Genomic DNA, 72,089 nt, shown 5'->3' on the forward strand with positions numbered 1-72,089 from the left:
TAGTATGAATTTGATCACAAATAGAGAATCGAGAAATAGAATAAATGAACATGAGGTTGATCATCTAATCCATGACTATGTTCATACGATATCTTGTAGAACGAAGGAATAACGGATCACTTATCTTAGGCAAACATTTGATCTGAATCAGATTTCGGAAATGACTTTGGAAACCACACTTTGGTGTTTGGTTCAAAAATATACTTGCAATTGTAGTTATAAACTTATCCAAGTGAGAGACTATTTGATCAAGGTGTCTAAGCTCATAACTAAATTGGTATACCCTTGTAATTAGAAACAAAGTCTTTTTTGTGTTGCCCTCATAACTAAAAATTACTACAAATGATATTAGGAGAGAGAATAATAATTTATTAGATTATTATATGATTAATAAACTAACTAGACAATATGGGGAAATGATTTTTTTATATATTATATGATTAATATATCAATTGTTAAATAATTGATTTGTTAATTTATATAATTAATAAATTAATATAAAATCAGTAAGAATCGATTAAATATTAATCAAAATTAATATGGAATTAATTGGAATTAATTAAAAGTGCAAGTGGTGAATTGTAATTGTTCAATAGTTAAACAAAAGAAACAATTCTAGAACCATCCAAGCATGAATGTTTTTGGTAGCTTTTTTAGAGTTTCTAGAAGCCTCCTAGTTGCATAAAGGGAAAATATTTGAATTAGGATTAAATGTATTACTTAATCAGTTCAAATCTTGTTTTGTCTACAAGTTACCTAAATTATAAATAAGACTATTTGGCTTGTAAATTTTGTTTATGACATTACCTACAAGCATAGAAACGAAATTTCCCACATATCTCTTCTCTCCTCCTCATTCTAGGGTTCCGGGTTTTGGGTGCGAGCTGTTAGAGACATCATTCTTTTGGTGCTAGCTTTCAAAGACCAACAAATACAAGGGATTGAAGTGATTTTTTTACCACAACAAATCAAATGTATGCAACCCTAATTCTTGTATTTCGATTATACTAGGGTTTCATTAGAGTTGATGTTAGTTTTGGTGTTCATTATATGTTAGATTCAAAGTGTTTAAGACATAGATCATTTAAGTTGCATGTGCCATTAAATGTTAAAGTGAAATTCCGCAAACACATAGTTTTTATAACCTATAAAACTCATCATTTTTTCATAAAATAGTTTGACTTAGTTGTGAAAAAATGGACATTACATTATGTTTTGTATTTGTCCTTAATAAAAAGGGACGTATAGAATAATACAACCATATATGTACAAATTTGTTGAGAAAATGTATGTTTACAAAAGACGGTTTAGGGTTTTTTTGTTGGCATAAAAAGGTTTGGAAACTTCGTTTTATATATATATATATATATATATATATATATATATATATATATATATATATATATATATATATATATATATATATATATATACACACGATTAGTTATAGTAGAATGATTGTTTCGAGAATTTCTTTTCGTAAACAATGAAAATATGATGTATATCGGCAATATCACCCAAAATAATGGAAATCATTACTAATGAATTTGGAGGGATTAAAATTCATTTTGTATGATTTCTTGTAATCTTTTAACATTTTTATTTTCACAATCAAATTAAAATTAGCAAGGTGCTCAAATAAATATTTATAGAAAAATTGAATAATCAAATCATTTTTTTTGAGTTCTTTTTTTAAATATAGCAATTTATTTCTGAAATATAACCTTTTGGTCCGGAATGGATCATTCCGGACCCGAAAACCGACCCAAGCCCAATACTATATATATATATATATATATATATATATATATATATATATATATATATATATATATATTTGAGTCCCATAAAAAAAGCTGGAATACGCGTTTCAGAATTAGCAGATCCGAAACACCATCTACCCGCATTTCGGATCAATTTTTCAGCATGGATTCGTCAAACCAAGTAAGTTCTACATTTTACCTTACTTTGCATTTGATTTTCTGAAACAAATTATGTATTCCAGAATAACTCGGAACATAAGGAACAACTCCGGAATATATATATATATATATATATATATATATATATATATAATATTTTTGTCTTTGTACGTGTATAAATGTTATGTAAGTACATTGTAATGTATTTCTGATCGTTTGTGTTAGTCTGGAATTAGGTATTGTAGGGCTTCCGGAATGGTAATGTAGGTCCGGAACACGATGAACTTTTTTCGGAACCTAATGATCTATTCCGGAATGATGATTCGGAAACTTATATTATATATATTTTTTCTAAGTATTGTTTAATAACACATGTTAGTCCAAAGACAAGTTAACATGGATGTTGTTAGAAAAAAAAATGAGTTTTACAGACGATGAAGTTGTATTCCATTTACAGGAGCTTTCGGAATTGCACCCTATAAAGGCAAAATCGAAAAACAATAATTTTATAGTTCTAATTTATTATTACGATAATGTATTAAAATGTTCTTGGATTTTTTTTTCACAGCGATGTTGTGTTTCAAAATAAGATAAAAAAAAAAAAAAAAAGTAAACCAACAAAGGTACCCATAAAATTAAGAAAGAAATCAGAAATAGTGTTAAAATTTAAATTGAAAGCAGATATGATTCCGAAAGATGGCACTAGAGCAAGTGTAGACAAACCTTTTAAGATAGATTAGTTGCAATTTTTTTTTGTTATGGATATATTTCAGGAAGAGTTTATTATTATTATTATTATTAAATACTTTTATGCACATTGATTTTTAAATAATATATTAATATAATTTAGGTATATACTATTTTCAGTCTCCAATATCCAGTGACTGAAGGATGAGTTGCCTATAGGGTATGCTATACCACATCTTGAAGACGAGCAACGACGTCTTGTTGATACGACTGCATTAGAAATGATTGGTGAATATCAATGTGCTAAACAACGAATGATATTAGTGAGAATCTCATTACCGCCTTCATCGGCCAAATACCGGAGAAATGTAGGATTATATAACATGCAAATGCTCATTTTACCATGTTTGAAGATATATGGCAATTTGTGAACACCATGGACATCATCAAAGAAACACGTACGACAACTCCAACGATAGAAGATCGAGTTGAATTGACTGATAATGGTTTCAAACTAATTGAGACCTAAATGGAATTGTTTGAAAATCATGTTGACGCGACTAGTTTGAATCAGATGTAAGTTCTCAGTTATCGTCCACAAATATAATCTAATTTTAAATATGAATATTGTAATGTCTTTTCAAACTAAATTTTGTAAAACGAAAAATATGATTATCTAAAATGACAATTATCCTTTTTCATTAACATTATTGTAAAAAGCGTTATTTCACCTATTACATACCTAGATTGGTTTCCAAAAATCAGGAAATTGTAAGTGATACATATTTTGTTCCCGATCAATAAAATCTCCTCTAATTCTAACAACATTTGTTAGTTGATCCCGTTCTGCATGCAACTTATTGATCTCCTTATTTGCATTTTCAATCCACTTCTTTATTTGTTTCACTTCTTTCATCGCTTCTGCAACCCATTTCTTTTTCATTTACTTGTTCCGCTAGATCGTCTGCACATTGATTTAGTGTGCGACTTCTTTCAGATTACCTTTTGTTTGCTTCTTTAGTAGCCTTCGTAGCTTGGAAAACGTCATCAGGCATTTTATCCGGGAGTGGAAAATTTGGGCCTTCCGGAAAAGAGTTATTATTTGAACAAACATAAGAATCTTCTTTTTCATAATGCTGAACATCATCATGAGATGAACTCATTCCAATTTTATTTCAATGTTGAGGATTGATGTTAGGTGCATTTTAAGGTCGAAAAACAAGTGTCCAAAATAACCATTCCAAAAAGTGGCTCTTGATCCGAAATGGGGTTCTGGAATAACGGTCCGAAATACTGTCAGAAATCTATGACATTTACTGTTTGAAATGACTACACATATTGTTAGGAATCTAAGGTGTTGTTTGTTTTTATAAAGAAAAAAGTTATTAAGTTTGTAGACCACCTCTGCAACCCTCTGCAGCAGAAAAGGTAGACCAAACGACTGCAGACTGTACTAAAAAACGTGTTTGTTTTTCAATATCTGCATGTTGCTGCAGATATTAAAAAAATTAAAATAAACTGATTTTATATATAAAAAAAGTTTTCTAATACCCAAAATTTAATAATGTAAGACATTTCAGCAAGATTTTATGATATTTCAGTAAAAAACTAATGATATTTCAACAAAAAAATAATAATGATATTTTAACAAGAAATTATCATTTATCAATATAAAAAATGAAAAAATAATTCAACAAGAATAAACAAAAAAGTAAAACAAGAATTTTGTAAGATTTCAACATGTAATCAATATTCATCAATATGTCAGCAAGTAAAAAAGAAGAAGAGGTTGGAAGAGACAATACATGTGTTGTCCCAAACAGAACACGCACATAGGTTTTTTACTCTAAAGACATCTTAGAAACAAACAACTGTGAGATGAAAAGTGTTGCGTGTGTGCTGCACTACACAACAATAAGAAGTCTGGAGAGGTTTTTTACAAAAAAAAAAAAAAAAAAAAAAAAAAAAAAAAAAAAAAAAAAAAAAATCAACAACAACTAGCATCTAAGACTTTTACATTGGGAAATAACTACACATATGTCAGAAATCTATGACAATTATTGCTCTGAAATTATGGTCCGAAATATCAATTATGGAATGTGGCTCCGAAATAGGTGGCTCGAAACCTGGCTCGGAAATAGCTGGTCTGGAATGTGGCTCTGGAACAATGGTCCAAATTAGCTGGTCCGAAAGACTATCGGTAATTTATGACATTTACTATTCGAAATGACTATACATAATGTCAGGAATCTCTAACTTTTACTGTTCGGAATGACCGCTTATGTGTAAGAAATTGTTCTGGAATTAGGGTCAGAAATATCAATTCCGAAATGTGGCTCCGGAATGTGTTTCCGGAGTAGTGTTAGGAACCATAACCCTAGTAAATGGCATTATATAAAAGAATTCAAGAATACAAACTGTTTACCTTGTTAAATTTACTACTAAAAATTCATTTCTCATAATCCAAATAAATGACATACTGTGATTGTAGCGCTGAAGGTATTATAAAGCCATCAACTACTAGAAATAACCCGAGACAGATGTTTTATGCTTGTCCTAAAAAGGTATATTGGTTATCCTTTTATTATTTTTCTTTGAATAAATATTAATTTACACAATATGCGTCATGTGTTTGATCTTAAATTTCCAGGGACCAAGTCTGGGTGTAGCTGTTGGGTTGATAAAGCAAAAGATAATAATTCGGTTATAATCAGTAACTTATTTTGATCGAAGAAGAAACTTGAAATCCAAAATATGCACTTGAAGATAACGTTAATTTGTAGTTGGATTTTCTTTTTTGGAATCATTGTATACAAGTTGTAAGCTTTATGTTCATCAATTAAGTTTCTCTTTTGTAACGCTTATTAATCTTTTTAATATGTAATGTTCTTGTTTGTTAGTATTACTATGGTACTTGTAAATTATGTTTTTTTTTCTATCTTTGTAATATGTAACAAATATTAGGGTATTAATAATATTTTTCATTAGACACTACAAATCAATTACAAACATAATTAATTACAATTACATTGGCAATAAAAATGCATTTAAAGGGTTTGATATTTCCCATACCGATGGAGGCGGAAGAGGGTGCACGTTTCTGGTAGGCAGTCTGAAACACATCAAACTGGTAATATATCTGAAGCATATTAGGTAATTTATGGATGTTCGAATTACGTGATGCCACAATAGCATGACCGCAAGCAATACCTAAATTGGGCCATTTCCCACATGAACATGTATGACGGTACCGATCAACAACACAAGTTTTTTATTTTTTTTTTTAAAATCAAAACCTTGATAAATGTCGAATGGGCGCGGACACGGGATCTATGGCGGGATCTTTGTTGCTTGCCACCGAACAGACTTTCACATCCTTTTATAAAGCACCATTTCAGCATACGGGGTGAGTATGGTAGTCAAACTCGCTGAAAAGTAAATATGAGCAAATAAGGTTCTTGTACAACTATCTAAATAAATTTAATATTTCACCCGATATTTTACCTGTCATTAATCTGCATTCATGGAAAGTCCGTTGAATGTAGTTATGAGTTGACTCGGTAAACATTATTATCGGTACATTACGTTGATTTACCGATAACAGAAAAAAATCATGGAACATCAATGTTGACTACATTCCAACGGATGTTATGGAAATAGGCAAGAATTTCACGAGCATCAGGGGTCAGCCGACATAAACTTTCTTCAAGATCAGACACAGTATATGAGTTGGATGTCATCCAGAACAAAGGTTGTAATGTTCTGCCATATATGCCTCTTGTGCGTATAAACTTGAACACACTTTTAAAAAGTATAACCATGATAAGAATTAGGGAATACATGCTCTATGCAACAACTAACGACATTGTCCATATTTGTTATGAATTATACTTCCTTACATTGTCTTAGAGCTTCTCTTAAACTCATAAGGAGTCAGGTACAACAATATAGAATATTTTCCTCGGCCAAACCAAATGCTACAGGGTGGGTCTGGTTGTTCCTGTTAATAGCAACCACTATAAACATTGTTTTTAGGTAATCCCCTCTAAGAGGGACACTACCTATGAAGATGACAGGCAAGAAGCAACCTATGAATGCATGGATCTGTATTTTTTTGGGAACAAAAATGAATTAATTTAGATGTAGAAACATTATATATTTTAAAGAAACAATAGAATAGTGCAAAAAACATATATGAAACTCATGCAATAGCCACAAAACAAGCTTCAAAATGATCCATCAAATTAGTTTTGATGTGAGTGTAAGTATGCGTGTTGGTTCACCTAAGGTTGTGAATGTGAACATGCAGGTTGTTAAAGCTTTTTTCGTGCTGATTCTTTGAAAACTCATTTTCAAGCAATTTTATAACAGATAATAACGATTTACTTGATTCAAGGGTTCTAAGCACATATGGACATACATACACACACAATATATATATATATATATATATATATATATATATATATATATATATATATATATATATATATATATATATATATATATATATAAGCGACAAAAAAAAGACTGATGTTATAATCTATAGTAGGAACTCCATAATAGGTACTCCGAAACGAATACCACAGCTCCGATATGCTATGTTTCGGAGCAAGTTATCATTTTACCAAAAAAAAGGTGGTTATTTTTGTTAAAATGATCGCTTATAATGATTAAATCATATTTATATTTATACGATACTGAGATTTAATTCAACCATTTCATCATAGCACATGGGTTATAGTGGTAAATAAGTGTTTACTTCATAATTCCCCTTCAAAAGTAGACAAGTAGATATTGCAAAAATCGATCCAACCTAACCCGAACCAAACCTAAAATTAGAGGTTGAGTTGAGATTTCCAACTCATTTAGAATAAATGAGTCAACACAATTAATCCATTTAATTCAATAAGCTGGGTTACATAAATATTTTCAACCTACTCACTCATTTAACTTTAATATATATATATATATATATATATATATATATATATATATATATATATATATATATATATATATATATAATTTAATAATTATTTAAATATTAACACGTATTAATCAAATTATACATTTATAAATTACAATGTTATATAATTATTTATGTTTTAAAAATACAATCTTAATTCCTATCTTTGTTCTTTGTGCCGTCAACATTAGTTACGTTTCAAAATCATTTCGAAATAATATATCTTTTAAGTTATTTAAATAAAATCTTTGTATTTGTTAACTGAGATTATACTTTTATTATAATTTGAAAGTTTATTTAAATTTGGAATTAATTTAAGTAGTATAATTGTTAGTTAATCTATTTACTTTTTATTTTAAGTGGATAAATCCGGATTTCACCCATTTATTTAATAGATTGGGTTGGAAATTACATAAATGGGTCAACCTAGTGACAACCTATTTATCTGAAATATTGGGTTGGATTGGAAATATCCACCCATTTAAATAAAAATGTTATGTTTAATTGAAAATTTCAATCCAATTAATAAATGGGTTGAACCCAAACTCAACCCAGTTGATCCATTGTCAGCTCTAAGACAAGGGACTTAACCGAACTTGTATATAATACCTGGGGTTAAATGAACCGTTTAATCGAAGTTTAGTGGCTAAAACGGTAAGAAGTACGTATTTCCGCTTTAACTGTTTATAAGAAATAAAGCTAATCCGTACATCGTTGGGGGGATTCGAGAAACAGGGAGGGAGGGAGAAGAAGAAAAGAAGAATTACAAGGGCGGTTTTCCGAGCCGTTGAATCTTCTTTTCTGTTCATCATTTTCATGCTCCCCGATCTCTCATCGGTTCACTCGTACTCAACAATCAGATTCAGATCCTTCGCGTTACCTGTTAGTTCTTTTTCTTTGATCAATTTGATTGATAATGTGATTTTCTTTCGGTTTTTCGTATTGAATCTTGAAGTTCCTCTGTGAATTTGCCTTTCTGTTATGTTTTATTGGTAAATGTTTCGTGAATTTGATCAATTGTGTTTGGTTGATCAGAGAAATGAAAGGGGGCTTATACAGTGATCAGAACGGTTTGAAAATTTGAAGAACAAGACCGTTGTCGTGTGTTTATAATCAAACTAAAACTCGTTTTAATCTCTCTGCGTTTGAGTTTGTAAAAAATTTCTGATTTATTTACTCTTTTTATACTTAACGCAACTTTTAGTTACGAACACAATTTCTGTATTTGATCTTGGAACGAATTCATCGTTCTGAGTGATAATTTGGACCTTGTGAGTGCGTGTTGGAATTCGACAATTTCTAAATTTCATCCTTTGTTCGTGAATTTGATCATTATATAGATACAAGTTATTTTATGCTTGTGATCATGGAAAATGAAATATCGTATGATGACGATTGTTCTTCTTCTCTATCATTATAGATGTAACTCCTTTCATTAGTTCTTTCATTTCTTTTCCCCTTTTGATTTCTTCTTCTACCTGATTCAAAGATTCTGAAATGTTTTTGACAATCTTTCTTTTTGCGTGAAGTTCCTGTTTCATTGAAGTTGCAATTAATATTCTGAACCTTTAGATACGTGCATACGCAATATATGTCGTTGTTAATAAAGATCATATGTTCATATCTGTTTATGAAATGCATGATTTCAATGTAATAACTTTTCTTGCAGATTTCGCATGTCAGATTGTTGAGGAAATTTGAAATAACCTTTCCGATGTAGTTAACTTGCTACAAGTCTAATTGGGTTGATTACTACCCAATGTGACCTGATCAGAATCTTGTTTTCTCCTTCACTTCCCAGCACCATTAAAGGTTCTCAAAATGCCAGTGACCCTTCTCAATGGTCCTCTCCATGCTGATTATGAAGGAGATAAAAGATTCAACCAAAAACCTCCCAACAAAAGACGTGTTTTTATCCAAACGGAAAACGGATGTGTCGTAGGAATGGAATTAGAAAGAAACGACAACGCCCATACGCTAAAAAGAAGAATGCAGTTAACCCTAAACCACCCAACAGATCAAACTTCATTAACCTTCGGTGACAAGGTTTTAAACCACGATCTTTCCGCCATAAAACACGATTCCGCCCTTTTTCTCACCAAAAACTTAATCCACCGAAGCTCTTCAACTCCATGTCTGTTACAAACACCAAGATCCCTCCAACAAAAAGATCAAAGTGGTATTATCGAGATCATTGGTCTCAACACCCATTCTACCCATTTCACCAAAACAAATCAGCTCGTGGAAGAAATCATTACAGCTTTGAAAAGCGAAATCGACCCGATTACTGTAAACGGCGGATTAGGTGGCGCGTATATTTTCAGAAACACCAAAGCTCAAAGTATCGCGATTGTAAAACCCACAGATGAAGAGCCGTTTGCACCGAACAACCCTAAAGGCTTCACCGGAAAACTTCTGGGACAACCGGGTTTTAAACAATCCGTACGGGTCGGGGAAACCGGATTCCGGGAAGTGGCGGCTTATCTTCTAGATCATGACCATTTCGCCGGAGTGCCCTTAACGTCTTTGGTAAAAATCACCCACTCAATTTTCAACCTCAACGACTCTGTTAATGGAAGCAAGATTCAAAACAAGAAAAGAGTTAACGTTAACGTTAACGTTAACTTTAACGTTAGCAAGATTGCATCTCTCCAACAATTCATCCCACATGATTTTGATGCGAGTGATCATGGAGCTTCAAGTTTCTCAATATCTGATGTACATAGAATCGGAATCTTGGATGTTAGAATCTTGAACACGGATCGACATGCGGGAAATTTGCTTGTTAGAAAGGTGAATGATAGGAATTTTGGTGAGGTGGAGCTGATTCCGATCGATCACGGACTTTGTCTTCCGGAATGCTTAGAAGACCCGTATTTTGAATGGATTCATTGGCCTCAATCGTCAATTCCGTTCTCGGAATCCGAACTTGAATATATACAATCCCTCGATGCCGGTCGTGATTCCGAGATGCTAAGAACGGAATTACCGATGATCCGGGAGGCGTGTTTGCGGGTTTTGACACTTTGTACGGTTTTCCTAAAGGAAGCGGCGGCTTTTGGGCTGTGTTTGGCGGAGATAGGAGAGATGATGAGTCGGGAATTTAGATGTAAAGATCAAGAACCGAGTGAGCTTGAAGTTATATGTTTAGAAGCAATGAGAGAAGTGGTGGATAATGATTCAAAGAATAAGTCTTTTTCATGCATGCAATGGGGGTTAAGGAAGAAAGGTGGTGGGAATGGGCGGGTGAGGGGGGCGGAGGTTGTGGGTGTCCGGAGTAGTGCGGAGGAGTTGGTGGGGACGCCGGCGAGTTTTGTGAAGGTGGGGGAAATGGAAGAATGGGAGTGGTGGGATTTTCTTGACAAGTTTCGGGAGCTTGTGGGCCCCGCTTTGGCTACTAGGAAAGTGTCAAGGGTAAGCGTCAGGAACAATTTACGAGTGGGGGGTTCTTGTCAGTTTTGACTTTTTATGGACTTTGTTGTGGGGGTTTGACTTTTGACATGTCTTAATATGGAGGTGTGTAAGTATACAGACGTTTGTATGTGGTCTTGAGGAATATAATAGTATTAGTTAATAATAAAATAAACACAACTTTTGAAGTGAATCGTTCTCTCTGTTTTTTTATAAATTGTATTTTAAGAATCTTTTGTGGTGATATAATACATGCAAAGTGTAATTATTTTAGGTGTTTTGGTGACTTGGTGTATATCCTAATATGATTGATGGATGTATAACACATATATAAATTAAGTTAAATAGTTTATATCGCCATAGGCCCATAGTATAATATATGTGTCGATATTGATAGGTTCTAAAGATTCTTATTAAATATACAAGGGTTGGTAACCCGTGAAGGGGTCATAAATCATAATCTAATAACGATCTTATCTGCAAACTATTTAATAATGATCGTGCATGTGTTGACCACGTGATGTGCTAGATTGGAGATTAAAGAGCATAAAGTTGATTTTCACTCCAATAAAAGTATATATATATATATATATATATATATATATATATATATATATATATATATATATATATATATATATATATATATATATATATATATATATATAACATGAATTTGATTTACTCTTTACAAAGGACTTTAAAATAGTTGGAAAAAATTGAATGAACAACAGGTTACCTCAAACTTTAAAGAATGAACTGTAAACGCCTAAGTTAATGTAATAACATAAAAATCATGTTCGAACTTTATTCCGAAACATCAAGACTTAAATTGAAATTTCCAAAACATTGACATTAATCAATCGATTAAACTGGAACAAAGAAGAAATTGTTTAACTTTTGAAACAAAAGCAAAGTGGGTATCACTCTCTCACTCCAAATAAGTAAAAGCGTCAAATGCCAATGACCCAATCTATTATATTTTTATTGATGTATATGGGCCATGGCTCATACACTATCAAATTTCAAACCTACACACTTCGTCGTGTTCAATGTTTTAAGTTTTCGTCGATGTCATTATATAGCTCAAACTTTTTCTAACGTGTCTACATGCGTATCTTAAACGTAACTAACATAACATATATACGTTATGATTATTGGTTTAATTTAATTCCCAGGTGTGGTTTATTTATAGGCACCTTCGACCGATTATTGCGGTGGTTTCAGACTTTTCCGTCAAAAGATTTGATTCCTCTAGTTTCTAGTTTCTACTAAGACCTTCAATTCTTTCTTTTCTTCCAAATCTCACCCCCAACTAAACTATACTCTAAATGTAGCATTTGTATTATTTATATTTATATATAGGATTATTTATATAACTTTTAGTCACAATACACTTTCCACATGTTTTGATCAAGGGACGTTCACCCCAATAACAATATCATCTAAACTTATATCATATAATAACTAACTTTTTTTTTATATAAATAATATTTTATGACCATTATTTTTTTTTTATTATTATCTAGCCTAATCATTTGATTATTTTTATCATTACTATATTATAACATAATTATTACATTAACTTTTCATTTAATTGTTGCATTATTATTTTACTAACTTCATTATAACAAAAAAAGTAATTATTTTATTAACAAAAATATTTTTTATTTTTTCTAACCTGTAACATAAAATCGAGGTTGTAAAAATTGTTTGGCGATAACTCGACGGTCAACTGACGATAAATGATTAATCAGGACTAGGCGGGGATTAATCGGGGATCCTAAATTATCAATAAAATTCTTTAAAAGATTAATATTTCCATAAAATTAAGTATCTGAAAATTGAAAATTTTATAATTTAGTAATTTTGAAAATTTTAGTATTATATTTTAAATTTTGAAAACTTACAAAATTTTGAAACTTTAAAATTTTGGTCTAATATTTGAAAAATAAAATTTTTGAAAATTTAAATTACTTCTCGCCTTTGACAGCCGAGACCACCAAGCCCGAGTTTGACCGATTTTGACAAATTTCCGCCAAACATGTAATTGTAATTGGTTCAAGGTTTTCAAACGATTAATCGGCTGCTAATGCCGATTTCTGCAACACTGCATAAAATATGGTAAATAAAACACCTTAATATATTTTTTATACTTTTATATGTAATTTATTAAAATCATTTTTATATAAAGTTTTAGACACCCAAAGAGGGTGATTATAAGTATGTTAACTATAGATTAACTTTTGATAAAAATGTTTAGCAGTTGGCTAAAGAGACATCCTATTTTACCATATAGACACTCTAAATAATTTTTGAAATATTTTTATTGGTTGAAATTGCATTATTTTTCGAAAAAAACTGATTATAAATAGTTGATTATAGGTCGACTTTTTATAAAAGTGATAATAGAATGTCTAAAAGGTATCTTATTAGCAACACCCTTGTTGAAATTACATTGTTGATAATAAAACACCCTTTAAACACTTTTAGACACCCAAAAGTAGGTTCAAAAATCAGGGTTTTCGAATTTGACTAGAATTTTTCAAAAAAGAGCTCAACTATAAAAGTAATTATTTTTGAAATCTAAACTATAATGTAAAGAATATTCGAAAAAAATTGTTTCCAGATTTTCTAAACTCATTTTTCGAACATTTCCAAGAATCTAACTTTTGACAGTGTTATTTCTTAAAATGATTTTTGAATTGTTTTTCTATAAAAGGTATTTCCAAATTTTCAAACATTATAAAAGTTTTTGAAAACACTCCTTTTTAGTCATTTTAAGAATGTAGTTTTTAACAGTATCATTACATATTTTAAATTTCCCAATTGAATAGATGTTTCTTTTGATGCTTGATGAACTAGATAGAAGATTATATCGTTAATCGAAGTGTATACACAAGAGTAATGAGCAAAACAACGATTTGAAGAACTGCATCGAGATATTTCTGGAAAATTCTTTGATTTGTAACAAATGCAAACCGATTTTGACTTGTGTGAGGCAAAAAAAAAAAATGTACTTTTTTTTTATAATTTCAATCTGTTAAATGATATCGTTAATCGAAGAGTTATATAATGTTATTTCTTGTACGAATAATTTAATTTTAATTCCATTTTACGAAGTTTGTAATTTCAATATTTATGTAAAATTTTCTATCTATTTAGATATATTTGCTATTAGTGGTAGATTTCTTCACATGCGCTTCGCTCCTTTTCCTTTTTTATTTTTTTTATTTTTTTGCTTTAGAGATTTGTAAGATAATTTTATAGGATTTCCTTCTAATTTACTTCCAAGTAGGGAAATGGCCCATGCTCTACATGGGTTAGGTTTTATTTGGATTTTGTTATTGGGCTGTCTTTTTGTAGGAAAATAAGTTGCATTTTAATGTAAAAATTGACAGAGTACATGCAAACACATCCAGTACATGGAAACCATCGGAAAAAAGATGGTAGAGTTGGGCTGCCTTGTTTACACGCCCATCTACTTGATTAATCCACATCCATTTGTAAAAAAGCAAAAAATATGATATTACACTTTCTGTAAAGTGATATATCATCCTATATGTAATTCTTTTGTATCTTTTAGCATCCAAATCTTGTTTTAAGAATCAAAATAGCTAAGTGTGTTTTTCTTTTTGAATAATGGGCTTAATGGGTTGAGCACTTATTGTGGACAGAATGTCATTACCTTCAGACCTAAATCTTCACAAAAATATTGTTAGAGCTCCTAATTTCAAGTTTGATGTGGATATGGTGAAATTTTTTTGTTGGAGTATAAGGATAAAATGGTCATTTACTTTTGTTCACTTTATCCATACATACATCTTTATGTATTTGGCCACTTTTATCAGGACTTAAATGGAAATTAAAAAAAAATACATCGAAGAAAATTTTCCCCTTACTAATTGAAAGCAAACTTCACACTTGGGATGAGTCAACTCTTTGAAGCAGGACTTATGATATGTATCTTTCCTGATAAAGAGAACTTGAATCAACAGAAAAACTAATAAGGTTTTAAAAAAAATACTTTGTAATAATGATTTAAAAAAGAAGAAATTACCTCCTGTTCAATGATTGGGTAACTACAAGCACGATAACAAAAGCACTCTGGATCTAGATGAAAATAATGTCCCCATGCAACCCAAACAATTTTTATAACCAATGTCACAATTGCAACCACCACATACCTTGAAATTAATATATGCATAGAAATATTAGGTTTTAGGTGCATATATGCATAGAAAGATATACAATGTAATAATGATTAAAAAAGAACAAATCAACATTTTAGGTGTATATATGTATTTTTTTTTTTTCAAATGCATATATGCATATTTCTTATACTATAATATTCTTATTTTTATTAATCAATCTATAAACATAATAATACAAGTATTTTATTCGATACAAAATAAAATATAAAAAATAAAAAATGTTTCAAAGATTCACAGTGTTATCATTTCTTCATATCAAGATTTTCATATTTTCTTCAATTTATCACTCTTCATCTTTTCAATATTTTCCACAAAATTTTCAAAATCTACAAGAAAATTAAAAAAAATAATTAATGCAAGAACACTAAAAAAAAATGCACATGTATATATATATATATATATATATATATATATATATATATATATATATATATATATATATATATATATCATGTAAGATTAAAATGTAATTATATCATGTAAGATTCACATGTGATTATATAATGTGATATTCACATTTGATTGTATCTTTTAAGATTCAAATGTGAAATTCACAATAAAATTAAAAAAATAATTAACGAAGAAAACTCACACAAAATGCATGTGTGCATATAGACGTAATTCATATGTGATTTACTTGTGATTTACATGTAATTGATATGTGATTTACCTATAATTAATATGTGAATTACATGTGATTTACATATGAATCACATATAATTCATATGTGACTCACTTGTGAATCACATGTAATTCATATGTAATTCACTTATGAATCACATGTAATTCATATGTAATTCACTTGTGATTTACATGTGAATCACATGTAATTGATATGTGATTTACATGTGAATTATATGTGATTAATATGTAAATTACATGTGATTCACTTGTGAATCACATGTAATTCATAAGTGATTCACTTGTGAATCACATATAATTTATATATGATTTACATGTGAATCGTGTGTAATTGATATGTCATTTACATGTGAATCACATGTGATTAATATGTGAATTACATATGTCTCATATGTGATTTACTTGTGATTTAGATGTGAATCACATGTAATTCAAATGCTCAAATTTGTTATGCTATGAACAAAAAGAATTCAAGTTAACCATTATAAAAAGATAATGTGAATCTTGAGGGCATTAACAAAGTCACCATGATCCAACGATTGGCAATGGGGTACAAGCTTTTTTTATTAATAAATATTTTATAGAATGTAACCAACTAACTAATTAAGAGTAAAATAAACGGTGAGTTAGACTCTCATTTGGTCTAGGAAAGGTATGAAAAGAAAACATAGCTTACCTACTATTATGTATATATATAGTAATGAATGGAAATAGACTAGTAATAGGTTTGGATTGGATTGGATCTTGGACTCCCATGAACAAGTTTCCAACCAGATTCTTCACTTACATCTCTTTCTTGAAAAAAATATGTAAATATAACTAATTAAATATTGACTAGACTACTATAATATACAAATAGATCTTACTAGAGTTTCAAGATCGTCATCTTCACGAGCATATTTGGCATACTCATGTATAATAGTATGCATCAATATCACTGAAACCAATCTAGTAAGGAAAATAACCATCATAAATGAATTGAATATGGAGAATTAATGAATCCTCATTATAAGAAAAAAATAACAAAGTTAAAAAAGAAATATAAAAAAATCCAACGAATTGAATCTCTTGACATATGTTAATTATCCTAACCATTAGTTGCTTTATTTGTTCTTTTAATAAACCATATGTAAGAAACAATCCATTTTTCTGCCTTTTTGTTTATTTACATTTTTTTTGTTTGCAAATGATACAAGTTTTAAAATATGAAGGTATTAAAAACTAACTGTATATTATTATTGATAATTGAAATCTTATTGACTGGAAAATAGAAGGGTTAAAATTTACTATATTCATTATACATTCTGGTAGTAGGTTTGATGCAAAAGTTTTCTTGGTTCATAATTATGAAAAGGATGAAAATGCAGTTAATTCCTAGTTTTACACGTTTGCACAAATGAATCCCTCTATTATTATTAAAAATGTATCAACACTTTCTCTACACATTTGAACTAATGCAATATGAAAGCTGATGGCATATATTTTACACATGTATACATATCAGTTCATTAAATAAAAAAGCAACAACACCTTAACAACTTAGTGAATCACAATTCTTGCTCAGTTGGAGGCTTTGAGGTATGTAAGGATGCACGACCAAAAAAAGAAGTGAAATGCAGTTTATTGTGTGGTATCACATCCTAAAGACTAGACAATTCAACAAGTTCATGAATTCAACAAAATCAATATCTCAAGCACAAATGAATCGAGCAAAAACACAAAACTAGAATAAATAACAATCATCCATCTGCAAAATTTAATTTGATTAATCAAATACCATAATCCAAAAAGATATATGAGAAATTACATTTAGTAGCTATGAAATCGGAAAAAACTAAAAATGAAGGAAGGTTCCATAACATTGTATTTTGTAATTTGTAATTTTATGAAATCGATGGTGATTGATTCCTACGAAGATCTACTTGTGCCTTAAGAAGAATTAGTGATTTCATAGTCACCGATGAATAGTAGTTGATTGTTCCATTCGTCTATCCATCCGGCCATCATTCACAACAAACAAATGTTGTGACTGCTCAGTTCTAGGGATTTTCTACGGTGGAATTGTGAGAGAATATGGAGAGAGAGAGAGAGAGAGAGATGGAGAGAGAGACCTGTGAGAGGATGATAAAGTCCATATATTGACGAAATTGTAGAGCGGACGTTGTGTATTCAAAATCGCTCGGAGACGAAGACGAGAGATACGACGGCAACGAAGTGGACGTTGATTTCTTCTCCGATCGGGATGTCGTTGGAGGAAAATGAGAGAATCGAGACATCTAATAGAGTGAAGAAGATGACAGTTGCCTTCTAATTAGTCTTTCGTTATTTTTTTTCTTGGCCAATGGCACCACCACCTGGATCTAAGAAACGGTGTTGAAGGAGGAAGATGTGTGTGTGTGTGTGTGTTTGTGAGAGAGAGAGAGAGAGAGTCCATGAATTTATGACTTGTTATCGTCGACTGGGAGAGAAAGAGAGAATAAAGAGGGATACCATTTTAAAAAACTTATTTTATCAGATCATAAATTTAATAAATAATATTAATAATTTTGATTCCTAAAATACCCCTCACTGATTTTATTAAGATACCCTTGCATCTTTAATGTTCAACCTATTTACAAACATGTCATCAAATATCTAAGTCGTTAAATGTTTTGATCCAATGCTCCATTTTAGTTCTCGGGTTCTCGAAAAACTGAGTGTTCTCTCTCTCTCTCTCTCTATATATATATATATATATATATATATATATATATATATATCATTATTATATATAAAAACCTTTTTATTCTCCTCCCTCCTAAATCACATTTACACAGTTCCAAAATTGACACGCAACCTACCTTCCGAAACAACGCCATGGACATTAATCTCCATTCAGACCGACTCCTTATCCATTGTATCGTACTGTTGTATCGATTAATCAACGATGTAGGTAATCGATTTCATTTTCGTTTCATCACATACCCTTTGTCATTTTCAATTCCTTAGGGGTCGCATGAAGGTGTCTTTGCAGAAGACGTAACTGAATCGCTTTCCACTTAACCTGTGAGTCGTCTACTTAATCGACATACATGTTCATAATCGCTTGCGTGAACTGTTATTTCTTTCATCCCTACTTGCAATTTTTATAGTCGACTGGTTTTATGCCCTCCTTCCCTATTTGTTTATACACACACGCACACACAATATCCTGGTTACGAGTTTTCCCATTCTTGCTGTCGATCAAAACGAAAAATGCATTTCGCGTTCATCGCTGCCTTGATTCATTAAAATGTTGAAATCTATTCGAAATTATCCCTTTTTTCCAATGTTGCAAATTCGATTTAAGTTCAGAGGTTTCCATTCATAAATTTAACATTGTTGTTCTAGGTTGTAATTTCAATATCATTTTTGCCAAATACATCCTTTTCAATGTTAAGTATGATTACCGATTACAATAGGAGAAAATAGATTGCTTCTTTTTTTGATTTTTCTATTGTGTTGAGGAGCTTTAAGAGCCTCCCTTAAATTTGGTCCATGATGTTCCTGATTTCCCTGTTCATGATTGCACACCAAATCCACTACAAGGATGAGGCGGCATTGTTATCTGGAAGCGCCATCTCAAATGGAAGAATGATTATCTTGGTAATTCGCTACACTTGTTTTAATTTCAATTTCAATAAAACCTAACTGGTTGCAATTATTTGTTCTTTTTGTTGTCTAAGGGTATATAAGGGGCAGTTGAAATTCCTCTGAAGCAGAAGCATTTGAGAGATTACATTTCAAGGTTTGTTAAATGTATTCATGATTTTTTAGTTTTTTTTTTGGGTTATTTAAAAGACTCAATTTTGACAGCACCTAAGAAGAACAAGAAGCAACCCAGTATGGTTCTTCACTTGCTTTTTCTTATTTTCTATGAAAAGTATAAGGAAGACAAATTACTACTTGATTAGGGATTCGGGTATAGTTTTATGATTGAATTTTGATATAGAGTAGGTTTAATTGCAAAATTAAAGACTAAAATCAGGAATACAAAGTGTTTTTTTTCTATCGAGAGGCCAACTCTCTCCCTGAATTTCCGTTCACTGAATTCAATATCAAGATAATCACCAACTAACTCCAAACACCTATTTAAACGACCCTAAACCGACCTAATTAGGAGAATGACCAAAGTGCCCCTGCCTTAACACTTTATTACATGATTGCTTAATATTTCCTAACCCTTAAGACTACTAAGTGTAAAAATTTCAGTTAAATTGGCAAGTATAGATGTTTTGATATTTGTGGGTAATTAAGACATGCTGTTTAATTTACTTTTCATAATCTCTAAGATTTTACTTTTTGTTACCAACGCCTTTATCATTATTATGCTACTTTTTATTGTTATTTTTATAAATATTTTTCCATTTTTGTGATATATATAATATAACCACCTTGGAGTTTCTTTGGTTTTCTAATTCTAAGAAAAAAAAAATGAAAATATTTTTTTTTCACCTCATGGTTTTCTAATTCTTTGGTATTCCATTGCATTAATAAGAAAAAAAAATGAAAATATATTTTTTTCACCGCATGGTTTTCTATAACGCATGGGATTTCTTTTAGAATTAGAAAACCAAAGAAACTCCAAGGTGGTTATATTATATATATCACAAAAATGGAAAAATATTTATAAAAATAACAATAAAAAGTAGCATAATAGTGATAAAGGCGTGGGTAACAAAAAGTAAAATCTTAGAGATTATGAAAAGTAAATTAAAGAGCATGTCTTAATTACCCACAAATATCAAAACATCTATACTTGCCAATTTAACTGAAATTTTTACACTTAGTAGTCTTAAGGGTTAGGAAATATTAAGCAATCATGTAATAAAGTGTTAAGGCAGGGGCACTTTGGTCATTCTCCTAATTAGGTCGGTTTAGGGTCGTTTAAATAGGTGTTTGGAGTTAGTTGGTGATTATCTTGATATTGAATTCAGTGAACGGAAATTCAGGGAGAGAGTTGGCCTCTCGATAGAAAAAAAACACTTTGTATTCCTGATTTTAGTCTTTAATTTTGCAATTAAACCTACTCTATATCAAAATTCAATCATAAAACTATACCCGAATCCCCAATCAAGTAGTAATTTGTCTTCCTTATACTTTTCATAGAAAATAAGAAAAAGCAAGTGAAGAACCATACTGGGTTGCTTCTTGTTCTTCTTAGGTGCTGTCAAAATTGAGTCTTTTAAATAACCCAAAAAAAAACTAAAAAATCATGAATACATTTAACAAACCTTGAAATGTAATCTCTCAAATGCTTCTGCTTCAGAGGAATTTCAACTGCCCCTTATATACCCTTAGACAACAAAAAGAACAAATAATTGCAACCAGTTAGGTTTTATTGAAATTGAAATTAAAACAAGTGTAGCGAATTACCAAGATAATCATTCTTCCATTTGAGATGGCGCTTCCAGATAACAATGTCGCCTCATCCTTGTAGTGGATTTGGTGTGCAATCATGAACAGGGAAATCAGGAACATCATGGACCAAATTTAAGGGAGGCTCTTAAAGCTCCTCAACACAATAGAAAACTAAAAAAAAGAAGCAATATATTTTCTCCTATTGTAATCGGTAATCATACTTAACATTGAAAAGGATGTATTTGGCAAAAATGATATTGAAATTACAACCTAGAACAACAATGTTAAATTTCTGAATGGAAACCTTTGAACTTAAATCGAATTTGCAACATTGGAAAAAAGGGATAATTTCGAATAGATTTCAACATTTTAATGAATCAAGGCAGCGATGAACGCGAAATGCATTTTTTGTTTTGATCGACAGCAAGAATGGGAAAAACTCGTAACCATGATATTGTGTGTGTGTGCGTGTGTGTATAAACAAATAGGGAAGGAGGGCATAAAACCATTCGACTATAAAAATTGCAAGTAGCGATGAAAGAAATAACAGTTCACGCAAGCGATTATGAACAGGTATGTCGATTAAGTAGATGACTCACAAGTTAAGTGGAAAGCGATTCAGTTACGTCTTCTGCAAAGACACCTTCATGCGACCCCTAAGGAATTGAAATGACAAAGGGTATGTAATGAAACGAAAATGAAATCGATTACCTACATCGTTGATTAATTGATACAACAGTACGATACAATGGATAAGGAGTCGGTCTGAATGGAGATTGATGTCCATGGCGTTGTTTCGGAAGGTAGGTTGTGTGTCAATTTTGGAACTGTGTAAATGTGATTTAGGAGGGAGGATAATAAAAAGGGTTATATATATATATATATATATATATATATATATATATATATATATATACACTAGTAGCGTACCCGCGCAATGTGACGGCGGCGATTTGTTTCATTCCGGCGATTAGTTTACGAACGAAAATTAGTGTCATTTCGGCGGTCGTCCAACTGTTTCATTTCGATGTGTTTAATTCTGTCGATTTGTTCCTTTTAACGATTAGTTGTCTCTAGACGGACAACAAATAGTAGTTTTCATCTATTACTTTTTATCTGGCAACGACGCCATATAGTTTTAATGTGTCAGTTAGTTACATTTTTGTGTTTGATTGTTCAATTTCAACCCTCTGGCGAATTGTTTCTTCGGGGATTAGAATTCTTTGGGCATGTTGTTGTTTCACGATAAAAAGAAAAGTATGTTCTTAATTTGCAATGTGATATGGTGCTAAGGCGGCGAATTGTTTATTTTCGGCAAGTAGTTTGGTTTCTACGATTATGGTTTGGGATGGGAGTAACAAGCGTACGTATGTTGTTTTGGTTTAACAATATAAATATACTATGATTTTACGATAAAAATAAAATTTTGTTATCTTTGAGATAAAAACAGTAGTACTTTCTAGTTAGGACTAAAAATTGTTGATGTCCCCACTAATTTAAAGAGGTACCCATGGAGGACGATGAATGGAAATATTTTTTATTTTCAAAAAATAATTTCACTATGGCAATTAGATTCCATTCAAAATTCAAGGCTAATAGGTTTCTTTTTGCACAAGGTCTTATTTCAATAAAATAGAAAAAATGACAACATCATACTAAAAAGATTGTAATCTTTAGGTTCTCCGAATACACAAAACATATATCCACAATATACCAAACAACACAACATAAACGATTCAAATTTGAAATAAATTACTACAAAAAATTAAGACAGTTAATGTTAAAAATGTAAAATATAGACCATATTCAAAGTTTACCAAGCCATAAGAACGAAAAAATACTTAACATTACTATGAGACTCTCACAAGTCTAAAATATGGAGTTTGCATTAAAAATACGAACATTGATTAGATACTTCGTTACCTAAAATTGAGAATTAAGGTTGATTTTCACAAATAAACTTTATAAAGCGTTTTCTTATATTATATTAAGGAATGTTAACCAAAAATTGAGGTTTGGACTTTGGAATATTAATGTTTAACTTAAGCATACTTGGAGTTGTACTAAGGCCACATCGTCCCTTTAAGTGGATGATGCAAAGCTTAATCCCATTCCAACCATAAGTCATCTTTAAGTTAAAAGTAACAAATAATTCAATATAAATAATAACACATTATACCAAGTAACATCCACCTATGATTAAATATGATTAAATAGGTATTATTTGATCAAAATCATGTTATAATGATTAATATTTTAAGGTGTGCATCATACTTTATAGAAGCTAAATTTGAATCAGGAAGTGTAATAATTAATACAAGAGAAGTAACCAAATTAATGAAAAGTTAAATATTGCAGTCAGAACAGTAGGCTCCTAAGTTCATGCTCCTTTGTAATGTCCTCTATAGGTAAAGCTTAACATCTCCAAGTACCGCATAGCTGAGAGGTGTTATATCAACTGCAATATTGAATTTGTAATACGGTAAAGTTTTACAAAGTAGATTATTATAACAGGAATAGTAAAAGCAACAAAAATACATTGCCATTTTTAGTGATGTGCAGAACATCCAAAAAACGAAATACTTTAAAACATAATAATATTTTATTTACACATATATAATTCACATTATCCATCATTTTGACCTGGTTCCCTAATTATTTTCACTGTACATAAATTAATGGCAACTGAGAAAAACAAAAGCCAGACACAAAATCATTTAGGAAATATATCAGCTCATATACATACGGATTCAATGAGATAAATATACACTTTTTTCTTATTAGAGACACAAAGATGTCAAGCGTTAAAGAAGATGGAACATCTATAGTTGCACCTAGTATCAATAAAGTAAGACCACATACCATGATAATTACATGATTTTATAAGTTTTCATCTCATAACCACTTGGTACCATAAATAGTTTGGAAATCGAACCTTGAGACGATCAGTACCATAAGGCATAAACACACTTATAATCCTAAGTTTCATGAGTCTCTTGATGAGCTTTCCAATCGACATGTTTATTTATCCCGGATAACATGAATAGTAACATAATTCAAGGAAACATAGATCCTAAACCATTTTGTCCCCCAATATGTTGTTTTGCTCCTTGTATAACTGTACATAGAGAAGCAGGGGCGGAGACCTGAAAGCATAAGAGAGAGTGAGAGATTAGGATTTTCATTTTTTCACCTAATATTTTGAAACTCACTTATGTTCATTCAGAATAAAGAGGAAAAAAATGTTATAAGCACTATCTCCAATCATTATCAATAAAATCAGTAATCAAAACTTAAATAGAGACCAGAGAATCCACAAAGTAAATAAACATAAAAGCACTTAAATTTCCCGTTTAAATTACCAAACCTCTCAATTTTCATTATCATTTAAAATCTGAACATATATTTAAAATGATATTAAACAGTTATCATAAATAACAAGAAGGAGTTGATCTTTATTTTAAAGAGAGAATGTTACACCATTTTTTTATCAATGGGAAGAGAATCTGAATAGTTTCTTACCCTTTTTCACCAGATGGATGCCAAAACAGATGTAGGTTTACCCAAAAATAGGATTGGGTCTTCAAGCCGATACAGAAGGCAGATTGTAGAAATCCTAAGAAAACTCAACCGGCATCAAATAAAAACTATCAGTTGATCTCCTTAGCAGTCAAATCAAAAACACTAAAAATGTAATTTTAATGAAAACATAATAAGTTATGAATAGTCTGTACATAAACCAATAACTAACCCTTGTGAGTCTTTACAGAAACAAATAACTAAATGTAATAAGTTATGAATAGTCTTTAGAGAAACAAAGTGGTATAAGTTCATTACAGCCATTTTATCAAGCTTACATGTGTATTGATAGTTACTTCTTTTCTACTGCCATTCCAACATGAGCAACTATGAGTACCTGATGTGATTCTTAATAAAAAATAATCAAAAAATAAGAAAGATGGCAAATAGAGGTTCAAAATTGTAAAATCAAGGTAGAGTGAGCAATCACCTTTCTAGTTTCTCCACCATGATATGGATTAACCTGTTGTAAAAAACCAGCACCATATGCAAATTCAAAATAGTGCTCATTGACCTGGCATGCATATAAAGGTATAAAACTATCAAATTTATGAATCAGAAACTCCCCACAATTGGTTAAAAGTTAGATTTCATGTCATTTTCTCTAACGTCCTTTAACTCCTTTCTTTTAAACCTCAATCAACTTCTCATTTTCTGTTATTTTTTTCTTGTTTTAAACCTACAAATGACAAAGTTGTTTCTAACAGCTATCAAAAGATCAGAATTTAGATCCAAATGTTATTAGATCATGCATACAGTTTGTCAATCATTTTTTAGTGATCATGTTCAAGGTACTACCATTTCTCTTGAATCCACATGTAAATAGGCGAATAATTGAGCTCAACCAAGTCCATAAATCTTTCGAAACATAAGGGATTCTTGTCGATGCATTTTATACCACCGACAACCCCAAAGGAATCCTACTCTCCAGCCCTTCAACTAATGAATTCAGATCCAGGTATCAGCACAGCTGGTATTTTCATACTTTGAACCACCATCAAGATTGCCAAAAAAATCAGATAAAGCGAGATAGATAGAGAAGGTAGAGAGAGTGAGTGAGTTTGAGAGAGACCTCTATAGCGAAGGGTAGATTTAAGGTTTCCCACGAATCTTCAAGAGGTTAATGGTGTTCAGATCTGTCAAATCATATGCATAAACATAAAAGAAACTCATCAAAACAGAAAAACCCAAAGAAAAAACACACAGCAAGCATATGGGAAATGGTAAGATGGTTTAGGGTTCTTAACATTTAAAACACAATTAACAGAATTATAACCTATTAAAGATCTAAAACACCAAGAGACAAAAGCAACGATGGTTCGTTCAAGGTTCTCTGGGATGTTACGTTCCAGATTTTCTGAAATGTAAATCAAACGAAGTCATAAAACCAAACCTTTCGCTTGCTTAATCGGTACACTCTTAGAAGACTTCAAGATTGTTTGATCCCTAGTAGATGAAATCAAAAGCCACGACAAAATCGATGGACATACACGTTAAAGGGAATGACAATTTGATGATTCGACAAAAGAAGTTTGTAGGTGGTTGGCTGTAGTGGCTTCGTGAGGAAGGGTGAGAGAACGATGGATTCAATGGCTTTCGAGTTCCGATTTATGTGGGTTCAATGCCTTCCGAGAGGAGGAGAAGAAATTGGGGATGAATGTGTAACGGCAGATTGAGAGGTAAATGTAAATTAGGGCAACCGGGATTTATTTTTTACTTTATCTGTGTTTGTTTGAGAGTAAAAATTACATTCTTTATTGTGATTGGTTGAAATCATTTCTCATGGATTACCAATAACAATATCATAGCCATTCATCTTAGATCCAATGGTCCAATTTTAGTCTCCTTGTTTTTAAGATAAATGTCTTAAAAGTTAAGGGACCCACAAACATATACTCTTTATAAGATGGTATATATATATATATATATATATATATATATATATATATATATATATATATATATATATATATATATATATATGTTCAGGTTCATTTGAGACCATTCTAATTTTGTGAGATCGTGAGACCAAATCTAAAAATAATTTTAAAATGCAAAATAAATGGAAAAATCCAAAAATTCTTTTTTTAAATATTATTTTCGGAACTTGAATTAACTAAATAAAATAATTAAAAATTAAAAAAATATAAAAAAAATGATTTTTTTTTTGAAAAATAAGTGAAATATTCTAATTGGAATATTACACTGACATATTCTAAAAAATAATTTTAAAATGCAGAATAAATGGAAAAATCTAAAAATTCTTTTTTTAAATATTATTTTCGGAACTTGAATTAACTAAAAAAAATTAAAAAAAATAAAAATAAATTCCATTTTTTTTTAAAATACGTGAAATATTTTAATAGAATATTACACTGACATATTCTAAAAATAATTTTAAAATGCAAAATAAATGGAACTTGAATTAACTAAAAAAAATATAAAAAAAAATTAAAAAAAAATAAAAAAAATTCCGTTTGTAACAATATACATTTTTGCAGTTAATTCATGAGTTGACCTTTTTCTTTTGTTCTTTTGATTTTTGACTTCATGAGCAGGATTCGTCATGGTAATTAAGTGTACACATAATTATGTGCATCTTGTCATTCAAAGTCTTTGATCCCAGGTTTAACTCTATGGATCCTAATGGTTGCAATTTCCTTACTCCAGGTATGCCCAATTTTTTTTATTTTTTTTATTTTTTAAAAAAAACTTTCTTTTTTCGGCATTTGGTTTTAAAAAAAATGAAATCTCTAAGGGTATTTTTGGAAATTTCTTTGTTTCCTTTTGGTTTGCTATACGAAATATCTAAAAAAATAACAAGTTAAAACCATCTTTTTTGTATTTATTAATTATGTGTACATTAATAAAAATATATATGTTTTAAACAAAAAAAATACTTGTATTGATTTTATGGAAAGTTCCATAATTCCAATTGTTATCTAACTGCCTTCTCCACCTACTGTGTGGTCTCGCAGCACTTTTTCGGTAACGAGAACCCACCTCTCTCTCTGTCTCTCTCTCTTGGTTCCAATGTGCCAACACCTCTAACGATGCTTTCCACATGTCTTATGATGTTGGTTACATTTTAATAGGATATGATTTCTGGTTTCATTCATCGTTTAGTTTATTTTATCTATTTCTTTCGTTCACAATGTGCCAAATACTGCCTTCCTTTGTCTAGGTATGGAAAAATAAAAACCTTGTTGATGAACTTTAGTATGCTCTTTCTCCTTTGTCATGTATGTGTGGCTTAGTTTTCTTAATAAATGAATATACTTTTGAAAGTACAATGCTACAGCTGGATTTACTTTAAAAGTAACCACCCAATTATAACATTGTACTTTCAAACCACAATAGTTTAATTAGAAAAAGAATAATTTAAAATAATAATAAATTCAGATATAGAACTTAAAGTAAGATGTTAAGATAATAAAAATACCTATTAGTACATTTTAATTTAGTTGTCTACTTAAAAATATTATTTTAATTTGATTAATTGTGGTTTGATTATATATATATATATATATATATATATATATATATATATATATATATTATTGTATTATTTATATTTTGGAATAATTTTGTTAAGATTCTTTATTTTTTTGTTAAAATTTGAAGAAGCCTTTTGTTTGTTTCTGTCGGAATGTCGTATACCAGACAAACACAACCTGGTCTGTGGTTTGACTTACCACATCACAATGATTTGGTGATGCTATGGGTATGTTTCTTATTTCTTTTTTCTGAAATACAGTGTGTATGTTTACTCTATCATCGACTGTTTGGTTGATTTCTAGGTTTCATGTGCTTCCCATTTATTCTGGTTTTCCTTTGATTTTATGAAATTACGAGACATTCTTTAGATAATGAGGTCGAGGTTCTGTGTACGTGTGTCTATGAAGTAGATATAGTGGTGCTTACATCTCTGTCGAAACCCCTGTTGGCCGATTAATCGGATGAACTTTTCGTTTTTATTTTGTATTGACCCACCTCCACCATCCATGAACCCAAAATTTTGATATGTCTAATGTCTTGAAGTCAACAATCTCTCAAATTTCTTGAAGTTACTTACATGTTGTGTGAATTGGATGGTTTAAACTAATGTGTGTGGCTTACTTACACGAGGTTAGATAATAAGATTTCTTTTTGGGTGAAAATAGAATCTTGTAACATTAAAAATGAAAATAAGATTCCATATATAGTATGGTTTCTTATTCTGGTTTAAGTCTAAAAATCACATATGGATTTGTGGAGCATATTAGGATTTAGCTTCATAAGAAAGTAACTTTTTATATGAATTAAACGAAACCTCTTTAATAATGTTAATATCAATTCATAACATATGTAATCATAATTTCACCTTTCATGATTTGATTTCTTGAAACAACTACAATAGCAATCAAAAATTCACAAATGCCCTATTGAGTAAGAAGTATCTCTTTCATTCAATAATGCTAAAGGTAATAATATTCAAACAATGCTATTTTTAAGGAATAAAAATAATTGATACATGTATTTTTGTTGCAACGTCAAACTAAATAAAAGTTATCTCATCAATTAAGTTAATTATTTCCACCTGAATTTCACATATTGTTTTATACTGACAGAACTAAAATAATAAATCCAATCAATTTACTGATCAAGAACCAGTTTTGGTATACAAATATTAAAAATGTTAATGTTAATTGAAAATTGACAAATCCAGTAGATATCAGTCGAATATAAATTTTAAACTTAATAAACATACTACTATAAATATAAAAAATATTTTTTTTGGCTAAAAATCCTGTGACAAAAACATGAACCTTTCTTCCCATGTTTTTCATCGCAAAAGATCAAAACATTAGAATAGTGTCTTAAACAAAGTCAAATTATTATTAACTTGCTCTTATTTTTAAATAAATACTATTACCGCTATTATTATCATTATTGTAGACAACCCTCCTCCCCCTCTCGATAAAAAATTCAAAGAGGCATAATCATTGATTTTCGATCATCCACCGCTATGGGTTCCACTGCGAATTTTGTGGCTATGTTGTGGAAGGTAATTAGTTTTTATTTGTTGAAGTGAAACTATTCATCATTTTTAGACAGGAAACCGTTTTTCAATTTCATTGAAAGCCTATATGACGAAAAATAAAACAATTGGCTGAAGTACACAATTTGCGGAACAATTCAAAAGTAATAGTAAAACCCGGCAAACATTTCAAAAGCACTGAAGTCTATACATTAAATATGGTGTCTATAAAGTGTTGCACGATTAATAATGCACAATCAATCATGTATCCATGTATATTTGTAAAAATCCTAACTTTTCATTTGTAATTGTATTTCTGCTAGCATTACTCTTATTTATAATTATTTAGATATAGTAAACTATTTGTGCAAAAGAGCTAATCGTCTATAGAAACTAATTTTTAAAAAAATAATTACACCCGTCGCTTGGCGCGGGTAAACGGCTAGTATATATATATATATATATATATATATATATATATATATATATATATATATATATATATATATATATATATATATATATATATATATATATATATATATATATATATATATAAGCCGTGAGCTTTCAAAATCCCAACAAACCACGGTGACTTTTCTATTGTAGATGGTATGTGAAAATCGAGGTTCAAATCGTAAATATTGGCTTGTTGAACTTACGAACCATAATCACATTGGAAAAATTGTTACTTTCATTAAAAGTTTTAAAAATAGTCGAAGATTAAAAATGATTTAAATTAATATTATTATCTTGTTAGATAAAACTAATAGAGTTGCGATGAAAAAATAAAAAAATTAGTCAAAACATAAAACTATACAAATTGTTACGTGATATATGATGATTGGAAGTGCTCTAGCCTATAAGATGCCAAAAGAAATAAGATTATTACATTTTTTAGGTAATGGTCAATCTAAAACGTGTAGTCAAATAAATACCTTATATTACATTTTATTGTTTATAAGTGTATGTTGTAAAGTCTAAACAAAGTTACATAAAGTAAAGGTTGATACATTCAACGCTGTCTTTCCAAAATATAAAATAATTTACTAATAATCTGGCTTTAACTTAATATAAACATATCACATAAAAAATTAACGTTGAAACATTCAACGCTCCAAATACAATTTTTATATTTTGCCTGAAAATTTTATTTGATTTTATAATGTTTGCCACATTGTAGTGCCAAGATCAGTGCTCATTACCAACCCATTTTCTTTAATTACGAGAAAAATTTTGATAAATGTACAAGGAGGAAAGAGACCACCCGACCTACCTTGGCGAACAGCTCGCCGCCGCTGACCATGGAAGTTTCCGGCACCGGCGCCCACGTCCTGGTATTCCCATACCCTGCACAGGGACACATGCTTGCTCTCCTTGATCTCACCCACCAATTAGCCACCCGAGGTTTATCCATCACCATACTCGTCACTCCCAAAAACCTCTCACAGTTAACCACTCTTCTCTCCGCCCATCCAACCACCATAAAAAGCCTCGTCCTACCCTTCCCATCCCACCCTTCCATTCCTCCCGGCGTCGAGAATGCGTCAGGTCTTCCTTTTTCTGCCTTCAACGACATGATGGTCGCCCTAGGTGATCTCTACAACCCCGTACATGAATGGTTCCGCAACCACCCTACTCCGCCAGTAGCCATCATCTCCGATTTGTTTTTGGGGTGGACGCACAACCTCGCGTCCCAGCTCGGAATCCACCGTTACGTATTTTCTCCCACCGGTGCTTTGGGTTTGTCTGTGATCAACTCCCTGTGGCGTTACCTCCCCAAAAGAGATGACCCAACAAACGTCAACGCTCTGATTTCATTTCCAAACATCCCCAATTGCCCAACCTTCCCATGGTGGCAGGTGTCCCCGGTGTACCGGAGCTATGTAGAAGGAGATCCAACTACGGAGTTCGTCAAAGATGGGTTACGTGCCAATATGGCGAGTTGGGGAGTCATTATCAACTCGTTTAGGGAGTTGGATCGGGTATACTTCGATCACATAAAGGCGGAATCTGGCCATGATCGAGTGTTCGCCGTTGGACCTTTGCTTCCTTCTAGCAAGAATACTACCGAAAGAGGTGGTCCCAGTTCCAGCTCTAGCGACTTACTTTCATGGCTCGACACATGTGCTGCTCACACGGTGGTGTTCGTAAGTTTCGGAAGTCAATTTGTGTTGAACAACAAGCAGATGGAGGAGATAGCAGTCGGGTTAGAGAGAAGCGGCGTCAAGTTCGTATGGGCAGTGAAGGAACCCACCGGAGGACATGCTGCCGGAGCATACGGGAAGATCCCAGCCGGATTCGAAGATCGGGTGGCCGGCAGAGGGGTTGTTGTTAGAGGTTGGGTCCCGCAGGTGGCGATACTCAATCATGGAGCGGTGGTTGCATTATTGACTCATTGTGGTTGGAATTCAATCATGGAAGCGTTGATGGCCGGAGTTTTAATGCTGACATGGCCGATGAGCGCTGATAACTTCTCCAATGCGATGTTGTTGCACCAGATGAAAGTCGGTCTCAAAGCATATGAGGGAGCTGATACCGTTCCTGATTCAGGTGAGTTGGCACGGCTGTTTAGGAAATCGGTGAGTGAGGAAACAAGAGTGGAAAGAAAGCGAGTGACAGAGTTCGCCATAGCCGCCAAGGAAGCTGTCGGAGAAGGTGGAAGTTCGTCGAAAGATTTGGACCAACTAGTCCTCAACTTGTCCCATAAATGAAATTATATTTTGTTGAAAATAATGTAATAATCGATAACTTCTTTCAAATAAATAACGATCAGTTTGATATAAGATACCACAAGCTAAACATGTCACATTAATAATATATATGTATCAAGTATAAGCTTGTCCATAATATATATATATATATATATATATATATATATATATATATATATATATATATATATATATATATATATATATATATATATATATATATATATATATATTAAAGAAATGAAAGTTAGAAACAAGTACAGTTCCTAACGTTTTGGCAAAACCTGTCCTTCCTTATCTTTTGTGTATGGTGTTATGTTATCTTTGCATTTTTTTGCTAACTATTTTTGGTTTGGGTAGTTTTTATCATTTTCTCTATTCTTTATAGACATGTGTTCATCGTATTTTCTCTTCACCGTTTATCCACCCAATCACATTTGGATAGGTGTTATTCTTCACAAATCATAGTTTAGCCGCCCAATCACATTTTTGATCGGTGTTATTCTTATTCACCGATTTTGTTGGCGAGTTTATATAAAAGCAGATGTACTGGCTATGACCACCACCGTTTCCCTCTTCTAGATGAACTCATCGGGTATATTCTTCCTCATCCAGATGTATCCTCAACCGTGGCGTTGTCTTGGTGCCTTTTGTTTTCCACCGCCATTGTCTACGTCCCTTCAACGTCATTCCTACCCTACCGATCAGATTTCTTTCTTCCTGAAGCTTCTCGCACTGCCTCTCCGACCTAATCTAATTCTTTCCTTCTTCCTTTGATGTTGATATTTCTGCTGATGTCGGTGGTGTTGGCTGCCACCGTCGACTGATCCTCTCTCCTACCACAACCACACATAGAGACCATAAATCGAACCCGCAGGGGTTTTCCTATTCGATTAGCGGTTCTTCTCGCACTGTGTCAGAGTTTAATTTCCACTATCGGTGATAATTCTATGGGGTACGTTCTTCCCGATGTTTATGACTGTATTGATTGTGTTTGACTGTTTGTGTATGTGAATTTTATGGCGCTCTGTGAATATTAAGGTTTGTTCTTTTTAATTTTGTTTTTTATTGTTTGTTGTGGAATTTGTGGTTTTCTACTTTAAGTTTTTGTTTTCCAGCTGGCGGATGTTCCGGTGAGTCCAACCGACGAGAGTCACGAGGGTGGCAAATTAAGCCCGCGAGTGTCGAATGTCCGAGCAGGACAAATTGTTGCTGATTGTTAATATCAGTCGAATCATGGCAAAGGCGTTACATGCTAATCCTGATGAAATGTCTAAGCATGCGAGGTAGATTATTCAGGAGGTTGTTTCTGCGTTCATCAGCTTTGTTACTAGCGAGTACGTTTATATACTCTACAACTTCTTCTGATTTTGATTTTTGGATTATTGAAATCGATTTTACTCTGTGTGGGGTCAGTAATAAGTGTCATAAGCAGAAGAGGAAAACCATCAGATGTCCACGTAAGTTTTTCCACCCATGTTTCAACACTCTAATTCAGGGCTTTCAACTTAAAAAAATAGAAAATTTCATTTAAGATGAATAGGTATGCACTGCCCACCAACTGTTTTGATTAAAAAGTTGGCTCCCTGTTTCCTTCAGCTAATGTTCCGTCCAACATTTCTTTTTCTTATTCAAGACCAAAATGCCCTGATTATATATTTTTTTATTCGGTTTTATATGGAGATCTATGTATAACATGAAAAAAAGTCTTTTACTGGTCAATGGGAAAAATCAGCTACTCTAGTATGGATTTCAACACTTTTTTTTACAGTGATACACGTATAGCAATGATTTTAGCTTTACATTAAATTCTTTGAATGGAGACGGTGTCCATAACTTGGACACTTTGGGCCCACTGATAGGAACCTACCTTCTTTTATTTGTATCCCACTTTAAGTGATCTTTTAATACAAATGATGTATGAAGAAAATGCTTGCTCCAGATAAAAAATAGTGGCTTACAGGTCAACAAGTTCTTGGTAATACTACACAATGTAGATACTAATTTGTTAAAAATATGTTTACTTTGATGAAGTTCTCTTTTATTTACTTATATATTTTAATTGCAGATCGCCCCAAGTTAATGAATTCAAAGAAGGTTCAAAGTGTTCCATTGACCGATGATGTTAAATTAAGGTTGGAACACTTCTCAGAAAGGAATAAACTCATTGAATCTGCATTAAGGGTACAATTTAGCATATATCAACCAATTTTTTATTTAAAAGGTACGTCCCTACTTTTTAAATAGTTTACTATCATTTCACAAACTTGGTATTTTTACACCTAATGGTTTGTATATAAGTTATCAGACCTACCAAAGTTTGAGCAGGTTGGAACAGAAAGGTAAGTTTCGTTAAGTCTATTAAAACCGACTAACAGTTAAAATAAACTAACAGTTAAGAAAGTGGAGAAGCACGCCAGGTGTTTTATACAATGTGCTTTTCAAACCTGGGTATTTGAATTCTGATTTTGTTCGGGTTTTTAAGTTGACATTAACACATGTTACTTTGTATAAAAAACTTTAAGAAAAAGAAGTAAACCATCAACATTCTAGTTTTACAATAACCAAACGAACACCATATTCGCTATCATATATCCAAATTCATTAAATGAAAAATGATGTATTTGAAAAACATATATAAAAACGACTTATAAACTTTTTTTTTTTGGTGTAGAGGCACTGGTATTCGATTTCTGTATTTGAGCACCAGTCTGATTTTCTTACTACTCTTTCAATGTTAATTTCAAATGGTATACATGTCAATGGTAGTGGTCATAATTGCTTACTCCTGCCTCTTGGTTATCAATCTTTTACATGAATACCATTTTTATTATATCTTAGTATATAATATGAACATGCTAATGGAGATGAGAAAGTAATCAAAGTGGCTATTATTTATTTAGGGCCTTTGGACTAAAAAAACATTGTGAAAAACACACGAACATGACATGATCAAATTTTGATTTCCACGTCTCTCTATTGATTTGTGTACCAGAAATCATATTAGTAGACTTATAAATCCTTGCCCTTCTTTTATATTGCAGGTTATTATGTATTTTGTGTCTACATTATCTGGATTTGCAGCCATCTATCGTGTTTGTGCTTTTCAATTGTACTCAATCAGCAGAAGTGATAACATGTGACATATATGTTTTTTGAGTTAACGTTTTGTCTATTTTTTCATGGTATGGACATTTTGCTTTCCGTCATCTATTTTGTTTCTTTTGAGGATGTCTTATGTAATTTGTGTTTTTGTTTTTGTTTTTTTTGGGAGTTGGGTCTCATCACTTTCATGTAGATTCGTATATTGGATCAGCAGGGATTGTAAGATGTGATAGGGATTCATTGTGCTTTTTTTTTTTTTTTTTTTGTCTATTTTGCATGTTGATATTGCCGTTTTTCTCATTTTTTATGCTTCTTTTGTTTGTAATATATTTTGTTTTTTTCTTGCTGAAGTTTGGGTTCCATATATTGTGGTTGTATTTTCTTAGTGTATTACTTACTCGATGTACGCTCGTTATAAGAATTATATGCATAAAATAGCAACATATTGTATTTTCTTACTCCATATATTGTGGTTGTATTTTCTAAGTGTATTACTTACTCAATGTATGCTCTTTATAAGAATTATATGCAGAAAATAGCAACAGATTTTCATTTACCTTTTGTAAGTCGTTAGGAGGCATGGTGGGGATATTGTTGTTAACCGAAGGATTCCTGGACGTAAGGTAATCTTTTTATTTATATTTAATTATTTATTGAATTATATTGTCGTTCTTTTGATTTGTTATTTTTCTGTATTTATGGGTCCATTAAAAAAAAGGGATGATGGAAGGTGTAATTAATATGATTTCATGACTTCTTTGTCTTATTAGATTGAATATAAAAATAATGTTTAAGTTTTTTTAAACTTCTATAGATGAATTAATCATCTTCTTTGAAGCCGACAACCCGTTTGTGAAAATTAGAAAACATAACAAGGTAATATTTAAATCTTCAAAATAGATGATATATATTGTCATTTGTTTCATGTATTTCCTTATTGAGCTATTTTATTTCGTTTTTGTTATTTGTAGAAGGGATAATAATGGCTATATGAAGTTATTTGTGTACTTATAGAAGGATTTTGTTGAGTTTTGGTAACTGTGTCTTGAGTTTTGCCTTAACAAATGTGTGATTGGCTTCAAGAATATTGCATGTTTGGAGGTATCTAACAATAGTCGCCATTGTTCTGTTGCTTTTTTTCAAAAATCGACAATCATATGTAGGCTTTTGGATCTAAAACATCATTTTAACTAATATGCCATTTGACGTCCATCATATTTTGAAAGCTTCTTTAACAATGAAATTTGGTTGAACAAGTATTGCTTGGATGATGGTAAACATGATGAATAAAGCAAGGTTTATGAGTTGTGTGAAATTCCAAAAATGCCCCCATCAGAAGAAGAAGTAGACGGGTTAAAAGAGGAAAGTGGTTGTCATGAGGATGCGGAGCCATGGTAAAAGATAGGGGCAAAAAGGTAACTTGTGGAGTTTGTTAACACCCTCCATCAAGCGTGATGCAGATCCAAGATGATACTAAAGTGCTTCAATTGACATGAAATCTTGAAAAAATTTCTTCAAAACTGGTTGATAGAGTCTATTATGCTTAACTTTCATTCAATCAGCCAAATGGTCTTATAAAATGTCTTCAATACCAAGCAGAAGTGAGTGATAAAGTCATACCATTGTTATTTAGAAGGTGGGGGAAGAGATTGAGTGGAATAAGAAGACAGTGAAAGACTTACGTGTACATATGGAACAACCTCATTTCACCTTATAAATGATTATTCTAATGGGTAGTTTTTTATTGTTGATTGCAGGCCATACATCATATTTATTAGCAGCCCACCAACTTAGATCAGTTGAGCAACTTGGTTACATCATTTTCCTTATATTTGATTACAATGTTTCTTTTGCTTACGTAACTACTGATTTACCCCTTGCAAACTCTTTTTAAGAACCTCCTGACAACATGTTTAATGTTTTGTATTAAATTCTTAATGCAGATAAAATGAAGCTTGTAAAATCTATTGGTCGTATTCTTTTGGACTTCACAATTGATTTTCTTAAACTTTTATCATTTTATTCAGAAATATATCCAACATCTTAATACGATTGTTGAATTCAAATACAATGGAATTGCAGGAACTTCCTTTTACTTCTTCATTATTTGTATTAGATAGGTTTGAGTGTTGTTTATTCAAGTACAATTAATCTGTTATTTCTGCATTTAAATTTAGTTACATACAAGAAATAGCAACCTACTTTCATAACTATGTCTATTATTTCATCCTCCTGGTATAATATTATACTTCAACATTGATTTCAATCCACATGCATCATTCCGACCCACACAACACCTTGCGCTGGAACGCGATTATTATTTTTCCTTTAATCACAGTGTTAATGTTGTAGAGCTATTTGATTTCATACAGATTATAACCTTGTAGTGGTTTTGTTTGTTTTAGAGAATTATAACGTAGAACAATTTTATGATACTAAATCGATTTCATACAGATTATAATGATTCTATTTCATAAAAACTAAAAATGGCAATAGAAAAGTCGAATTCATATTACAAATTATCAAGTTCATATTGCAAAATATCAAGTTTGGATTGGAAAAAATCGACTTCATATAGAATAAAGCATACATTATTTAATACATATTTCAAAATCGATTATAGTAGAAAATAATGAGTTCGGCAATCGATTATAAGTTATAACAACAATCATGTTAATAAAAGGGTAAGAAACTGAATCGGTGTCGGCTGAGACTAGGTGGACATGTGAATGTTATCAATGAGGCGTACCTTTGGTGGAGCAGTGGTGGCGAGTTAACTCGGAGGTGGATGTTGAATCGTTGATCGATATGCCAAAGAAAAGAGCAGGAGGCGAAGGGGAGACGACATGAGAGATGGGAAAGAAGAGGCAGAATGACGACGTGAGAAAAAAAGGGTAGTATAGTCCTGATGGCAACAACGAGATTGACGGAATGGAAGTATGTAGAGAAGGGGCTAGACAGGGGAATGTGATACTTAGGTTGCGTTTAGTTGCGGAAAAATGAGCCGTTTTCCGGAAAAAAAAATTCCAAGAAAAATGAGAATTTTGAAAACGCGTTTAGTTGGTTTATTTTTCTAAATTTTTCCGTTTTCTAAAATTACACAGAAGTTGGAAATTTTTGGAAAACTGATAATCATTTTTTTTTTTTATATTTTTCTAATTTAAACATTTTTCTAAAATATAAACTGTAACGCCCGCAGATCCGAGCTAGTCAATTTAAAGGCAATAGGGATCAAAAACGACTTTTCGACAAAAAGATTATTTAGAATAAATAATCTTAACCAAGTTGTAAAATATGTCACAAGGTTTCCGTACATATAAAGAACGCCGAAATCCGAGTTATAACGAAGAAGTTATGACCCGTCGAAGTTTCGCGTCGGAACCGGCACGGCGCCGGGAAGCGTAAATAGTAAATTTATGATAGAGAGAGATTTAGCCTTAGCGCTCTAAACGAAAGTCGTAGAATATGTTAAACTAAGAACATCGATAAAACGAAGGCCCAAATCTGACTTCGTATGAAGAAGTTATGATTTTTCGAAGTTTCGGATTAGCGGTGTACAACCCGAAATTCGAATTTTAGATCGATTGATTTTAGCCGACACAACCTAAAAAAAGAATCGAAGATCTCGTTATTAGTAGCGTAACGATAAAAAGACAGACGAAAATGGACATCGGATAAAGAAGTTATGAGATTTTAACGGACCAATCATGTCCCGGCCTGTTAAAAATATAACTTTAAAAATAAAGTCAAAATTAGCCGACGGAGTCTAAACGAAAGTTGTACAGTACGTCTCCACCTACGCGTGGATATAAAGAACGTAAAAAACGGAGTTCGTATGAACGAGTTACAAATTATAATAGCATATTTACGTATTAAAATAAAGTATAAATCATGTATACGTACACATATATATACATATGTATATATCATTAGAAAGGTATCGACGATGCGGTCATTATAAGACTAATGTTGAGTTCTTTCGACATTAGTTTAGTACAAATATCATTAAATCCATTTAAAATAGTATTATAGAGGGGTGTTTAGTTGTTTATATAACTAAAAGGTCATTAAGTAATTATGGAGGGTAGTTTTTGAAAATTCAATTAGTATAAATAAGAGCCTTGTGTTCTCATATTTCTTGCACCATTCTCTTGATTCAAGAGTCTTTCTCTCCTTATCCCCCGAGCATTTCGGTCCCTCGTGATTCGACTTCTCTTTCTGTAGTTTTAGTATAGTAAGGTGAGCGCTGAAGCGCTGCACGAATCTTTCTTAGAAAGATTCAGCGACGAAGTTCTGCCCCTGCAGAGCCCGACTCCTAGCTAAAATCCCCTTGAAAGTAAGTTATGCTTACCCTATTTTAAATATAGTTTATATTTAAAATTAGTATTGTTATTATAAATTTATAATAAATATTTGAGCTATTATTATGACTTATATAAGTGTCGTTATAATATCTTTTAACTACTCGCGGTACGGGGAATCTGGTTTAAAGGGCCGCATAGGGTTGTTGGATTTCAGAAGTGCTATACGCCAAAATGGTCCTGCCCTCCGGTGTTTTATGTCTGGCCCCTGTCTGTACATAGTAGTTGGAAAGTATTGTTTAAACGCTTATATAATAATAATAATAAGACTAATAATTAGTGACGGTAATATTATACTAAAATCTAGTGGTGATAATATTAGGTTTCGTCAAAGGAAATTATTTTAAAGTAAACGAAGCGCTGCCCGAGTACCGAGTCACCACCTTCTCAGGTGAGTGCATAGTCCCTTTCATCTTACACATAGATATGAAGTATTTTATATAAACTACGTGCTATGTGTGCATATTATCTGAATACTTGCTGTCTATGCTGGATGAACGTTTTATACATGTTTTAAAGAATTTAAGTTGTATACGTATTTTATATATACGAATATGTTGGGTATGAGATGGGTAGATGAATGATGAGAGATAGAAGATGATACATTGGCAGCTATAGACTTAGTGCCTATGGGACAAACACCGGTAGCTATGGACTTAGTACCTGTTAAACGTTGGTAGCTATGGATTTAGTACTTGTTGGGAATTGGTAGCTATGGACTTAGTACCTGTTGAACATTGGTAGCTATGGACTTAATACCTATTAGATAAAGACTGGTAGCTATGGATTTAGTACCTGATGAATAGACCATAGCAGCTATGGAATTAGTGCTTTATGAACGAACATTGGCAGCTATGGATTTAGTGTCAGTCCTATAACCCTGGAGGTAAGGGACTTCGGAATAAACGAATGCAGGATAGATGACTCTTAGGTTAAATCCTTAAAGAGTAAAGAAGATAATGGGAATGGATAATTGGGTTGATTATTTGATTGAACATAGTAATTATATTATTATGGGTTGAAAACCCTATGTACTCACCAGGTTTCCCAACCTGGCCCACTCAGTTTATGTATATGACAGGTGACGAAGTGAAGTGACATTACACTGAGAGATTTAAAAGAGATGTAGATCACTAGTGTAAATCATTGTAAGTTCTGTTTATGCTTATGTTTCGATATTAACGATGACATCCCAAACATTTTAAAATGAAATAAATACGTTTCTTCGAAAATGTTTTAATAACGTATTTACCATGTTTTTCTGGGAACAAAATTACGCAACCTTTTTATAAAATGAAGTACTCTGATTTTTATAAAGCATAAACAAAATCGGTCTTTTCTGGCCGTGATTTTGGGGATGTCACATAAACACACACCCGCTCCCACTCCATTCACCTCTACCTACTCCCCACCTTAACACCTTCAACCCACCACAACACCCCCCCCCCCCACACACACACACACATACACACACCAACCCACTCCTACCCACACCCCCAAAAAATACACACATCCATCCGCACCCCCACTTGTGACAACCCGATATTTTCGAATCGGTGTAATGACCTAAAAAGTCAAGGATTATAATCTCTTTTAATGTAATGAAATTTGCATCAAAATTTGAATGTTCAAAAGTCGCTATTGGGTTACATAAAATGATAAACATCGTATCAAGGTTTTCATAAATATAAAGAACACTAACAACCGAGTTATAATGAAGAAGTTATGACCAATCTAAGAATCACAGTAAAAACCAGCAATACTGATAAGCATAAAACGCGAAATTTCAATACAATTATATTTAGCCTTAGGTATCTAAATGAAAGTTGTAGACATCATTAGACCGTATGCGTATATAAAAGAACGTCCAAATCTGACTTCGTATGAGAAAGTTATGATTTTTACAAGTTCCAAATATAGCAGCAGACAACTAAAATACTCGAAATAGAGATGGAAAGATTTTTAGCCAATACAACCTAAATAAGAATCAAAGATCTCAACAATAGTAGCACAACGGTATAAAGTCTGACGAGAACGGACCTCACATGAAGAAGTTATGGATTTTTAACGGACTTTTCGTGTCCCGGTCCGTTAAAAATAAATAAAAATAAAAATAAAATCAAAATTTGCCGACGGAGTCTAAACGAGAGTTGTAGAGCATCATCTCACCTACGTGTGGATATAAAGAACGTTAAAAACGGATCTCGTACGCGGAAGTTACGAATTTTACAAGTTTTCGGCACAAAATCCGAGACTGTCAGGCCCACCACGACTTGGTGAAGAAGCCACGATGTGGTATTGTGACTGATGGGTTCCAGGTGCGTCAGAAAACGTCTCGTCAACGAAATAGGATAGAATCCCTCACCACGACTTGGTGAGGTGTACCGCGACGTGGCGCCCAAAATAGGGCTATAAATAGCAGTCGAAGGTGTTGGGTTCCATTGCTCATTTTCACTCTCTCTCTCTCTCTCTCTCTCTCTCTCATGCCAAAGCTCTACGTTTAAACCCCCTGAATCCATCCTGAAGCCTCGATCTTCATATCCAAGTTCTGAAGGAAGGCTTTTCACTCCCGAGAGTCCCAAGAAATTCAACTTTCCCTAGTCGAAGTTCTGCTCAGTTTTCGTGTCACCTTCCTCTCTCTATCAAGTGAGTTCATACCCCTACAACTACGTTTTCAAATACTTTATAAATGCTTTTATACACTTTCGCGGGGGGGAATACAAGTAAACACACAATTACTTTCGTGTGGAAAACATTAAACTCTTACTACACTTATCTTTATATAACAAATCATATGTGATTCATAACTATCATATGAAAACGTTCGCATGCAACACCTATTCAATAACATTTTGTCCTTTAAGAGTAAAAACAGCTTGTTATTCAAATATCAAACACTTTATTTATATTTTGGTGTATAAATGCTCAATAGTATTATTACAAATGTTATACTTACATACCAAGCTCATACTGCACTAGGGTTTGTCATACAACGAATCATACATTTGAGAAAAACTATAATAGGTATAGTTTAAACTCATTTTGTCATCATATTGTAATTTGTTTTGAAACAAGTATCATCCAACAATGTAACTCTTAAATTATATATATATATATATATATATATATATATATATATATATATATATATATATATATATATATATATATAATGGTTGTGTTTACTTTCTTTACTATGTATTCAACTGTTACGATACTACATGAAGAAAGTAAACACAACCATCATATATATATATATATATATATATATATATATATATATATATATATATATATATATATATATATATATATATATATATATATATATATATATATAATTTAAGAGTTACATTGTTGGATGATACTTGTTTCAAAACAAATTACCCTCGAACGATTCACGCCGTTCTAGTTTGGGGGTGTAACACCACCCTACCCCCACAAACACACACACACACACACACACATAAATACACCCCCACCACACACACACATACACATAAACATACACCCACCGACACCCTCACAAACACACACATACATCCACCAACCCAACAATACTACCACAATCACCGACCTACCTTCTCCATCACCAGCACCACCATTGTCGTCGTTGTCATCACCGTCACTACCAAAATTGCTGCCACCACAACCACCGCCTGTCATCACCACCACTGCCGCCGCCCCCACCCCTACCCTACCACCGCTACCATTTTATAAAAATAAAAACCGATAAAAAAATACATATCTAAACATGTTTTCTAATTTTCTAAAACTGACAATGAATAATGAACAAATCTTAAGTAAACTCATTTTCTAAATTTCCAATGAAAACTGAAAACGGAAAACGAAAACTAAAAACGCAAAACGAAAAACAGAAAATGAAAAACATTTTTTCATAACTAAGAGGGTGTTTGTTTTTTTAACTTTTAAAATGACTTTTACTTTTATATTTTAGAAAAAATCAAAAAGATGTTTGTTTAAATGAAAAAGACTTTTTGGAAATGACTTTTCTAATAGAGTAAATTGAGCATTTTTGAAAAGTCACTATTACATAACTTTTCTTAACTTTTCAACAGTAAAAATATTAAATTACCAATATACCCCCATCTATCCTAATTAATTCTTCATTCACAGCATATGATTCCTTACTCTCTCCTAAAAGTTAACCCAAACACTTTAACTTTTGAATTTTTCCTTTCAAAAGCTAATCCAAACACATTTTAAAAAACAATTTTTGTAAAAGGTCATTTTACAAAAAAATCCTTTTACAAAAAAGACTTTTGCCCCACAAAAACTAAACCAAACACCATCTAAACAACCTTAGGAATTGAGGGTTAAAAGAGAAAGAGAAATAATGGAGGAAACGGGTAAAAAGGAAATTTTGAATTAATCGACTCTTGTAGGTGTTCCGTAGTAACTTGACTAAATGAGTAAATTCCCATACAGAGTTCCTACCGAATTTAAAAAGAATGAAATTATTATTCTTAATAGAATTGTGTTTAGTATATCATTAATATTATTATGTTTAATATTATTAATATTATTGTATTTATTATTATTATTAATATTATGTCTAATATTTCTTTATTATTATTTATAATTTTATAAATGACCAATCATTATTATATTTATTATTATTATAAATATTATGTTTATTGATTTATTTATTATTATTTAGAACTTTATAATGACCGAAACCCTCACGAGCGTGTGTACGTGGTTTTAATGATGCACACGGTTGTGTGGTTTTAATGATGCACACGGTTGTACATGCGTTTAAAACAAAAAACTACATTTGACCATCGAAAATTAGAAAATATAAAATGTATAATACAAAAATTATATATATTTGTTCTTGAACCACAATCACCCATATACATGATATACTAAACAGAATACATACATATGGTTGTGTATGTATGTGTGCATGTATATTCATTTGTACTAAAAATAACATGGATTTATACAAACTAGAGGAAGCCCACCCGCATCGGTTGAGTGAGTTTGAACGGGTCTGCCACTGGTTGGATTTTTTTTTAACATATTAACATTCTGCTTTCATTTCATCCTAATTCAATGTAAAAGTCCATCCCATTACAGTAGCATAATCTAAGTTTTAAACTACATTGCTTTAATAACCCGGGTGTAACGCTTGCAGATTCGGGTTAGTCAATTTAGAGATAATAAGCGTCAAAAAAAACTTTTTAATAGAAGATTATTTAGAATAAATAATATTAACCAAGTTTTTGTATATGTCACAAGGGTTTCGTACATATAAAGAACGCCAAAGTCCGAGTTATAACTAAGAAGTTATGACCTATCGAAGTTTTACGGCAAAACCGACATGACAGCGGAAATCATAAAAAGTAAATTTTTGATAAACTACTTTTAAATCCATTATTTTCATAAATTTTTATAATGAAATTTAGAATGTACCACTAAAAACATGATATAGTGGCAAAAAAATGTCAATAAAACATTATGCTACTAAATGTCATTTAGTTTGTAGTGTTCACTTAGTTTTTGTTGACACTTGTTTCTTTGTTTTGTGGCTTTTACCTTGTATTGGAACAAGTAGCATGATATGATGGTCGGGTGCGTATTGGGGGCTTATGGGTGGTTACATTCCAGTTTATGTCTTAGTATTGATACAAACTGGATATGACATTGAGTTTTCATAACACTTGTTTTTGAGAACTTAATTTAGATTGGTTTCATGAAATTCAAAATAAGAATTATGCTAACTTATTTTGTTAAATAAATGCTTTAAAAAAGTGGGTGAAAAAATCATGGCGTTATATTAAGGTATTAAGAGCTTAATGAAAGCTTACTGAATATCCAATATTAGTGACGCGACCATTAGGGTGTCACAACGCGAGTTGGGATAGTCAGTCGCGACTGTTTTGTCTTTGAGCTTTCATGACACGGCCAAGGAGCTGGCCATAATACGGTTGATTGTTGACTTTGACAAGTTAATCAGTGACCATTTAAGTTTTGAAGATTTGACTTTTGGTCAAAACTTTCAGGAAGTAAGCTATAAACTGAGGTTTAACATCTTATTGTAACCTAGGTTGTTCGTATTGTTGATATGTTCGATTATACGTGTGTGTTGGTTCAACTCTTTGATTCATGTGACCAGATCTTTTTGTATCCAATGTAGTAGGTTGGATAAGTATTAATAGGGTACGACTGTATCTTTAAGTTGCTTAGTTTGTTTGCTTATTATGTGTTGGATCCTAGGGTAAGTTGGCTATAAGCCTTCAAGCGAACTATGATGGTAACTAGAAGTTTAATAGATATTTAGGATGATGGTTTTGTGCCTATAGGCCTACTAAGGCGTTTATTATGAATTGATGATGGCTCGAAGTTTAATATCTCTTTGGGATGATGTCCTTATGCTTATAGGTTCACTGAGGTGTTGATGATGGCTGGAAGTTTAATATCTCTTTGGGATGATCTCCTTATGCTTATAGGTCCACTAAGGTGTTGACTATGAGTATTGCATGTATGCACTCAATATGTAATGTAATATATGATAATTTGGAAAACTCATTAAACTTTAACTTACAGTTGTTGATTTAATGTTTTTCAGATGGTTCCTTTGATCGGGGAAAGACTCCAATTTGATTGGACTTTACGCGCATCACTAATAATTATGTTTTGATTCCCGATGTTTCAAATACATAAATGGTTTTGTGACATTAATTCCTAGTATTCTATCTTTATGGAAAAAATGAATGTTATATTTATGTTTAAAAAAATTGGTTTTAAACATGGAACCTTACATTGAACACTTTGAAAAAGTTCTATATCAATAGAAATTATTTGATGAAAGATTTTAATTATATTAATTATATTAAACTATTTTTTATGATATTAGTTAATTGCAAAACTCAATGATTTGACTCACTTACATCTCTACATCTAATGTTCCGATTAATGGGTTTTTAAATGACCCATTAGTTTTATACTTCGAAAGAGATTTTCCGAAAAAATTAGTTTAGAGGAGATTGTTCCAAACTTTAAAAACACAAAAAGTCAAGGTGTTCAAATTTGATAAGTGATGCAAAATTATTTTGTTAAAATTTTGATGTCATATCCTTGAATCAAATTAAAATAGTATTATACGTTTTTTTATTTATTTTATTTATTTTTATTTTTTATTTATATTTTGGTTCAGCTCTCCCTAAGTGTCTATTGTTCATGTTCAGCCTTGATATTAGTTGTATTTATCAACTTTATTTATTAATGAGGATTAATAACATTTTAATTTTCTTAAAATTTAACAACTTTACAATTTAAATCTCCGACTAAAATTCGACCACGGCTCTCAAGTTCTAGAAATTAAGTTGAGTGACGTCAAAAATTCAATTTGATCTAAAAGTGCAGATGCGTGTTATCAAAGGGACCAAACCTGTAACTTAGTATAATGATATAAGGGAACGGTGTAGATCAGCCTTAACCTAGTTTTCATCGAGATACGAAGAAGTTACCAATCTAATGATCTAATCCCCAGACTGTCGCACATCCGCCATACATATACCACCGGCGATCAACTATGACGATTCCGATTGCCGACATCGATCCTGGCTCCCACATCCTGGTTTTCCCTTACCCAGCCCAGGGACATATGCTATCACTTCTTGATCTCACCCATCAACTAGCCATCCGAGGCGTATTCATCACAATTCTCGTCACTCCCAACAATCTCCCCGCTTTATCCTCTCTCCTCGCTGCCCATCCAACTACCATCACCACCCTCGTCCTCCCATTCCCACCACACCCCTCCATTCCCTCCGGCATCGAAAATGTCAAAGACCTACCAGCCGGTGGCTTCAAGTCCATGATGGTGGCCCTAGGCGATCTACACAACCCCCTTCTCGATTGGTTCCACAATCACCCTACCCCGCCGGTAGCCATCATCTCCGACATGTTTCTTGGATGGACTCATCACCTCGCATGCCAGCTTGGCATCCGCCGTTACACCTTCTCTCCATCTGGTGCGTTAGCTCTTTCCGTTATCTTTTCCTTGTGGCGCTACCTACCCAAAAGGGCTGAACCACAAAACGAAAACGAGATGATAAGATTTCCCAAAATCCCGAATTCCCCGGAATACCCTTGGTGGCAGCTGTCCCCAATTTATCGAAGCTACGTGGAAGGAGACCCAACTTCGGAATTCATCAAAGATGGCTTATCCGCCAATATGGCGAGCTGGGGAATCGTCATCAACTCGTTTTCCGAGTTGGAACGAGTTTACTTTGATCACCTTAAGGAAGAGCTACGCCATGATCGTGTGTTCGCCGTTGGGCCTTTACTCCCTCCAAACAATAGTACAATCAGCAGAGGTGGGTCCAGCTCAGAGGAAGTCCTATCATGGCTCGACACGTGTGCATCTCAGTCGGTGGTGTATGTCTGTTTCGGAAGTCAAGCGGTGTTGACCAACGAACAGATGGAGGTGGTGGCACTGGGTTTAGAGAAAAGCCTCGTAAACTTCGTCTGGTCGGTGAAAGAACCCACCGCCGGACACGTGACAGGAAAATACGGCAAGATTCCGGCTGGATTCGAGGAACGTGTGGCCGGTAGGGGTGTTGTTGTTAGAGGGTGGGCGCCGCAGGTGGCTATACTGAGTCATGACTCGGTAAGTGCGTTCTTGACTCACTGCGGTTGGAACTCGATCATGGAAGCGGTAGCGGCGGGGGTTTTAATGCTGACGTGGCCGATGAGCGCTGACCAGTTCTCCAACGCTACTCTGTTGCACGAGTTAAAAGTGGGAATTAGAGCGAGTGAGGGTCCGGAGACTATTCCTGACTCAAACGAGTTAGCCGAGTTGTTTCGTAAATCATTGAGTGATGAGGCCCGGGTAAAGAGGGAGCGAGCGAAGGAATTTGGGAGGGTGGCAAAGGAAGCAACAAAGGAAAATGGAAGTTCATGGAAAGAATTGGATAGATTAGTCGCCAATTTTGTCACATTAAAGGAATGAGTGGACCAATTTAAGTTAAACAATATTGTAAAAATGGTCACTGTGGGTATTTATTTTCATTTAATTTAATCCAAAAAAAGTTGAATTTGTTGGGGGTCTAATTTTTTATTTATATTTTCGTATTTTTACATTTTTTTTCTGTTTATTTACATTTTTTTTAATTATATAAAATAAGAAGTCCACATCCATGCCTTCCTACCCTACCTCTCTTTTTCTTTTGCAAATCCATCTCTCCTACAAATCCATCTTATCAAATCATGACATGAAAGTGGCGCATTAATATCTTTGAGTCATTATAGCGTTTTTCAAAACATGATTTAAGAATTAAGACGGAAATTTTACATACGTATAATACCTAAAAATAGATAAATCACATAACTGTCCAAAATGACCCAAAACCTCAATAATACATTGATTGATATGATATATATATAAACAAAAATACTGGCTGTCTTAATCCTAGTAGTATATATGTGTGGTAAGGTACAGTTATATGAGATTTCCACAAGTTTTACCTATATATAATATTATATAGCCTACCAACAATATCAAATGAAAGGATGAAGCGAAGGTATAAAAAAGAAAGAAAGAAAGAAACTAGCACTACAAAATTGCTCCCCTTTCTTGAATGGATGATCATTGACCCTATGTATGTGAAGTCAGTTATTTTTGGGTGGATGAGACCTTGGGACATGGTAATCAGAATTAAGAGCCATGTAAGTCGAGCTCATTTTGACATGATGATCATCATCATGATCTTTATGATCTATCTTCTTGCTTCTCTTGGTCATTTTATGACCACCTTTTCTAGGGTTTCCACTTGAAGAAGACGAAGCTTTCTTTGAAACCATCTCGTCACCATTTATATGTTGTTCCTCCGCCTTCTTCACCAGCATTCTCCTACCATTTATCTTTCCATTTACCAATGTTCCAGCACTTGCAGAAACTGCATACAGGGTACCCTAAAAACAATTCAAATATAAATGTCCTAAGTCAGTTGTAATATACTTTATAAGTTGTAAGCATGATTAAACCAAATTTCAAATTACAACATTTGGACGTTTTGAAAGAACAAATTGGCCAATCTAAGTGCCATGATTTAATAACTAATTCATACACAAAATTTTGCTAGCTAGTGTCCTCAATAAAGATGCATTTAAAACAGAGGCGCTTGTTTTTTTAAAGGAGAATATACCATAAAACATTTTTGGTGACTCGAATTTTGAAATGAAACCATAAACATGCGTTCATGTAGCATTCCATGGTTAAGTGAGCAAAATTCACCTTTTCTTGTCTGGACAACAAGGGCCTGTCTTCTTCTGCAGATTTATCTCCAACCACCATCACCATCTCAGCATCTACAAAAGTTCAAACCGAAACTTAAGCACTCTAAAGGGATATCATAATTAGTTGAATTCAAAAGAAAAGATTGTTTGAGTAAGTGAAGTTACCTTGAAGAGAATATGCAGCAATGTTAAGTAACATGAATATGATTGCAAAGACAAAGATACGAAACCTTATGGAAACCATTTTGTTCTTTGTTTCTTTCTTTGCATGCATACTTTTAAGAACAAAAAGATATGGAGAAAATGGAATGGGAACGAGAGCATTGATAATTTATAGACCCAAGATTCAAGTCAAAGTCAAAGATATATTCTTTAACCTTTAGCCCATTAAAATATATAAAAGTGGGTACAAGCAGCACTTTTTTGGAGACCCAAATTCATTTATTTTAACTCAAACTATTGGATTAATAAACAAAATGAAGTTAAATATTGGTTTCACATGATGGTTGAGACAATTGAGACAACTGAATAAAATACTAAGTTATTTAATACTAATAGTCATGTTTATAAGCAGATCTTTGAATTATTATTTAATAATGACAAACACAAGACAATATACTATATACCAAGATAATAAATTTAATAATTTGAGTAAATTCATAGAAAACAAAACTGATCAACATCGCAAAGTTGAAATGACAACACTGGTATATAATTGTAAATTTTGCTTAAAATCACTAACTTATTATTTATACCCGTCGTTTGGCGAGGGTAAACAATTAGTATATATATATATATATATATATATATATATATATATATATATATATATATATATATATATATATATATATATATATATATATATATATACTAGTCGTTTACCTGTGGCAAGCGACGGGTATGAATAATTTTTTCAAAAATTAGTTTTTATTGGGGATTAGTTATTTCAAGCAAATACTAAAAGATACCCTTGTCAAAAATCGGCCATCGAAAAATTTTCAATTATGTTCGGTTTTAACCATTCACCAGGACTCTTTTAGGTTACCCGGTTTGCCAAACTACATTTGAAAATGCATTTCAAAATCATCAAAATCGAAAGAAAAAAACCTATTGTTTTTTGTGCCATTCAATAAAAATTCAAAGGTTACCATTTAAAAAAATGAAATTGAAAGCATAGTGTAGCATAGTGTCTTTACGGGTATGCTTTATTTTATGTTGTATTGCAACCTATACTCACATGTTATAAAAAAATATTAATTTAAATTGATTACTTACAACCTAAACTATGAATGAGAAAAGTTTGTTATGTAATTGTCATTATGCTATTTTATAGTGTAATTGAAACGATCCCAATAAATATGGTCACTGAAACTTTGGTTTGAGGTGTTTCTAAAAACCTGGTGACATATAACATGATTGATACTATTCTAGATACAAAAAGTTTGAATACAATGAAATAATTGAAATATGATACTACAAATTAATTGATAAAAAGATAATGACGCACCAGTATCAAAAAATATCATCCTAAAGAATAGTAGAAGTAATAGCATTTATTCTTTGGAAACTATGCTTAAAACACAAAATTCATCTAATTAGAGAGCTCTTAACATTTAAGTGAAGTTGCTTAAATGTACGTTTAACATAAAATAAGAAAGCAAACAGAAGCACTAAGCCTTAATCCCAATATTCAATTTTATTATTTACTAAAATCATTATACATTCAAGAGTCAAACCACAAACAAAATTGCAAGAAAATAGCCTTTTCAATCAGAACCTTTACTTACTCTGTTTATAAAAAACAACAATATACACACGTTTATTTACCAATTATAGCAACCTACTTACTATTTTTACCAAAAATCAAGCAATATACTTACGTTTATTTACCAATAATAGAAATGTTGCTTACTTAGTTTTGCCAAAAACATCAACATACTTACATTTATTGATCAATAATAGCAATGTACTTACTCTTTTTTACCAAAACAACAATAAACTTCCATTTATTTACCAATAATAACAATGTACTTAACATATATATATATATATATATATATATATATATATATATATATATATATATATATACGGTTAGGTTCATGTGAGACGGCCTAATTTTGTAAGACTATGAGACGCATTTTTTTATTTATTTTTATATTTTTTTTAATTTTCTTAAATTATTTTTAGTTAATTTAAGTTCCGAAAATAATATTTAAAAAAAGAATTTTTTGATTTTTTCATTTAATTTGCATTTTAAAATTATTTTTAGAATATGTACAGTGTAATATTCTATTTAGAATATTTCACGTATTTTTCAAAAAAAATGGAATTTTTTTTTTATTTTTTTTAGTTAATTCAAGTTCCGAAAATAATATTTAAAAAAAAAAGAATTTTTAGATTTTTCCATTTATTTTGTATTTTAAACTTACTTTTTAGAATATGTCAGTGTAATATTCTATTTAAAATATTTCACGTATTTTTCAAAAAAAAAACGGGATTTTTTTTTATTTTTTTATTTTTTTTATTTTTTTTGGTTAATTCAAGTTCCGAAAATAATATTTAAAAAAAGAATATTTTGATTTTTTCATTTATTTTGCATTTTAAAATTATTTTTAGATTTGGTCTCACGGTCTCACAATATTAGAATGGTCTCAAATGAACCTGAACCTATATATATATATATATATATATATATATATATATATATATATATATATATATATATATATATATATATATATATATATATATACACACACATATATATATTATCAAAAACAACATGTAACTACTAATAGCAACATTCAACTAGGTACTGGATCATTCCACTGTTGTAGCTCAAATCTATGCAAACAAAAAATAAAAAACTATGAATAAGTAATATATCACATTTTTTTAATTATTTCATTTATTTTCACACAGATTATCTAATCAACTTACAAATTAGTAAATTATTAGGTCAAAAATATGGTTTATACTTTGCTTTTCTAGGAAAATATATTTTTATGTAATGTTGTATCTGTTTGCGGTTTGTGTGTACGGCCGTACACAGGGTATGCGGCTGTACACACGAGTACAGCTAGAGGTTCATATAAATAGATGTAATGGGTAGAGGAGTGTAAGGCCAAAGAAGAGAGAGAAAGTTAGAGAGAAGAAGTGTGTGAGAGAGAGAAAATCTATTGTAAGGAGCATCACTCAATTTCATTAATACATCATAGATTCATCTTCTTCTTCTTCTCCTTCTCTTCTATTTGATCTGACATCATCCAATGATTGGGATTCCGCACCATCAACTGGATCTGATTGATACACAAGCAATTTTGGGGACTTACAATTGGTATCAGAGCTTGGATTGTATCAATCAATTTTGTCAGATCTGGAGCTTATTTGATCTTATTTTAAAAAGATAATAGCGTTTTTGGATAGATCTCTGAAAATTAGGGGGGGTTCTTCTTTGCATTTTTCATAAAAACGAGTTTTTGATCGAGTTTTGGAGCAAAAAAAAGGTTAAAAACGTCGTTTTTTTTTCGTGAATCTGTTGAAGGTGTGCGGCTCGGTGTGCGGCCAGGGTCCGAAGTTCGCATTGTGTACATTTTTAAAAAAAATTAAAGGAATTTTTGAGGCTCCCAAGACTCAAACTTGGGACATCTAAGTCATATAACAGACATCTTACCACTTGAACTAGCAAGGAACAGGGTCCGAAGTTCGCATTGTGTACATTTTAAAAAAAAATTAAAGGAATTTTTGAGGCTCCCAAGACTCAAACTTGGGACATCTAAGTCATATAACAGGCATCTTACCACTTGAACTAGCAAGGAATACATCTATCGTATTCTTTTATTAGATTATATTGTCAAGAGTTTTGGAGCTGGAAGGATTCGAACTCAACTCTCTTCCCTATTCAACCGACGCGCTTTCCAGTTGATCTAGATTAACACACATTACTAGACTTCGTGATTTAACTCAAATATCATATCTTCGATCTTATTTTCGCATTTTGACACTTTAAACCCAAAAATCAATTTCTTTTATTTTAAAATTACATTTTCAACCAAAAGTTTTAGATTTTAATTTTTGACTTTTGACCTTAAAATTTTGACTTTGACTTTTAAAATTTGACCTTTGACTTTAAACTTTGACTTTCTCATTTGACTTTTAAATTTTCAAATTTAGCTTTTCGGTTTGACTTTTAAGTTTGACTTTTTGCATTTGACTTTTAAAGTTGACTTTCTCGTTTTGTTTTTAAGTCAAAGGGCAATTAAAAAAAATAAAAAGATAATAAAAAATAAATAAATAAATAAATAAATAAAAAGGAAAATGAGTTCCACATCAATTCAGGTAAATGAATCCGGTTGCTCTCCATCTTGTGCTAAAACTATGAAATTTTTGCGAGAATCAATAGATCTAATCAAGAGAGAGAACGAGGACTTAAAATACGAAGGATATCAACTCAGAAAAGGACAGAAACCCCTGAAAGCACAATTAGAAGCCAAAACTAAGGATTTCCGAAAGCTCCAAGAAGATTACAGCAACAAGTGTGAAAATTACGATCACATTAAGAAAAAACTTGTTGCTGTAACTGAAGAACTTGACGCTTTGAAAATTAAGTATGGAAAAACAAATATTAGTTTCAAAAATTACACTGCGTCAAGTAAGACAGTCGAGTCCTTATTTGAAAACCAATTAAAATTTAAAGACAATCAAAACAAGGGTCTAGGGTATGATAGTGTTCCTTTACCTTTCAATCATAACTATAACACACTCCTTGAGACCAATGAGGAAGAAATGCCTGCTCCGTATGGCGAAACCCCTGCTCAAGCTTCAGTTAAGACTGAACAATTAGGGCCAACTGAAGGTGTTGAGCTGAATGATACTAATGCATCTACTTCATGTGCAGGTAAAGTAGCAGAGGATGAAAACAATGAGAGTTCTACTGAACAAACAAATAACCCCTTGAACTCGGAATCTGTTGCTTCTAATCAACCTGATGTTGGTAAATACAGGCCACCAAATCAAGTGAAACAACCGACTTGCTGCAAGTGTGCTTGTGGGAACAATCAGAAACGAGGCAAGGATACACCACCAGGGGCAGGAAGAAACAACTTCACAGTGAAGAAAAAGTCTTGTTTTCACTGTGGAACACCTGGACACATTGCCCGAAACTTTCCTAATCGTGCATACATTCCCGACTATGCACAAAGGTGGAAAAACGCGCCAAGAGGGAGATTTTCCAAGAGAAACCCCTTAAGGTCACAATCTTGAAATGGCGACTGGAATGCCAACAAGGGAAAGAGTTCAAATCCCAAGGTCAAGAAATCAAATCCCAAGGACAAGAAGGGAATGTCGGCCAAGAAGCGAAATCCAAAAGATGCTCCCATGAAGCCAAAATCAAAGTCATCTCAACGGACGACATCAAGATCAAAAGCAAGTACTGAGCTACCCATCAGATCAAAAAAGAAATGGGTTAAACCCAACTACAAATGGGTTCTAAAGGCTCACTCTCCCAAATCTACTAACGATTCTAATATTTTTACATCTTCTGTTTGTGATAAGCAGGACATGTCATGGGAGAGAGTACCATGCAAGGATGACAAAGGTCAACCCAGTTTCAAAATGGACTGGGTTCCAATGACCAACTGATCCCATTCGGTGTCGGAACAGCTATGGAGACATATCATCTGACTTCGGTTTGTTGATAGTGGTTGTTCCAGGTACTTGATAGGAGGCATCTCTCAAGTGTACACCATTCAAAACTTTGTTTGAGAGTATGTGTCCTTTATGGGAAGGGAAGAAAGGATAGGATCACATGGGGTTTGTGCTTAACGACATGAAGAATTTTCGGATTTGTTATGGGATTACGCGTGCTGTTCTCAGACCTTCTGGATGCAAATTCAATCGGTGAATTACGGTTTGATTTTTCTTCTTTATACTCCTGAGTTTACCTTACACTGATTCATTTTAAAGAGATTTTTCATTTTCTTATAGTTTTTATTTAGTTGGTATTGTTTGGGAAGTGATATCAACAAGTGATAACAGACAATCTGGATCTGTGTAAAGTACTAAAGCTGAATTGTCTAGGCTCTGTGTTCGATGCGCTGGTAGGCACGAAGAATTTAATGGACTTGACTAGGAAAAGATGAACCCAAGAAATCAAATGACTTGACAAATCTTGACCTAGATGAATCCGTTTAGCCTGACAATAAGACTCTCAGATAGGTTGAGCAGGGAGATATACATGAGAATCCACCAGTCACATTAAAGAACCCGTATCTAGAATTATGGTTTTACTTTTCCTCGATGTACGGATTATGTCCTTAATTCCGGTATTGACGGAGCGACTGGGGAATTCCGATAAAGTAGGTCTGTAGAAAATTATTTTCTTTCTTACTGTTAGTCATATGTTTCCTCCTTTACGTGATTGGAAGAGATCCGAGCTGGACTGCAACATATGCAAATCTATTTTTCTAAATATTATGTCTATGAAAATCTTCTTATCTGTTAGCCATATGTTGTCTCCTTTGTGTGATTAACAATCCAACCTGGTACACAGCATATGCAACCTTCTACTTCTCAATCCCTCTAAAAACTATAATTAATAATAATAGGACTCTATCATCTCTATGAATAATAGTCCGCTCACCTAAAGTAAGGAGTACCTCAGAAGTTCTTGATTATTGGGGTATATCAGGAAGCGGGAAACACGTTCTAGTACATCTAAAATTGAACAATTATAGATTGTCTGTAGATCTCGCTATTCAATTTAGGTGGAAAACAATATCCTTGGTCGTCGTCAGATGAATGGTCCATAAGAAGTTTTATCTAGGAACTTAGGATCAACCAGTCTTGTCACTTATAGTGTGTCCAAAATTTGTCACAATTCTTCGTGTTTAAGTGGGCCACAATACCGGCGAGCGACCAGATCTATTCATGAAGGGGAAGGAACTGACAAACGGATTAAGACTGTCTAACAACTTTGATCCCAAATATTTTTGTTTTTGTTAAATTTGTTCATAGTTTTCCTCTATGCACAAATTTAGGGGGAGAATTAAAAATAATAATAATAATAATAATTCAAAAATCAAACAAAAATCAGAAAAATTCAAAAATCAAACAAAAAAATTAAAAATTAAAATATATATATATATATATATATATATATATATATATATATATATATATATATATATATATATAGTGTTATTTCTGTTTTATTTTTTTCAAAAAATATCAAAAATCCAAAAATATTTTTTGTGTGCTAATTTTTCTTTTAGTTTTGTTTTGTCTTGAAAAATGATTTCAGGCGTATATGAGACTCGTGGAGACTGTATCGAGATTTTTGAGCCAAAGCTTCATCCGTGAGCATCGAAGAATTTTCACTCGAAGGAGCAAGAAATGAAGATTATTCTTTCAACATTTAATCTGTCAACCCCAGAAGCATGGTGAAGCTATACTTGAAGATTATGTGACATATTGCATTGAAGCCTCCACAATCAATTTGTTGCTATCTATGAACCTGTGCAAGTGATCTAGAAGATTTGTTCTCTTTATTCTCTCTGAAGATTCTCAAGCTGAAAGCGCCATCTTTCATGAATCTCTACAAGAAGCCTCCTCACCCAATGTGTGTTCAATGTCAAATTCTGCAGAAATCCCAACTGCTCAAGATGAATTCATTTATTGAAGATTCATATGTTCATCTTGATATTGTAAAGAAACTTGAAGATTAATGTTGAAGCCAAGCTCCCAATGAAGATTAACAAGAAAAAGCATGAAAATAAGAACATTGACATCTGATGAAAAGTGAGAAAATTGACCAATATGTTACTGTACCTCATATACAGAAACATTATTAAACAAACACACTCAGAGAAATGGAAGAGAGGGAGAATAAAAATCTTTACGTTCGTGAAGAGAAAGAGAAACACCTCTGATGCGATTTTGTTTGGTGGTGTGCAATGATGGGGTGCTGGTAGTGACAACGGATGGTGATGTGGTGGATGGCGGTGAGTTGGTGGTGACTGAGCATGGAGCATACGTAGTTGATGACGATAAGGCAAAATATGTAAAGGGATGTGATGTAGTGGAGGTGGTTGACGACTAAAGGGAATACGAAAAAAATTCTAAAGAAAGGAAAAGTTTTCACAAATGAGAGATTTTAACAATAATAAGGGCAACCTTGGGTATTTAGCATCAACTAGGAGATAAAAGGGCTGAGAAGAGGAAGCTGACCGATTAACTTGGAAGCCGACCGATTCAATTGGTGAATGCGATGGAATATCGAATAGGAATGGGGACCGATTCAATAGTCATCGTTGAAAACTTATGTTGACCGTGTAGCATAAAGTTATTGTACAAATTGCATAAGTGGTTGTACCTCTTAAAATTCAACATTTGAGGGTAAATGTTTATTAAGGTGTGTGTGTGTGTGTGTGTATATATATAGGAGTGAGATCGACTGAGAACTCATAGTTTCCCAAGAACCCGAGAACTAAAAGTGGAGCGTTAGATCAAAATTAATTCATTAAGGACATGATCGTCATCTTACCAACCTCATTTAATATTTAATTTTTTGTGATATCGAATATATTAATCTAAATGTTTAAAATTTTACATAATAAATCAAATTTTCAGATTCTTTTTAAAAATAGTATTTTTTATTTTAAAAAAAATGCAGATTTTTTATTTTTTTTTATAGAAAACATGAACTTTTTGAAATAAAAATACATTTTAAAAAAAAAACCTGCAATTTTCTTTAAAAGAAACTGGATTTTTTTCAAAAAAAAAAAAAAAAAAAAAAAAAAAAAAAAAAAAAAAACTGCAAGTTTTTAAAGAAAGCTGCATTTTCTTCTAAAAAAGTTGCAATTTTTTTTGAAAAAATTGCCTTTAAAAAAACTGCATTTTTTTAAAATATCAATTTTTTTTAAATCAATGAATTTAAAAAAAGAAGTAGAATATTTTAAAAAAATACTCTTATTTTTTTAACAATAAAAATCAAAGTTTTAGGTGCATATAGGTATATTTTTTCATATGCATACATGCATATTTCTTATACTATAATACTCGTAAGTAGATCATAAAAAATCTCATTTTTATTAATTAATCTATAAACATAATAGTACAAATATTTTATTCGATACAAAATGAAATCTCATTTTTAGCATTTCCAAATATCAAGAATAACCTTCAAACGACTTATATGAATAAGGCTTTAAATAACAATATTACAGCAACAACAAAAGTCAAAATGATCCTATATCGAGAACCAAGGTTATCAAACAGTGGGAATAGCAATATATTGCCATTTGACACAAAAGCATATGCCTCCTACTGAATTTATTAGCTAATACGTGTTTGGCTTACCTTAATCTATGTCATTCAACTTGTAGGTGAATGACCTGCATCTGCATATGTATCCAATCCATCTTCAGAAGAACTATCCTTATCAGAATCTGCATAATATCAATATCATCAAATAAATATTACAAAACTACTTAAATTGTTGATTATGACTTGAGAAATAAGAATGAAATTAATATAAAAAGTTACCACTTGAAGATGAACCAGAATCAGATCTTCAATAATGATTAAAGAATGTCCATTTTTGATAATTTTGACCTAAATCATAAAATCATGCTGAAACCCTAAATAATTAGAAATTTAGGTTTGAACGCATATCCGAACAACCCCAAGATTTAACTACAGAAAGCCTAGATGATAATTTTCGGTCCAAATTGACAGAAAATTGATTAAACTTATGAAACCTAACATAATGTTAGTAACTCCAATGGCAACATAAGAAATTGGCGATCTAGAAGTGGCAAAACAGCGAATTGGTATTATAATTTCGTTCAAACGGTTTCAATTCGAGTATGCAAATATATTCTAATTAGAAATTCATCTGTTAAAGTGTTGGTTAAATCTAAAATAATTGAAACAAAATTAGTACCAATATTTTATATAAACATAAATGAAAAATCAAAAAGATTTTCAAGAAAGTTTTTATCTTGGTCATTGAAAACCTTGCAAGGGTAAGGAATGGCTAGATCATAAGGGTAAATGCTACTTTCTTGTTTTTCATCTATGTAGTTTTTCTCACCTTTTTTAAAGGGGTTGTAGGTTCGAATTTTTCTTGGACACTTATATCCCCGGGTAATCATATGTTTAAATGAATTTCAGTTGATTTGTTTGTGTTTGAATCCAAATATGAAATATCAATAGTAACCTTTTCAACCTTTTTTACATCTTTAACCACTTGAGGAGCCTCCAAGATTGATTTTTTGTTAACTTCACATTCAATTGCAGTAGTGATCACTTGTTTAACTGATTTGCTAGTTGTTGTAACTGGATCTTCCAATTTATCACCAACTTTTAATTTATTTTGCTATATAAATAAACAAAAACACCAGTAAGTGATATGATAAGATTTATCTGTTGTTTCTTTTCATATATTTTTTAAACAACCTAGTTAGTTACCATTAGGTGTAGCGTTATCAGATTTTTTGCGATGATCTACATGTTTTTTATCCACTAAAGCATTGTCATTTGTATTAATTGATAATGTTGAAGAATTTCCAGTTTCACGTGATGTGGAACGAGGAATTGCAAAGGGAATTTATTCAGATTGTCTGGAGACAAAGGCTGCAGATAAAAAAGTGGCAGTTGTATCCTGTAGAAGAAAATGTGATTACAAATTTACAATTTATACTTAAAAAAAAATTAAAATACAACATAAAACAAGAAAACAACTCTAATGAAGCAAGAAAGAAGAAAAGAAAATAGTATACCTTCTTAAGTACCTAAACATGAAGACTCAACCATTCTTTCTCAAGGGTTGAAGCTAGAACATCACCACTAACAAAGCCCCCTTCTCATTATTTAAAAGATAACAAACAAAAAGAATACAAATTCAGTGTATTTATAAAAGAAATACATCCTAAACATAATAATGGTTGTAACTTTACCATTTTGCCATAGTTAGATGTCATTATATCCGTTAGCTGTTATACAAGGAGCAGGTTTTTGTGGGTCTATTAAAATTGATGTAAGGTACACCATAGATGTGTAAAGTGCAATATACTAATATAGCTTAACTTTATAGATGGTTTCGTTAACATTGGGGTAAAGGTGAACCGGTAATTGTGAAGAAAGTGTAAACATACACCTGGTTTAAGCTTAGAGCCATTGGTGATATGGCATGCATTAAGTAAACATGTTGATCCGTGCCAAAATATTCATATGATCTCACAATGTAGTGAAGACTAGCCAAAATCGATGGTCTCTTGCTGTGGAAACTCAACCCTTTCACTGTATTGCTTTTGGATTCAAACTTCGTCAACATCTTCGCTCCGCTTTGTTAATCATTCAATCACAAAAACATCAAACCATTGAATCAGATACATACGATTACGTGCATTGAAAACAAACAAATAAACCTAGGTTTTGACGATGCGTAATAATTACCTTAGATCTGATTAATTGGGATCCAGATTTGTAGGCGGTAACGAGATGAAATCAACCGTGGAGTTGATTTTGGGGGAATCCGGTAGTTACAACGAGAGAATCATTGACATCGGCGCGAGAGAAGAATGTTGATTTGAGAAGCGTCGGAGAAGAAAGTTGTCAGGGGAGGAGGAAGATGGTGGGTTTGAGATAGATAGATAGATAGATAGATAGATAGATAGATAGATAGATAGATAGATAGATAGATAGATAGATAGATAGATAGATAGGAGAGAGAGAGAGAGAGAGAGAGAGAGAGAGAGAGAGAGAGAAAGAAAGAGACGATTCAATGTCATTAAGGGATGTAAATTTTGTTTTCCCTAAAATACCCTTTGGCTTATTTGAATCAGATACCTCCGTGTCTTATTCTTTTAATTATTTACTAAATTGTGACAATGCACCCTAGCCTTCTATTTTTTTATCTAACTGTCATCGTTTGGTTTTTGGGTTCTCATAAAAACTATAGGTTCTCAAATGATCCTTCATCTCTCTCTCTCTCTCTCTCTCTCTCTCTCTCTTGTTCCATTGCAACTTTATTTTCTTCCTTTGAAAGTTCAATAGTTACTTCTTTCCCTTTCACTTTATCTGCGTCTGTAGACATGGGTTTCGAAGATGAACTTGTACCACCAATCACAATTCCCTTCTTCAAAGGCATTGTTGTTGTTGTTGAGGTTATTGGATCAGTTTTGCTTGGCAATGAGATAGGAATCTGTTTAGTTAAAACCTTCCCTACTACCTTTTCATCTTCACCTATTTTTCCTGAACCTCCTTCGCCTTTACCCATGCCAACATGCCTTCTTTCTCCCCCTTGCACCCCTGTAACAACAGGCGGGGCACCCGTTGGCATTAAAGGAATGGGTTTCACAAGCGGAGCCAATTCTTTGTGAATCGATGACTCAACCAAGCTAAACTTTTAAAGTACAAACTCGGGAGGAAATATGGATGATGATAAAGATCTAGACTTGGACATAAGATCCTTTACCTCTCCCAACAATTTAATAAGATCATCAAAACTGGTAGTATCACCTTCAACTTTCTTGTCAAACTTGGGAACAAAAGAATTATACCATTCAATGGCTTTTGTAATAGCATCAGCAAGTATATCAACCTTTGTATGAAGGGTAGAATAATTATGATTGAGAATTGAGAGTTCTTGCTCCATGTCATCCCTCAACTCTTGGATTTTCAATTTGACATTCTCACGAATAGTCTTGACATCTTGCACATATAGAACATGCCTAGCTTTCACAACATCCTTCAAATCTATAAGGGCACCATTAAAGGTCTCAGATTGAGCTTTGACCCTTAGCTCATTATTTTGATCAATTTGATCAAGTTTTTCCTAAATTAGATGTTCTTGAGCGTTCAACATGACATCCACCACAATACCCGACAATAAATGTTTATTCCCACCATCTGCTTGTAGTTGTAGAAACGGATTCAACTTGCAATTAAGAATTTTAAATTGTTTCCCAGACATCAGCATCTGATCGGGAACGTCCTCCTCAGTAGGATCAAAATCTATATCAGCGAAATAACCCACAAACCTACCATCATCTGTTTCATCATCATTAACAGTTTTGGGACCTTCTATAGATTGGAATGGGAATAAAGAATTAATAGGTTGTTTCATGATATTGTAAAAAGTGGGTGAACGAGTTGATGGAGGTGATTTGGTTGAAGTAGGGAGTATAAATGGAGGTAACAAAACTATGGTTTCAACTAGTGGTGTTTCAAAGGTAGATGATATAATAAGAGAAGGATTACATTGGGTAGTAGTATTCGATACTCCTTCACCCATAGTGACATTCGAATCCATATTATATATGTTTGCAGTGATGTCTAAAGTGCGAACCTCCTCATGAAATGATTCAGAATTCGACACTTCAGGTGGTGTGACTGTAGTCTTCTCAGTAGTAGACATCTTTGGTTGTTCACCTTGATTAATGGGTGTGTCTACTTTAGAAGTTTCCACAGAGCCATCAGGATTTACAGTCGCCTCGAGATTTGACTTGATTAGAGAATCCATCACAGGTGAAGAATGACCCATTTGATCAACGTGAATTGGAGACTCACGAACAACTTCATTATCCATGGAATCATCTTGAATTTATAACTTCCTTAGCTTCTTCTTTTGTTTCTTGGAAATACGTTTAGTCATGTATTCTACCCTCTGTTTCTTCGATGATGGAAAAAACAGATGCTTTACTTCACAAAAAAAAACCCTTTTCGACTTACTTGAGGCTTGCATTTAAAAGTCTGTGAAAAACTTCTGGATTTCTTAGGAGAATAGCAAGGTGTATGAGACATCTTTTTCAATTTCTTCAGCACACCATATTTCGAAGGTATTACTTCCATTTCAAGGGTCGAAACTGGCTTAGTAGCAACTGCCGGAGGTGGCTCATTGAATACCTTCTTCTTCTTAGCAGCCTTAACAACCTTCTCAACTTGCTTAAGTTGAGTTTTTTATGAAATTCCCGTCGTAACTTTCTTAGATCCTTTCTTCTTCTTTGATGGACTAGTGGTTGTAGTGAACAACACACCAGTTTCAATATATGGATTGATTGTCTTCAAATGGATGTCAAGTGTGCATTTCTCAATGGTGAACTTGAAGAGACGGTGTATGTTGATCATCACCACTTTGAGTCTAATTATCTTCGAGAGTCACATGGTCAAGATCAAAAATTTTCGCAAGAGAGGGTATGTCTTTGTCAACTTTAACATTTTAATCATGACATATTTCTTTACCCTTAGATAATGATTTGACATTAAGGCCAGATAACTGAGAACAGTTGACAACTTCCTCTTCTTCAATTTCACTGATATTGTCATCTTCAATATCAGCAAAATTATTTTGGTAATCAGATGTGGAATTCTCAGTACTTTTCAAAATCTTGATGTGTTCATTTTGGTTAAGGTCTTATTAACAATATCAACAAGATCATTTTCATTAAGATATTCCTCTATTTTCACAATTCTATATGGATATCTATCATCAGGGACCTTATCTAAGTCAGAAATTGTCATCTTACAGTCATAAGATGTTTCATCCGCCTTTTCTCTTTCGAAAGATAAAAATGATAGGAGCTTCTTATTTTGCTCTTTGCTTATGTCAGATATATGATGCAATTCGGTCAATTTTCTATATAACCTTTTTGCCGAGTTACAATAAATGTTTCTTTGTTTTAACAAAATTTTATTGTCAGTACTAAGATCATCTCTATCACACATGATATTTGTGAATTGTAATTCTAGATGATCTATCTTATCTCTCCTCGCCTCCAACATCCTTTGAGTTTCTAGTAACTAAGTACTAGATTTTTTAACATCATTGCTAGCAGAGATAACCAGTTTATTGACATAAGTAATAGCATCATCAAATTCATTTAACACAGAATTATAAGCACTTGAAGGAATTTTGAAGGATTGAAGTAGAGAACATACCTTCTATGTCATTGGCACTTTGTTTGTAGATGGCAAAACAAAACAACTACCAGTTATTTTCTCTTCTTCAGCCTCCTCATACCTCAAAAACATGGCTCCATGTGTCGGATTCCTCAATTATTTGTCATCTGAGCCTGAAGACCATACTTGGTATGTTCCTTCATCTTTATCCTCTCTTCTCGCTACTAGTGACAATCCTTTCGAACTTGCTCTTACTTCCTTTAACCTCTCTGTGTAATATACTTCTTTTAACCTCTCTGTGTAATATGCTTCTTTTCTTCTTTCTTTCGTAACATGCAATCAACCGCTAAATGATTAGCCCCATTGAAATAGTGACAATCCACTCCCAAATTACCCTTAAGCTTTTTCTCTTGCTTCGACTCCTCTCCTTTCACTCCTTTCTTCTCAAACTTCTTCTCTTCACTCACCTTCCCAATATAGCTTCCTTTTACTTCCCCAGTTTTCGACTTCATATTGAAAGAATTTTTGTAAAACTTCTTTACTCTGTTGTTTGAGTAAAAAGCTACAGGTTCGTCATCCGAGTTGACGGTCAGACCTTCATCACCAAAACTTTCCTTCTCAGCTTCTCTTCCTGAAACCTTCGATACCAGTGCTAATGGACCACCCAGATTGATCCTTGAATCTTTGCCTATTTCATTCACTTCAGCTTTATGAGCTTTTAGCACATTGTAAATATCGTTTAGAGAATATAAATCAAAGCTCTATTGTGTCTTTGCCATCAAACTCACATTCATCCACTCCTTTCGAAGCCCCGTTATAAAAGTGAGATTGTATTCCATAGTCGACCTGGTGATACCATACTTATTGAACTTGTAGATAAGCTCATTCAAACGATCATAGAACAATTCAATCGATTCTCCATCTTTTTGCTTGAATTCTCTTAATTCAATCAGATACTGCTTGACTGAACTGATTTTGGTCTTCTCGCTACCCTGATACTTTTCTTTCAGCATGTTCCAAATTTCTTTTGAGGTTTTGCAACTTCGAACGTAATTATACACAATAGGAGGAAGGTCTCCAGGGAGTTCTCTCATGCATCTTTGCTTGTTTTTCAGCAACCTTGCAGTTTGATAGACAACATTTGGATTAGTTGCAGAAGTACCAACACTTTGAACAGAAGGAGGAGGAAGAAAATCATTAGTAATACACTTCCATAATTCTTCATTAATTCCATTTAATTAATCCTCCATACGATCTACCCATTGATCGTAGTAATCTGGAATTAGCATAGGAATCTTAGTTGAAGATCCTAGCAGATGAGAGTAAGAAGTCATGGTATTCGTATTGAAGTTCACCGTGGATGTACAGACCACTTTAGAGAAAATCTTGTGAAATTTGAAGATAACAAGATGAATCAACTAGAAAATGATTAACAAACACTCGATTAGACAATCAAACTGCAGAATCAAATCAAAATTGAAGATCTACAGAGATTTTCAGAATCAAAAGTGCGGAAACTTTTGAATCTAGAACGAGATTCAAAAAGCTTTTGAAACAGATGAAAATTAGATCATAACAATATGATTCCTATTATGATACAAATTGTAGCAACGATTGAATTGAGTATTGAAACGTAATCAGAGTAAGAGCAGCTTTAGACACAATATCTAAATAAAATCTGGTTGGCTTGTTGTATTTCTTATAGAGAATACAAGAGGATAAGAGAAATGTTTACAACTGTGAAACTTAGTCTTAACCTCTAGATATATCCATCCCATATAAATAAATAAATAAATATATATATATATATATATATATATATATATATATATATATATATATATATATATATATATATATATATATATATATAAAGGACTAAATACACAATTTTTTTGATGAGCTCACTTATGTTACTTTTCTATAAGGTTCTTGTTCATCTCATACGACCAGTATCCTCATAGAATCTCTGCAATTCAGGAGTCATGGTGGTCACCATGATTCAAGCAATTTTTTTGCATCATTGTAGTGTTTCTTGTAGGTGGACAGTTCTTTGGGAGTGGCATCTCTTCGTCAGTCTCATTGAAATCTTTCTCGAGGACATACTCCTTGTCCTCGAAATGAATGGCCATCTTGATGTTGCGCATCCAGTCATTATAGTTGGTGCCATCCAATGTCACCTTGGATAAGATGTTCAACAACGAAAAGTTATAATTAGAGGAGGAGGAACCAGAAGCATTATATGAAGTAGACATCTATAAGAAGAAGGTAGTTTTAGTTAGATAATAATAATCCTCAATATAACAACCCAAAAATGAAATATCAAGGCTAGGATCCAACTATATAATTCGCAACTTAGAAAAAGATTGTCGTAATCTAATTGTAAATTTTATAACGGTAGGTAAATGACGATTTACAAATTCCAGCAATAGATAAATGAAATTTGAAAGAAATTTAGTTAAGTTAAATTCCTAGATCTTTTGAGATTCATTGAAACTATTCAATGGCATGTTTAATCTCGGATTATACTCTTCCATTTGTGACTGGGATACCGAGGATCACAAACAAGATGTGAATACCCATGCAAATTAGCTTGGCACTCTCGATGTCATTTATCATCTCATTTTAATGTATCAATTAGCTACACGAGCTCCATTAATCGATGATAATTTTTGAGACACCCACTGCCACTTTTTATTAGTCCCTATTAGTGTGTCGGTTAACCACACATGCTACACTAACGACTTCTAAAGTGGAATGTGCAATTTCATGGGTTAGCATACAAATTCCTATTTTTTCTAAAGTAACTAAGATTGAGATTTGTTAAAAAAACTAGTTACTTTTTAATTCATGATACTTATTAATGAGAATTAATTGTCTTATTAAACCCGTTCGGCTAACGACCCTCCACTAATAAAGGAAGTGGTGGGTGAGAGTGGATACCCATTCAACTACCACAATATAGTCAATTTCCTTATACCTCAATTATAGACTAGCTTTGTGAATCAGACGTACTAACGGTTCAAATGACTTCGCCTTATACATATAATAATTATTAAATATTTAATTTTACATATAGTATAAGGTGTATTGCAAAAAAAATTCAAAATACTAGGTTTATATTTTAAATTTCGAAAATTAAACAATTAATTTAAATTTAAAAATAAACAATATAATATTTGACATTAATTATTAGGATCAATTAATATCTAAATTAATTATTTATACATTTGAGAAAATCAATCATATTAATCAATAAAATAATTAATCAATTCAAATATTTATCTCTTAAGTTATAGGCTTTTATTTTATCATCAAATATTCAGCAAATTCAGATTTTGAAGATATTTATAGCAGATAATTACCAAATAAAAGTAGATAAACTAGAAAGAAACGATACGTTCATAGCTCATGTCAAGAGATGCGATTAATTCAAAAAATTTTGTTTTTATCGATTTACCAATGTGCAATCACATGAAAGATAGTCATAGGCTCTGATACCAATAATGTGAAATATAGGTTACAAAAACAATGCTCTAAGGGGAAAAAATTAACAATTAAATGATTAGCGTACATGCAACCTAAGGATGATCTATGTCTTTCACATAAAGGCAAGATACTATGAACTATCAAACTACAAAAAATTTCCTATGAAAATCTGAATTCATAAGTTTGAATACATACCTCGTTGGTTGTTGAAGTAAACAACCAAGAATCATTTTATTAATCTTTTGGAAGCAAACACCACAAACGTCGTGCCTCTAGTAGTTCACACCTAAGAGAAGCAAGAAGGATATTGAGGAGAGAGGAGGAAGGAGGTGAGAATTTTGGCCAACCCTTCGGAAATTTTGAGAGCCGAAAAACATAGCCCTATGGACCTTTATTGTAAACATCAATAAAATTCAAGCCAATTTAAAACTTTTTAAAAGTCACACAGAACTTTTCAAAGGTTTCTGACTTGTGCTTAATTAAGTAGATATATCCATATCTGCTATAATCATCGATAAAAGTCACACAGAAGCGGTTAGCATCCCTTATGGTGGATCTGAAGGGCACACACACATCTGCATGTATGAGATCCAACAATCCCTAACCTTTTTCAAAAGTGCCAGTGAAAGGTGATTTAGTCATCTTTCCAAGTAACCAAGACACTCACGTGTCATCTGACTTTAGGTCAAATGACTCTAAGAATCCATCTTTTTGGAGTTGGGCTATGTGCTTCTTGTTGACATGTCCAAGATAACAATGCAATAAGGATGCCTTGTCTAAACCATTAGACGAATCGATATGCAACACATTATTTCCAAAGTTATCTACAACCATCACAGTTTCATATACACCATTACAAGGAAATTCTTCAAAACAAAAACTACCATTATAGAAAGCATTAATAGAACCAACTTCATTGTTAAACAAAAATCTAAAACCTTGTTTGTACAAACCATGAAAAGAAATAATATTCCTCGTCATCTCTGACGAGTAGCAACAATAATTCAACTCCAATCCTAACCCACTACTAAGCGCTAGAGAATAAATCCCGATCTTAGTGACAAGCTCCACATCCCTATTCCCCATTATCATGTTCATCTTCCCATGCTCCACATCCTTACTTCTTCTTAGCCCCTACAAATCAGAACAAATATGAAAACCATATCCTGTATCAAGGATCCAAGAACTAGGTTGTGATCGGACAACTTCTTTTCCAATGCCCCTTGTCATGGCAGTAGAAGTACATTGCTTCTTTAGGATCGGATGAGGGAGTGGCAGAACCAACTTTACCTTTGGATCCATTTGAAACAGATCCATCACGGGAATTTCCCTTGACGTTCTTGGAGGGAGCTTTCCTCTTCTTCCCTTTTCCATGTCCTATAGCAAAGACCGAGGCATCAACAACAGGGGTGGAGGACTTGACAACTTTGCCTTTAAGTCCACTTTCAGCAGTTCTCAACAAACCTTGAATCTTGCTCAAAGTGACTTCCTCCTTGTGCATATGATAATTCATCTTGAACTGATCATAACAAGCAGGTAAAGAGTGGATATTTATATCAATCGCCAACACTTCATCAAAGTTGACATTCAACTTCTGCAAACGATCCACATATCTTTGCATTCCTTACAAGTAGCTCGTGATGGACTCTCCATCCTTCATCTTTGTTTTTTTATCGAGGAAACAATCTCGTATCTTTATTGATGCGCACTTTGATGGCATTTTTCCATCAAATACTGGCACATCTTGTAATCCTAGTAGTCCTTGTAGAACCACTGCCGCTCAGGAGTCATAGTGCCTACCATGATACACGACACCTTTATCGTGTCCTTTTTATGAGCCCTATACTCAGCTATTTGTTCAGGAGTAGATTTGGTTTCATCGATCTCGTTGAGTTTCTTGTCGAGAACGTATTCTTTCTCTTCATATTGCAAGGCCATTCGAATGTTGTGAATTCAATCATTGAAATTGGATCCATCGAAGGTAATCCTCGCACAAGTGTTCATGAGAGAAAAGGAGCTTGAGGAGTTGTAGGTCGAGCTAGAAGCATTGTTTGATCCAGACATCTAAAAAAGAAAAAGAACAAAGTTTAGATTAGATAAAGAATCCTTAATATAACACCCAAATGAAATATTAAGGCTAGGACCCAACACAATAATCCACAATTCGGAAGAGGGATGCCGTAATCCAATTGTGAATTATTTGAAGGTAGGTAAATGACGATTTACCAATTCCACCACGAAAAATGAAATCATGAATTAGGTTTTAAATGAAATGAAATTCCTAGATTCTTTTGAGTTCATTGAAATTTTCAATGGCATGTTTAATCTCGATTATGCCCTTCAAGTTTGTGAGTGGGATACCGGGGATCACAAACAAGGTGTGAATAACCATGCAAATTAGCTTACCACTCTCAATGTCATTTACCACCTAATCAATGTGTCAGTTAACCACGCACACTCCATTGATCTATGATAATTCTTGAGCTAACCTTTGCCACACTTTTTAGTCCAAGTTAGCGGGTCGATTAACCACACACGCTCCACTAACGACTTGGCAAGGTGAAAAGAGCAATTTCATGGACTAGCATCATTTTCACATTTTTCCTAAAATAACTAAGATTGGGAATTTATGAAAACATTTAGTTACTTTATAATTTTCATTATACATATTAATGAGGAATTAATGTCATATCCTACCCGTTCGGCTAACAACCCTCCACCAATCAAGAAAGCGGTGGGTGAGAGCGGACACCCATTCAACCGCCATTTTATAGGCAGTTTCCTTATACCCCCCCCCCCCTTAAATCGGCTTCGTGAATGAGACATACTAATGGTAAGATTGACTCATCTTATACATACATACATACATACATACATACATACATACATATATATATATATATATATATATATATATATATACCTATTCATATTATAATAGTATAAGGGTTGTATTTTAAACTTTTAAAATACTATGGTTGTAGAATTTAATTTTTCAAAATTAAACTTTTAATCAAATTTTAAATTCCAAAACTTGAGGACAAATTTTTAAACTTTTCAAAACTTTGTAAATCAAATTTTAAGTAATTAAACTAATCATATAATTTTGAACATTAACTTAAATTTTGACCATTATCTTCTAACTAGATGAGGATATCCATTACCATGTTAGAAAATTCGATTTTAAACAAATAAAACAATTTATGTTAATTATCCTTATCTAATTTAGGCTTGAAATCCGAAAAATCTACCAACAGACGAACGAACTCGTTGAGTCAGGGCGTATCTCGTCGAATTGGTCCAACTCGTCGAGTTCATGAGACAGAGACTAAAAACAAATTTGATTAAGCTTTGAACAAATCACAATTGCATCATATATAACAAAAAACACCCTAATCTCTGATACCACTGATGGGTTTTG

The 72,089-nt window shown here is 32.4% G+C and overlaps 2 protein-coding genes, 1 long non-coding RNA gene and 2 pseudogenes across 4 annotated transcripts; 4 read left to right on the plus strand and 1 right to left on the minus strand.

Moving 5' to 3' along the window:
• Window positions 1-8,276: 8,276 nt before the first annotated feature.
• Window positions 8,277-11,182, plus strand: LOC145008434 (phosphatidylinositol 4-kinase gamma 6 pseudogene; annotated as a pseudogene). Its single transcript, XR_013663457.1, has 2 exons — window positions 8,277-8,460; window positions 9,248-11,182. The product of XR_013663457.1 is annotated as a phosphatidylinositol 4-kinase gamma 6 pseudogene (transcript).
• Window positions 11,183-31,007: 19,825 nt separating this feature from the next.
• LOC145008521 (UDP-glycosyltransferase 89B2 pseudogene) lies at window positions 31,008-32,609 on the plus strand (annotated as a pseudogene).
• A 198-nt stretch (window positions 32,610-32,807) lies between these two features.
• On the plus strand, window positions 32,808-37,378 carry LOC145008608 (uncharacterized). Its single transcript, XR_013663575.1, has 2 exons — window positions 32,808-36,265; window positions 36,457-37,378. It is a non-coding gene; the product is annotated as an uncharacterized LOC145008608 (long non-coding RNA).
• Window positions 37,379-47,453: 10,075 nt separating this feature from the next.
• LOC145008660 (UDP-glycosyltransferase 89B2-like) lies at window positions 47,454-49,073 on the plus strand. Its single transcript, XM_078967285.1, has one exon. It carries the CDS (start codon window positions 47,565-47,567, stop codon window positions 48,984-48,986), a length of 1,422 nt encoding a protein of 473 aa, XP_078823411.1. The 5' UTR covers window positions 47,454-47,564; the 3' UTR covers window positions 48,987-49,073.
• Window positions 49,074-49,414: 341 nt separating this feature from the next.
• Window positions 49,415-50,549, minus strand: LOC145048245 (uncharacterized). The gene is made up of 3 exons (XM_078996696.1): window positions 50,438-50,549; window positions 50,271-50,344; window positions 49,415-49,948 (listed from the first exon to the last, which is right to left on the minus strand). The coding sequence occupies exons 1-3, from the start codon at window positions 50,544-50,546 to the stop codon at window positions 49,646-49,648; spliced, it is 486 nt and encodes a 161-aa protein (XP_078852822.1). The 5' UTR covers window positions 50,547-50,549; the 3' UTR covers window positions 49,415-49,645.
• Between the last annotated feature and the right edge of the window lie 21,540 nt (window positions 50,550-72,089).

This window comes from Lactuca saligna, chromosome 1 (assembly GCF_052625555.1).
Source record: "Lactuca saligna cultivar CGN05327 chromosome 1, ASM5262555v1, whole genome shotgun sequence".
Lineage (NCBI taxonomy): Eukaryota > Viridiplantae > Streptophyta > Magnoliopsida > Asterales > Asteraceae > Lactuca > Lactuca saligna.

Excerpts from the sequence above, each read along its gene's own strand:
- LOC145008660 (XM_078967285.1), top strand. The coding sequence starts at position 47,565 with ATGACGATTCCGATTGCCGACATCGATCCTGGCTCCCACATCCTGGTT.
- LOC145048245 (XM_078996696.1), bottom strand. The coding sequence starts at position 50,546 with ATGCATGCAAAGAAAGAAACAAAGAACAAAATGGTTTCCATAAGGTTT. Across the intron at positions 50,345-50,437 it reads TGCTGCATATTCTCTTCAAG|ATGCTGAGATGGTGATGGTG; the intron begins GTAACTTCACTT and ends GAACTTTTGTAG. Across the intron at positions 49,949-50,270 it reads TGTTGTCCAGACAAGAAAAG|GGTACCCTGTATGCAGTTTC; the intron begins GTGAATTTTGCT and ends AATTGTTTTTAG.